The following is a 60,948-nucleotide window of genomic DNA, read 5'->3' as shown; positions in this document are numbered from 1 at the left end:
TGTTGATGTATTTCGTTTCTTTCCTCTTTCCCTCACTTTGTTACCTAGTTCCTTCATGTTTGCCAGGTAGAGAGTTGAACTATGCATTCCATCTGGAGTTACTACTTGGAAGAGATTCTGTGCAAACAGTATGAAATACACCAAGCAGTTCCAAAACTGAGTGAAACAGTTCAGCCAGTGTTCCAAAAAGGAGCTGTTCCTAAAAGTCACCTTGAACACAATTCCATTTCCTTTCCAAGCTGGTAAAAACAATTGAATAATGTGGCGAACAAACACAGTGTGTTTTTAGCAAATGACATTAGGAAGGCACCATGCTCTCCAACACCAATGATGTATTAAAAGTCTGTGCCAATTATATTCACTGCCATTTGTGGATTTGGGGAAGGGGGCGCGGGGTGCCAGAGTTGTCTTATATTGGCAGAGATTCTGCATTTCCTTTTCGGTCTGCATAGCTTTAAGAGGTTTTCAGGCAAGCCTCTTCCCCACCCCCATGTGATTTGCTATGTATAAATAATAACATTGTTCAGTAGCAAATCTCTCTCTTTAAAAAAGGGAGTTTTGCAGCAATATGTAATTGCAAGAGGCCTTATTGATTCGAATACTGAATAGTGCTGTATTTTGTCACCCGCCTTCGACTCGTACCAGGAGAAGCGGATCCCATTGTTTGGCTAAGGAGATTATCAGGACTCAGCATTTGACCTGTGATGCCACTCATGTTGCCAATGCCTCCACTCATTCCTGCCCCTGACACTACTCTTTCAGTAACAACCACATTGCGTCCACCTGATAACTCAGAAGGAATGCTACTCATTCCGCCAACGCCTCCACTCATTCCTGCCCCTGACATTACTCTTTCAGTAACAACCACATTGTGTCCACCTGATAACTCAGAAGGAATGCTCAAATTTCCCTGCATGCCTGCGACAGGTCGAATCACTCTTTCTGTCACCACTACATTTGACCCCTCAGACAGATCAGGAATACTCATGGAAGGGGGTATCCTTGCATTTGGAGCAATCACCCTTTCTGTGACCACCACATTGGACCCATCTGGTAGCTCTGGAATATCTATCATGCCATGCAAATCAGTGACCGAGGTAGGATCAAGCACCCTTTCTGTTACCACAACATTTGATCCATACAGAGGATCGACATTCATTGTAGGAGGTTTCATTGTTGGCCCTGTTGTATATGTCTCAGTCACCACTACGTTGCCTTGGAGCATAGGATCAGGCCTTGGAGGCTGTACAGCAGAAGTAGTCGTGTAGGTATTTTCAGTAACAACCGTTGTGCTGCCAACAGGAGGAGGTGGAGTCATAGTTGAAGATGTATTAACAACAATGGTAGTTCCAGGCGGTGGCAGGCTTATATCGAGATCAGGATTGGGCAAAGATGGCCAATTTGAGTCAGTATCTGGGAATGGCTCAATTTGCACACCCAGGCAGATTTCTGCCAAGGTCTTAAACTTAGGTCCCAGTGTGTCTAGATAGGTGTCATCCAGATCATCGCCAATAAAACTGCAACAGCCAATGGAACCAACAGGAGAGCCTATACCCTCATGATCATATATCAGGAGACAGTCATTTGCAGGTCTGCCTTCGTCTTCATCGGCATAGGCAAACGCTTTCTAAAAATGAAGAAAGGGGAAGACAGAATTGAAGTCCTTGCTTTCTTTGCGATCAACATGGAGAAGAAAATGAATCTATTAGTAAGAGATGCAATGCACTACTATTAAGCACCAGGCAGAATATCAGTGGTAAACAATGTGCAATTGGAGTGATTAGATTTGTTCAGATAAATTCCTTCTGCTGTTAACCAAAGGTCAGGCATGCAGAGTTTATGTTGAGGGCAGAAGGAGAAATTGCTGTGCCTAGGAATTGATGTGGCAGGCGTAGATGTGGTCAGACACAACCAGCAAGTATAACTTCTCTGCACCCAGAAATACACTTGGTGCAAAGCATCCTAAAGTCACCACCTTTCCCCACCAGCCCTCCAATTTGCCAAAGCAATTGCATTCAGCAACTTGGATAAAAGCAGTTTGGACTTCTCTGACCCTGAATATATTTCTGTTTACCTGGGATTGAAATTTGCCCTACATATACTGGCAAGGACAGTTGCATACAACCATAGTAAGGACTTGTCCCAAACCGGCACATTTATTAAACTGCCTGCATAAGAGATGAACATAGGTTACCTCTGAAAAATAGCTGTCCAAGAAAGCCATATTCACGCCACTCTCTCTGTATTCTTTTATGGTCCCTCCATATGCTTCTTTTCTTCCTGTTGTTCCATAGCCTGTAGTAGTTCCATAATCAACATTCGTTCCATAGCCTTTAACTGCTCCGAGTCCGATTGTTTCTTCAACTCCTGTACTCACCCCACCTTTATACTTAGTTGCATAGATATCTGAAAATTAGAAACAACAACCACCCCATATTATTTTTGCATGATGCTTTTGGAGGAACAGTGGTGATTTATGTAGCCCCCAAACATCGTGGCCTACTAGCCAATGCTGAGATGAATTCAAGCCACCTTAAACCCCATTAATATGGGCAAGCAGTAGTGGCTGGTGCCCCTTGGGTCTGGTCAGGCAGAAGGGAGAGAGGCAAAAGGTAGGCAGTGCTACTGGACTGAGCCAGCTAATTCTAGTTTTGCATCCATCTTCTTTGTTTCTGAGTTCTACAAGGACAACCTTGAGACTGAGGAGGAGGAAGCTGACAGCCAGTGCCACATCAAGAAGGCAGGCAGAGTGGGGCTGGTTGAGGGTTTCCCAAACTTGGGTCTCCAGCCGTTTTTAGGCTGGGAAACCCTGATCTAAACTATAGTAGGTGAACACAGGCTGTGGAGCTGGGTTATGCTTCTGAAGGTGCCCTGTCTCTCCAAGCCCTTTGTATTATCCACTGGAAGGGATAAAGATGAAAAGTATTATTTACCAAACTTACAATGTCAGCTTAGCCTTACCTGAGGAGTCACCATAGTCGCCCATGCCTGTATTTGCCACTTGCCCACAAATATTTGAAACGTCCTAAAAGAAGTGAGTAAAAATAAATAAAAAATAGCTAAATATGGATTTTAAAAAGAGATGTAAATATATGGTTTTTGGCCTGATTCAGAGGACCACAAGCATAATGGGAAGCTAGACAGGCATTAGAAGCAGATGTTGGGTTGGAGTGGGAACATTTACCTAACCTCCCGGCAGCAGAGCTGCTGCTGCTTACAGGGAGTGAAGGTGGGACAAGGCAGTGGAGCGAGAGCCAATTTGCATAAGGCTGACCCTGCTGCCTGGCCCCTCCCCCTCCCCCTCCCACTAAGCAGCAGCAACCCACCTACCAGGAGGTCAGGTAAGTGATGGGATCACACTTCTTCTGAAGGAGTGGGTATGCAGCTTGGGAGTACTTCTGGATCTGCCACTGTCACTTGTGGCTAGGTGGCCTTGGTGGCACAGAGTACCTTCCATCTGCTTCAGCTGCACCCCTGCCTAGACAAGGGTAGCCTAACATTAGTTGTCTATGCTCTGTTAACCTCCAGGTTAGATTACTGCAAAACATTATACGTAGGGCTGCCTCTGAAGACAGTTTGGAAAAATCAGCTGGTACAGAATTCGGAGGCCAGATTGCTCACTGGGGCAAGACAGCTTGAGCATATAATGCCAATCCTGGCCCAACTGCACTGGCTGCCAATTAGTTTCTGGGCCCAATTCAAAGTGCTGCTTTTGACCTATAAAGCCTTAAAAAGCTCAGGACCAAACTACCTCAGAAACTGCCTCTCCTCCTATGAAGTGAGCTGGACCCTGTGATCACCATCTGAGGCCCTTCTTAGTGTGCCTCCTCTGTGACAGGTAGAACGGGCCTTTTCTGTGGTCACTCCCTGTTGGTGGAATGCTCTTCCCAGGCAAGTTCACCTGGGCTTGGTTACATGTCTCTAAGTGCCAGACAAAAACACTCCCCTTCTCTGAGACATTTGGCTAATTAAAAAATCCATGGCCTTTTAAACTGGGGGATGGGGGGAGTATTATTTTTGCTTGTTATTATGGTATATATTTTTGTTTTTTTATATTGTAAACTACCCTGTGATCTTCAGATGAAGGACTGTATAGAAATTTTAATGATGGTGATGATGATAATGATATTGCACCAACCTCCCTGCTGCCTTGCACCTCCCTCCCAGTAAGCAACAGTGGCCCACCTGTCAGGAAGCTAGCACAGCAGTTCCACCCCACCTGGTGAGCTGCTTCTGCCTGGGAGACTTGCCTCAGCTGATCTTAGCAGTTGTGCAGATCAACATGGAGGAAAATAGTCAACCAAGTAATATGTTGTTTTGCTATGCTGCCGTTACTGCTTATTTTGGTTGCTTTTATATTACTTGGGAGTCGGCTCTGAAGAGTGAAAACACTGAAGAGTGGAATACATATGTTGAAAGCGAATAGATGGGACAGACAATAATGGTTGTGCTGGGAAGTCTGACAGGTCCATCATTGTGTTAGAGGCTTCATATTGATAATGGGATAGATTCTGTAAAGCTTTCTGCAAAGTTATGAACCAACCCGGTCTTCAGGCTGTGCTCCTTCAATTCCCCACGAATGAATAGCTCCTTCTGAACATTCAGGCACAGGCTCAAATCCAGCCCCAACACCACCAGTAGGACCAGATCCACAATAGCCGCAACAGTCACTCTGTGACATCAGAATTGGAACCACTAACAGAAGAGGTAAAAGAAATTGATGCAGTTTTTAAGCATTAAAGCATATATTTGTCTCCAAATATAAATACTCAACTTAATTTGCAAGGAATGATAAGTTCTGAGACCCAAGAGTAATTTTAAATTAGACAGAACCAAGAACCTATTGATTTCTAACCACTTTTATGTTTCTTTCTTTTCTTTTCTTTCTTTCTTTCTCTCTTTCTTTCTTATTTTTTATTTACTTTTCTATTATTTCTTGTTGACAACAACACATACTATGTTACAGTCATGCACAAAACAATAAGAAAGATAACAGCATAAATATAAAACATGCATAATAATAATAATAACTTATCTATATTCATCCAAATTACTATAAATCTTTTCTTTTACTTCCCTTCCACTCTTTTCATGGTTTCCTATTTACTGTCCTTTTAACTGTGTTTTCTTACTGTTCTGATTTATTTTCATTACCTAACATAATCTCACGTTATGACATCTACTGCTGAGTATTTTTTTCAACCTGTTATGATTATTTTTTGTTATAATATTTTCATTCATATATATATATTTCAGTCCTCTTTCAGTCTCTTATCATCTTTATTACTGAATCTATTTGTTTAACCACTTTCAATGATGAGCATTACAAACACCACATTATTTCTTTTTATTCTTCTCTACATGAACAAGCATGGCTGAGACAGCATCAGGTGCCAGGATATAACTCTGATTCAAGCAGAACAGTCAGCCCACTGGTGCTGGGATCCAATCTAACACCATTCGCATCGCTGATACAGCAGCTGCCCTACTTTGCATGCAGAAGGTCCCAGGTTCAAACCCCAAGATTTCCAATCCCCAATCCCTAATCAATCTCCAGGCAGGGCTAGGGAAAACTGCTGCCTAAAACCCCAGAAATGCTAATGTCAGTGAGTGTAGAGACAATACTGAGCTAGATGGAGCACTGGTCTGAATCAGCACAAGGCTGCTTCCTATATCCTCATTGCTGCACCCAGAACTATATGTTGATGACGCATCTTAAGGCTTTTTGGAAACAAGTAAGACAGCTATTTGGCCATTGACTCTGCTTAGCCTTGTGCATTAAGCTATGGTAGCACACATTACTGTGTTAAATGCAGCACTTGATGCTTCCTCCAAGGCTAGGTTGTGATTTTAAAGTGTGTGAACATAAACATATAGTTAATGGGACTCCAAAATCTTCAACTCTCCTCTTGTCAAAACTCCTCATTTCATGGGAAGTTGCACAGAGTAGCTTTCATTAATGCAATAATGTTATAGCAAAATATTAAATAAGAAAGATCAGCTGTCTAGTTCCCTTTTAAAAACACACACACAATTCCAAAAAACAAACAAACAAAATAGAAATAGAAATAGTTAATTTAGTTTCAGTAGAATACTTACACACAAATATTAGTCCTCCGAGGAACATCAGGCCAATGGCTGTAGCACTAAGTGTAGTTTCTGCGCCTCCTTGTCTGTCCCAACCATAACCACCATATCCATCATAACCACCATAACCACCAGTGCCACCGTCAATCATACCACCGCCACCATAATCAATACCAGCACCAGTGCCACCACCAGCTCCTCCTGTTCCGTCATCTCTTCCTCCTCCTGTTCCTCCCCAGCTGCCTCCTCCCCCGCCAGTTCCTTCCCCTGTGCTTCCTCCTCCACCAGTTCCTCCTCCACCAGTTCCTCCCCCTGTGCTTCCTCCCCCTGTGCTTCCTCCCCAGCCAGTTTCTCCCCCTGTGCTTCCTCCCCAGCCAGTTCCTCCTCCACCGGTTCCTCCTCCACTAGTTCCTCCCCCTGTGCTTCCTCCCTGGCCACCTCCACCAATGCCTGTTCCACCTCCTCCTATTGCTCCTCCTCCACCACCACCACCACCACCACCTCCACCTCCTCCACCAGCACCACCACCAATAATAGTAACAGTGATTCTTCGAATGGCAGACTTGACACACATCCCATTGCGGTCACAATGACAGGCTTGCAAAGGAATAACCAGTGGCCTATCACAGCTTTTGCCACTGTTGTCGACCACTCTAACTTGGACCTCATGAATGACAAATTCTATATCCTGGGAGAACAGTGCTGCTGAGGTATCTGTTTGGGAGCGGGGAAAGGGAAGAAACAAAAATAATAATTTATATTAAGAATTCTGCTTTGGAATTTCCGCTTAGGGTCAAGTCCATGTTCCTAAATAAAGTTAGCAGTCCTTATGAGGGCAGCCTAAACTACATTAATCTCTCAGGGTCACCTCCAACATAGTGCTGAGTGAGTGTGCTGTCAGCGTTAGGATTTCCTCTTGCACAATGGGATTTCCTCACCCTCTTCTTCCCATGGATGTTCACTAACTCTGTTCTAGGAGTTCTCTCAACCTTCAGGAGCAAAGCTGGGGAGGGCACAGGGAGCATGTGGGGGTAGGAAGAAGGGGGAAGTCCTGTTGAGCAAGCAGAAATCCATGTGCTGATGGGAGCCTAATCTTGTGCGATGTAGGATACAAACCTCAGAACCCACCTGGGTGCATTAAGAAAACACATTTGAGTTTCTTTCCTGTAGCACAGTGCAGCTATGCCACTGACTTCTCTCTTTGCTTACCCTCCCATTCTCTGGGCTGATGAAGTTAATCAGCAATGTCTTGTAAGAATTGGCCATCACTGATAAAAGTGAATGGGGGCAGGTTCCCAACAACTACATTCATTGTGTTGATCACAGAGAAGCCAGAGAGCAGAAGAGGGTTATTTGATGGTAATAATTGGAGAACATGTCCTCTAGCAAATGCTTTGAGCAGCCTTCCCCTGCCTTCTCTAGATGTTTTGGACTACAACTCCCATGAGTCTCAGCCAGTGTGGCCAACAGTAAGGGACGATGGGAAATGTAGTCCCAAAACCTGGAGGACATGAGGTTCAAGAAGGCTCACTCTCAGGGATGCTTTAATTGATTACAGGTAGTGCAAGTCATTTGCATTATATTGAAGCTGAATTACATAACATTACACAGTTGCACCATGCCTTTGTTTGCTACAAACTCAATAGATGTTTCTCCCTTCCTGTGACCCAGATGCTCAAATTCAGGCATCCCCAACCTGCAGCCCTTCAGATGTTTTGGCCTACAACTCCCAGGACCAGTGGTCAGGGTTAATGGGAATTGTAGTCCAAAACATCTGCAGGCTGAAGGTTGGGGGGTGTCTGCTCAAACTGTTGTGTAGGACTCCCACATGCCCAAGTTGAGAGTGACCAAAAAGCACACAGATTCTTACAAACTTACCATACAAAGAAATGGTTGGTGCAGGGATAGGAGGGAGGTGTTGGAAGGTAAAACCAGCTTAGAAAGGCGGGCAAGCATTGACTGGTAAGGTGATCTCTACATATAAATGTACTCACCATTCACTATTCTGATGTTCCACGAACTTCCTGGAGACTGTGCCACTATTGAAAATTTAAAAGGTGGACCATATGGATGGCCATCTAGATCGTGAGCTGTGATTACCGCTGTTGGATTGTCCACACATACTTTTCTGATTTCGTCTGTTACAGTAGGGCAGTTGTCATTGACATCATCAATAGTAAGCACAATGGTACCAGTGGCTGTTGTGAAAGGACTGTCTGTAATAAAATACATCTATATGAAGACGGTGGGTGGGTGGAATCAGGTGCATCTTACTACTCTATGTTGCAGAAGAAAAATACCCCTGGTAAGAAAACAGCATGGCAAAACTACATTTGCACAAATCAGAAAAGTAAACAAGTGGTTAATTTTATTGTTTGAAGTTAAACAGCTGTTAAATACTCAATGGCTGATCATGGGATAAAAAGCGGTGGGGGCAGGGGGCGGAAGACTGTCTACACACAGCATTTTATTCTAGAATCAGTGGAGACTTAGTACATTGTCCAAACACAATCTAGTTTTATGAGATATCTTTTGGTCCTCAAAAGTGCTTCTTGAGAAACTACTCTCCGATGTGGAAGGGTTGCAACATTTGGGTCTTTTTAGTTTTAAAAAATGGCAAGTTAAGGACAGAGGATATGGTAGAGGTATATAAAATTATGCATGGTTTGAAGCCAATCGATAGAGAGACATTTTCGCTCTTAGGATTCTAGAACCTGAGCTCATCCAATGCAACTGAATGATGGAAGATTCAGTAACAAAAGGAAGTAATCCTTCACGCAGCAGAATTACAGAATTTGATTCCACAAAATATATTAATAGCCACCAGCCTCAATTCTTTAAACAGGATCGGGGGCAGTACACTTCTGAATAACGTTTGCTGAGAACCATAAGTACTTCTAGGGTTCCTGTAGGCATCTAGTTAGCCACTGTGAGAACAGCATGCTGGAATGGATGGGTCTTTGGTCTGATCCAGCCCCTGCTTCTTATGTGATAGTACTAGTTCACATATGATCGTTTACATGCCTCTTACAATTTAGATCGTTTAAACAGGGTATCCTTGGATATCAAGATCACCACCACTGAACAGCAGCACTGAACTGCCAGTAGGAGAAATCTTGTAGAGCCCTAAAGCAGGCATAGGCAAACCCAGCCCTCCAGATATTTTGGGACTATAACTGCCACCATCTCTAGCTAACAGGACCAGTGGTCAGGGCTGATGGGAATTGTAGTCTCAAAACATATGGAGGGCCAAGTTTGCCTATGCCTGCTCTAAAGCCTCAAAAGTCCCTCAACAGCAGTTTGTGTCTCCATTCATTTGAAAATATGGGTATCTTTGTACACATTTTGTTGCATGACTGAGCAGCATGTATTTATTTCGCGCTCTTAATTTCTACTATTGGAAAGAAGCTGAGACAGAAGAGAGTTTGCACAAAGAGAAACTCAAGAAGTGTGGAGTCTTCAGAGGTGATTTATGGGGAATCAGTTTCATGTGTGGATTTGAAACTACCACACCAAGATTTGGGTCCAGTTGTTGAAGGAATATTTGTATATTTAGCTATTTGAAACCCACAGAGGCTACTTTCTTCACTAGCTCAAAATGGACTACAAGATAGTTGGAGGAACTATCTCAATTTGCAGAATTGCATTTCTTCGAGCTGTTGCAGACTTCCTGTAAATAGCAAGGAAAATTATATAAAAAAAGAACAGCTCTTTTCTTACCTTTAGTAATAGCTAGCAGCTCTGCAGAGTATACCCCATTGACTACATAGATTGATTCCCGATCAATCACTTTGTTGAAAGAGATGGCGCCAGTTGTTGGGTTGACACGAAACCAGGCGGCTGGATCACGTCCCATGACGTAGCTGTTTTTGATTAGCAGAAATGAATTGTGCTTCATTTTAAGATGTAACAGTGCTTACATTAGCACAAACTGACCAATTTTATTTGCTCAGTTTAATAGGAGAAAATACTGTCATGTGAGAGAAAACATTTTTGTTGTATCTTAGAGGCTTGGTTCCACATATTATGCAGAATGAGCAGAAGTGACAAGACTTTGCTGAAGGTACTTCAGCAGCCATCTGTAATGGGTGCTGTGACTGTGTCCTGCAGGGTCCTGAGCAGGGGTTGGGCTCAACCTAGAAGACCTCTGATTCTGCATTTCCTACTTCTGCTATAGCAGGCAGGAGTAATCATTGTAGGTAAGAATAATGAGTCTCCAATTTTCATGTCACCAGGAACTCCTCATATCTGGGAAGGGCCATAATAGAATATCTGCCTTGCATTGTTTTTCATACTAAGATAACCCAATTTTTATTGCTCTGTGAATTGCTATTTTTGGATTAATAACGTGCATTATTAGCACCACTTACAGGTAGGTAGCCGTGTTGGTTTGCCGTAGTCGAAACAAAATAAAAAAATTCCTTCCAGTAGCACCTTAGAGACCAACTAAGTTTGCTATTGGTATGAGCTTTTGTGTGTATCTGAAGAAGTGTGCATGCACACGAAAGCTCATACCAATAACAAACTTAGTTGGTCTCTAAGGTGCTACTGGAAGGATTCATTAATATTAATATTAATATTAATATTAATATTATTAGCACAATTAAGTATAAATCAAAAGTGAAAATGGGTCTTCTGTTGCAAACTTGAGAGTCAGAGATGTTTCTTGGCTCTAGACTGGTTGAAGACCACTGGTATAGATCATGCAGCAAATGTTTGTTGTGACTAAATGCTAAGGTTTGAATGTAGGTAAACTATGATATTCTTTCAACAGAAGCCTCAAGGTTTCCCCCACCAAGAATACAGATGAGTACCATTAGTGGATTTATTTACACCACAGTCATTTGGAAGTCTCCGTCTCCACAAAACATTGACATTTCAAATTCAGAACTGTAAATGCATTCCTTTAAAAATCAACCATATAAGAGCCACAATTCATTTTTTGACAAAAGCAGTCTAAAGAACAGAGAAAGATCAACTTTGAAGGTCACCTATTGTATACTAAATGCAGACCCTCCAATGTCCCAACTTTCCAGGGACAGTCCCAGCATCACAGAAGCCATCCTGGTTTCTGATTTGATCCCGGAATATCCCAGTTTTCCCTTTTCCTTCCCTCCATATCTCAGAAAACAATTAAAAGTGATGGCGAGCCCAGACCCCCACCCTCCTTCCTTTTTGAAACAAGAGCCTTTGCTTTCTCTCTGTGTGTATATGCATGTGTATGTGTGGGTGCAAAGATGGAGTCCTGTTTATACTGAATACACACACACACACACACACAGAGAGAGAGAGAGAGAGAGAGAGAGAGAGAGAGAGAGAGAGAAGTCTGAATGCATGGGGTGAGCCACAAAGAAGAATCCTGAAAACAAAGCCTATCTTACCGGACGTTAGTGGCAATTTTCCCAGTATCTTGGTCGATAGCTTGGAATGTTCCAACGTCATAGGTAAGTATAGTTGTAGTTGTTAAGCTTTCAGGTGCAGACACTTTAATTGAAGTTGGTTGAAATGTTGGCCCTTCTATTACATTGGATATTTGTACTGTAATTTGGGTCCCCTGAGAAGCCGCTGAATATTGATATTGTGAAGCCACTGAAGAATGGAAAGGAGCTATGTTTCGCACACCAATACGCAGTGGTATGCTTGAAAATTCTTCATAGTTAATTTCCTAAAACAAAGAAAGAAACAGGATGTAATGCATGCTGTTCTCTGGTACTTTACACAAGGTATTATGCACATCCATTTATGGATAGTAAAATCATACACATAGAATTTTTATTGTTAGTAAGCCATTCACTGGAAAGTATCTTGTATTAAAATCATTTGCTGCTTGCATAACAAGACTCTTTCAGAAAAGCTGAATGCAGCGAAAGGGAGAGACAGCACATACAAGTCAAAACCAAATAAAGCAGTCAAACGATCATATGGTCATTCTGTTTTTTAAAATCTGTTTAATAAATTCCATAGATTACATATGAATCAGGAAATTTCCCCAAATGTGCTTCAGACAGAGCACAGATGTTGACAGATGACACAAAAAATTCAGGAAACATGAAATGCCACTGTCAGTCCACAGTCCTGTGTGGCTGATTAAGAACCCGATGCATGTGGTAAAACTGCATTTCTAGCCCTGGCTTTTTGTCATACCTGCAAAAGAGCAGCATGAAATTCTGGGGAGCACCACTGACATCACCCCCAGAATCATGCATATCACTGACCCCACACCTTCTACATCCATTCATTGAGTGTGGAAGTCTGCAGGTAAGTAATGTAGCCATGTCCCATGCAGGAGTGCTGATTATGTAGACACCCCTTTACAAACATGCGCACTCAATGTGTGCACAACACGGAGATGAATTAAGGCACTATATATACCATAGCAAGTCAATTGGGAAGCAAAGCTGAAGTCTGGAGATGGGGAACCTGTGGCTTTCCATGTGTTGTTGGACGTGTCCCATCAGCTTGATGGGCAGGTATGATGGGAATTGTAGCTCAGCAACATCAGGAAGGCCACAGTTTCCTCACCCCCTTATTTTATTGAGAGACTACAATTATCTCTTGCTCTGTGTTTCTTGGACAATATAAAAAAGAGTGGATATTCTCTACTTTCAATAAAGAGTCATGGGATCAGAATCTGACTTTCAGTGAAAATAGGAAAATTCATACCTTTATAACTCTCAGGATACCCTCGTTAGTTGCTCGGTCCAGGACTATGTCAAAGTTGCCATTTTCATTTCCTGAGATAAAATAAAATTCTGCAAACCAATTATCTGTGTACTCTTGATCTAAATCAAAAACTTGTATTCTCAGAGCCTCTTGATTGAGTGTATTTTCTACAATGGTAATTGCGTACTAGAAAGGAAAGAAAGCAATTGTTGACACGCATGCATGGGTTTCCCACTATCTCAAAAGGCATTTTGCACATGGCTGCTACTAATTTCAAACTTGCTATGAACACTAACTATCTGATATGTATCATTTGGCACTCATATGGATACAATTAGCTGTATGGAATGAAAGAGTATCATGCTTACTTATGGCATAGTGCACAACAATCTATGGGTGACTGGGATAACCACAGCAAGCTGAAGAAACGTGTCAAAGAAGGTCAAAGATTTCTCTGATAGCTGTGAGACACACACTGGTGGTGCTGTGGTCTAAACCACTGAGCCTCTTGGGCTTGCTGATCAGAAGGTCGGCAGTTCGAATCCGTGCAACGGGGTGAGCTTCTGTTGCTCTGTCCCAGCTTTTGCCAACCTTGCAGTTTGAAGGTGTACCAGTGCAAGTAGATAAATAGTACCGCTGTGGCGGGAAGGTAAATGGCATGTCTGTGCAATCTGGCTTTCGTCATAATGTCCTGTTGCATCAGAAGTGGTTTAGTCATGCTGGCCACATGACCCACTAAGCTGTTTGTGGACAAACGCCAGCTCCCTCGGCCTGAAAAGCGAGATGAGTGCCACACCTCATAGTCACCTTTGACTGGACTTAACCATTCAGGGGTCCTTTACCTTACCTTTTTTTACCTTTTGAACCACACTGAGGACTTTATTTTATTAATTGGGAAAAATAAACTATAATAAATGCAATGAATCAAAACACAACTCAGCTTGCTATGGTAATCCCACCGATCCATTTTTTGTTTTGCATATTTTGTTGTTCTCAGCAGCTCAATATAGAGTAACTCCCCTCCTTCCTAGTCATTTATTTTCTTTGGTTCTCTGCCTATGATTTTACACAGGACAGTCCTGTATCTGAAGGGTTGTCCAACCAGCCCAAGTGCAAAATCCATAAGACGGGCAGCAGGAACCTTGAAGTTGCCCATCAACAGTTAGTATGTGTAGACAATCTCAACTCTCTTCCATGTAACTCTGTATTTCATTTCCTGTATTTACAAGCCAGTTCATAAATCATATGGTTTCAAAGCATGCATTCACAATTAAACTTTATTTTCCTTTATTTTATTTAGAAATATACTGTATACCTATTCTTTTAGGTATGCAGTTGAAATGATAAATGTTTTTATGTGCAAAATCCTTTATTTTGGGTGAACACACTATGAAAGGTCAACTCCTGAGAGTTGGTCTAAAACAACCTTCCCCAACCTGGTGCCCTCCAGATGTTGTTGGGCTTGCATTTCCCATCATCCCTGACCATCAGCCATTTTGATTGGGGCTGATGGGAGTTGTAGTCCAGCAACATCCCTAGCTTGGAGAAGTCTGGCCTAAATAGTTGTCAGCTTAACATTATTGCAGGTTATACGGCATTAGTAAGGTATTCCTTTCAGTGAAATACAGATTTATTTTCTATTCATTTTATTTTTTTGAAGAGAAAGTAGAAACTAGGCTGATAGTCTGGATTGCTTCCATTTCTATTTTCTGCTTCAATTTCTACTTCCAAAGGCATATAAATCCATCCCTGCTCCCAGAAGGTATTGCAGAATGTGGAATTGATTGTTGCTGGTGATACAGTGGTACCTCGGGTTACATACGCTTCAGGTTACATACACTTCAGGTTATATACTCCGCTAACCCAGAAATAACACTTCAGGTTAAGAACTTTGCTTCAGGATAAGAACAGAAATCGTGTTCTGGCGGCGCAGCAGCAGCAGGAGGTCCCATTAGCTAAAGTGGTGCTTCAGGTTAAGAACAGTTTCAGGTTAAGAACGGACCTCCGGAACGAATTAAGTACGTAACCAGAGGCACCACTGTACTACTTTAGTCAATAGCTTACCGAGCTCTGTGCACAAGTTGGAAACTGATCATTTACATCAGTTACAGAAACCTCGCATGAACATTCAGATGATATTCCATCTGGACCTCCATCCCTGTCTGTGGCTCTCACAACCAGACTGTAGCTTCCATGTTCCTAAATACAAGTGAGGGGAAGGAAGGAAGGAAGACAAATGTTTAAACATTCACATTAGTGAGAAAGCACGCTTTGTAGTGTTTTTTAATCTCATTGTGGAAAGTGTTTTACATGGACCATATTTTGTGGGAGGGATTTGGGTGTGTACTTGAACTTTAGGTTAGCCCAATTAAAGTGAACTGAAGGCTAGTAAACAAATCCCCCCCCCTTTTAAAAAATCTAACTTACTGTGCTTGAAAGTGAAGGGGGAAGTTTAATTTAACTGCCCTGCAAACAATTAAGAATAATGGCTAAATAAAGAACAGAGGATATAAGTGAACCTCAGTGTAAGGTTTGTGCAAGAAAATCAGGACAAATTCTCAATAAATTGGTTGTCTGGAGGGATCCTATGATGTGATGCAATGGAAAAAGTTATGAATCATTTCAAGTGTCTTGTTCTTCTCTATTTTATTGACATCATTTTTTGCAATCTCATTCAATTTTGATGCAGAGTTCAGTGGCATTTACTCCCACGTAAGCATGCACAAGGTTACAGCTTTATGCATATCTGTCACTTCAGCCCATATTATCTTTCTGATTTTTTTTCCTGGCTGATTTTCTCTTCTAGAATAGATGCCCAATAGCCAATTATTTTGTGCTGACTTTTCAGAAAGCTTTCTTAAGTCCCGAATAGCTCTTTTCCCTAGCATACAAACTGTGGTATTTCTCAGGAAAAGCAATGGACTTATATGCATGTATTTTTACCTCTCTGTCAAGGATATTTGCAATGTGAAGTTCTCCAGTCTGTTTGTTCAAAATAAACTTTGATGGACCTCCAGGATTTTGACTCACAATCTTGAAGGCAATTTTGGAATTCAGGTTATTTGGCTCATCTGCATCTGTAGCAGTTATTTTCATCACCAATGTGTCTGGAAAGAAGGAGAAGACCACTAAAAAAAAACACCTTAAGAGCTGCACTTCAGTTTATTAAAACTGCAAGGATGCCATAATTTGTGAATTCTCCAATATCTCTCTGCTTACTAAAATGCAGGACAGAATGCATTTTTCAAAATGTTAGGTGTGTTTCAATGAAGTCCCCCAGTCTCTGCTAATGTGCTGCACTACAAATGTAGCAAACTCTGATGTGCCTTTAAAAGGCATCATTTTGGCAATTTCTCTAAAACAGGGACAGGGAACTTATGCCCCCCCCCAGATGTCTCCAGCTCCCATCAGCTAGGAGGAATGATGGGAGTTGTAGTCCAGCAATCACCTGAGGGGACACCACAGTTTCCCAAATTCCTACTCTACAGACACAGGGTTTTGGCCTTCAATCCCAAACCCACCCAAGAGCATCTCCCATTGAACTCAATGAGGCTTACTTCTGAGTAGAAGTGCATAGAACTGGGGAAAGGGCAACTGGATGAGGGTGAGTGAGGAATCCCAGATTGAAATAGAACATGATGAGAAAGATAGATGCATACTTATTTTATCCAGTGGCAGAAATGGCTATAATGTGTTTGTAATGTACTTACTGTCCATGCTGCTCTCTGAAATTGACCCTGAAAACACTGTTTGTGTAAATATGGGTGAATTGTCATTTACATCCAGAATGCGAACTCGAAGGTCAAGTGGCGTTTCCACTGACTGTCCGGTCACAACATTTATAGCAAAGCACTTAATCTGCATTAAGAAATAATAACAATAAAATCAAAGATTAACTTAGAAGAAAATGTAGTATTCAAAATACTTAAAACCATTCTTTTGTTAGATAAAAAAATTAATCTAATTTAAAAATACTGCAGGATTAATAATAATAATGTTAGCAGTGATGCATTGTAAAATACAGTCTGCCTTTCAAGGTGGATACCAGTGAGATACTATGAAACAAGCATAACCAACAAAATCAACACTAAAAATAAACCGAGTGACAACAGCAGAATGAATAACAAAAAACCACCATAATAATTGTCCAATAGCCACTTAGGTTATAAAATCACCACCGTTAGTCTACAACAAAGAAGTCCCAGAAATTGTGTGTTGCTGCTTAAAAGGCCCTGTAGTTCCCACCAGATGTATCTGCGATGTTGAGGGGTGTAAGAACAACCCTGATGGATCAGCCAAGTGGCTCTTCTAGTCTAGCATCCTTTTCTTGCAATGGGAAGCCCGATGCTCGTGGGAAGCCTGCATGCAGGACCTGAGTGCAAGAGCACTCCCCCTCATCTTGCGGTTTCCAGGAACTAGCATTCAGAAGCATACATAGCCATCATGGTTAGCAGCCTGAGGTAACCTTACTAAGCAAATAGACTAATATGCGGAAATAATAACCTTCAGATATTCTAGTAGTAGAGGGAAAAGAAGATATAGTTTTGCAAACATATAGTACTTACAACAAACATTGGCGTCTCCTCTCGGTCTACTATTTTTGTTATATTAATTTCCCCCGTCTTTTGATTAATGATAAACACTCCAACAGGATGCTGATCAATTCCTACTCCGGAGATTCTGTATATAAGTGACTGAGTTTCTTCGCAATCTGATCGGATCTGCAACAGAAAACAAAAAAACCAAAATTAGCCATGTTTTTCTCAATTCTAGATTTACTTGGGTATTTATTTTTTATTTATTTAAATGTGTACAAATGGCTCTGTGTTCGAAGAACATTCTCGTGAGATGGCCTACTCATATTAGCAGTGTAGTAACAAAAAAAGAGGAAGATTTTGTTACTTCTTTCATGCAGCTGGCATACTTTGGTGCTGCTTTAGATGTAGACCTTGGCTTAATAAACCATGGTTTATTAACCTAGGAGCAAGTGTCATTCCTGCAGTGTCATCCCCATCCTTCCAACCCCCCTTTCTGCTCACACGCCAGCTATGATATTTTGATGGTTGTTTCTTTAAACCACGGTTTCCCGCTATCTCCAAAATGCAAACTGTGGTTTCATCCTGGTTTATTCATCAAAATGTGAAACCAGGATATAAGTGCTGAAGCTGGCATGAGAGGAGAAGATGGGGAGGCAGCACTAACTTTGATGATATCCCCCAAGCCTCCAGGGCAAATTGAAGGGGCACAATGAGTTGTAGGGGGGGGGGGAACAGACAAGAGTTTCCTTGCCTCCTTGCACTTGCAGGAACACTGCAGGAGTGGAACTCTGTTGAGGGGCTTCTCCTGCCGGCAGCTGCAACTTCAGGTTGTTAGCCAGTGTATTATTTATTGATACAGGGGACTGAACCTGACTGAGAGCTTGCTTCTCCTGTCTGAGTCCATGGTGATAGGCTGTGTTTCCTCAGTAGTGAGGGGAGGGTACTATTTTGTATGTGCTGAGAGACACTTTTACTTATTATTATCCTCCCCCCGCTCCAGGACTCAACCCTGAAGAAGAAAACAGATTCCAGCACTGTGTCATGTCACAAACCATTAGGGTAGTAAGTCAACTAAATTTTATTCAGAATAGATCGATTGAAATGAATACATTAAAGTAGCCCTACACTGAGTAACACTTAATTGACTCCCACCCTAGTAAAAGGGGTGTAGCAAAGGGGGGTGGGGGTAGCTGTCCCCCCTAAATCAATACAAATCAATACAAATCTGAAGTTCTGCCCCCCCCATAACAAAACCCTGCCCCCTTACAAAAATCCTGGCTAGGCTCATGCACCCTTAGTCCTAGTCACACAACTAACCTTGATTGTAAAGTGTATATATTACAGGAAAAAAGACACCACACTTTCCAAAGAAAGCTCCTAGACTGTAAAAAAAAAACAGTTGTTGGTACTTTTATGTTTTTCCTCATTATCAACCTTTGCTGTAAGTTTCGCACACTGAAACTGCTGAGTCATTTATTTAAGCCCAGTGGCCTTTGCTACTTAGTCAGTACATGGGAGGATCTCTGCCTTGTTTGCTTGGTAATCTACAAGTGTTGCTTAGTAATTTACAACTCTTCTGATTTGCTTGGAACTTACCCTTGCAATTGGATTCCTCTTTGAATTATCTTCCCCTTCTCTACAGGCTGCAGCAAATTTAATCCATTCTCGTTTCTGCCTGTGGTGGCTTTTCCATCTCTCCATACCTTTTTCATCCCATTCTTTCACCTTGAACAAACAGCACATGAGCATTAAAAGGACTAAATGAACACTATGAGGACCAGTTCTTCTGAATATTGAATGTGGTTTGATGGAAAAGTGGGTGACTCAGGGTCAGGGTTCTGAAGGAGACAGGAGGAACGTGTGAAAATAAGGCCCATGTGCAGGAAAGGATGTGTACGGTGGGTAAGAAGAGCTGGAGGAGGGCTGAATTTCATGTAACGGTTCAAAATAGGGTGTTTCGTCTGCAAGTCTTTGGTTCATATGTAATAGTTTTTTAGGATGCACCAGCAAGTAGCTGCTTTACATAGTGATCCTATGCTTTAAAAAGCAAACAAAAACAAACAAATCCCTCAGAAGTCCCACTGTACTAAATAGACTCTACTCCTTGATATTTACACATACCTGGGAGTAAGTCTCATTGAGCCTAAGTCTCATTGTCTAACTAGACAAGAATATATATGGTTGTGCTGCTAATAACACTGTGGTGATTAAATTACCTGAACATGAAAAGCAGCAGTGCTGAACTCCAAGGATACCTAGAAGTGGAACAAGAAAGAACAGTTAGCGCAATGCTCACCTTAATTTCCCCCCACTTATAGAGCTCGTAGAAACCCATCTCATCTATGTCTTTCAAAGACTGCATCATCAGCCTTCATATTGCTAAAATGTATACAGATTAAAAGCAAGAATCTGATTCCACAGTGTCCTTGAACAGGTCCATTCCCTCTCCTGTATATTTTCCTTCACATTACTGGCACCTCTTCAATTAAACCAATGCATTTCATGCACCTCTCACTACTAGGGAATGCAGTATGTAAATATGAAGTTGCAAGCATCTGTATAATGAATAGCCAAAACAAGAACAATTTCTCATTTTATTCTTGAATGTAAAATGCAAGTCAGTGAAAAACTCCCTAAATCTATATTGTAAGATATGCATCAGATTACAAGCAGATTTTTTTTAGGGCCTGTCCTCATGTTGGCTGCATATTTAAAAGCACTACACTGTGCAAACAGATATCTTTATATTCACACCAGAGATTTTTTTTTTTTTTACAGAATGCAAATATTAGATGAAAATGAGATCATGCTCAAGTGACCATACAAACTTCAGTCAGCCATGTCTTAATCTAGTAACAAAAATAAAAGTAAGTCAACTCCAAGAATTTCATTAGTGAATTTTTTTTGCACACACCATCCTGGGCACCCACAGGTCCCCTACTCAACACCCTTCACCCACAGAGGCTGCCGGAGACTCCAGTGACAGTGTTGAATCAAGGAGCGCCCCCAGACTATGGATCTGCTCGTTCCAGAGGACTTGGGACACATAACACTTCTTTCTTTTCAGGATTCAGCTGGAGTTTATTGGCCCACAGCCAACCCATCACTGCCTCCAAGCACTGGTTTAACTGCCTCTCCTGACTCAGTTGGAACAGAGAGATAGAGTTGGGGTGTCATCTGCATATTGATGACACTCCGTAATGAATAGAATAGGTTGTGGGGAGTGCTTGGGTGCAGTGAGGTTTCAGTGGCCAACAACAGTTTTCCCAGCTTGCAAATGTGGCCACAGGTCCAAAAGGGTTAGTAACTCCTGTGTGTTCTTCACACTTGTTCAGACAGCTGCTTCCTCCTCTTTAAACGCAAGCCATTGTTATTGGGGTATCAGATTGTATTGGAGAGAATGCTTGCTGAGTGAACTAGTAGAAACATACAGCCTTTTTTATCACCCTTCTTCAGACAACTGTTCAGCTCATTCTCTCACTGACCTTCAGTTATAACTGTGCCCAAAAGCCAAAGAACAACATGCTGGCATCGCACACAACAAAACTTTAGAGATATGGTGGAGAACTTCAAGCTCAGGAGATCCTTCTTTCTGACCCTGAGACTCTCCCTAGACCACAACCCCTCCGCAGGCCACACCCCTCACAAGTTCTGTTTCACAGCCTCCTTGAATGTTAACCTGGCTGGAACAGGACCTTGCACTGTGAAAATGACACTTCCTTGCCTGAATGCAGGATGGAGTTATTTGCTTATAGAAACCCCTGACTTAGGTGTGGCTGGAATGTAGCCTATGATGCAAAGGTAAGAATCACCATTACTGTTCCCCTCTACCCCCAACACTTTGGATCTTGCATGTGCCCTCCACAAGGTTTTCCACAAGGGGATGTGGCTTTTGGGATGCAAAGCCCCCCCCCTGCTTTAGAGGTTCTACCTTTTTCCTGACTGACAAGTCACATCTCAAATGTGGAAGACCTTCAAGAGCACTCTCCAACAAAGCATGAACAGATGTGATTGGAACAAGAAATCAGGATGTTCAGGGAGAAGCATCTGGTTGTATATATAGAGTACTTTGGATTCCTGCCTTTTCTATTAACTTCAATTAAATTTAGCAAATTATTTTGGGCAAGATTCACTGAGTCTTGGACTTCCACTTGCATAAGGGGCTTCCCCCCTCATCTCCCTGTTTGTTTCCTGCGCCTCCAAAATTGACATGGGTGGTATCAGGCAAAACCCCAGAACAGCACGTTTAGGAGAGGATTATTCTGTTTGGCAAAGTGATATGTTTGCCCTGACAGAATGACAAACATAGCACCATGTTGAATTCCTCTATTTGAGTGCACGTGGGCAGGCAGATTCCCCAAAGTTCCCATCATCATCAATTTACTTAGACTGCTTTTGGCAGGTTAAAAAGATTGGGAACTTGAGGAGCAAAAGCCAAAAGGAAAAATGTAGATGATGGTTGTGGTGGTGGTGGGGAACCCAATGTAAATTTCACAGCAAACTAGCAACAGTTGACATCTTTTAAAATATATATGAATGAGAGTCCAATAAAACTCTGTTTTACAGGTTACATAAAAGACAGGTTAGCTTTATGAGAAACACAGTCATCTGAGCATCTGTATGGATGGTAATTTTACAACAACCATTCTCAACATGGTGCATTCAGCTTCCATCACTCTGGCCAGGGGTGCCAATTTGAATAAAATATTGGGCGGTCCAGGTAAACCCTGCCCCACATAATCACAAGGCTCAGCACACACACCATTTGAATGGCAATGTCCATCAACTTGGGGGGGCCCTCAAATATTTTATTGGGGGGCAAAGGGACCTCACCCCCTTGGAGTTGGCTCCTATGAGCCTGGTTGAGGTTGATGGGAGTGGTAGTCCAAAATAGCTGGAGATCATCACTTGGAGAAAGCTGATTTATAATATGTGGGCTGAGATGGGGGGGCATACAATTTAACTAATAATAAACAACTATCTGACTTTTAGAAGACATCTGAAGGCAGCCCTGTTTAGGGAAGTTTTTAATGTCTGGTGTTTTATTGTATTTTTAGTATTTTGTTGGTAGCTTCCCAGAGTGGCTGGGGAAACCCAGCCAGATGGTCAGGGTGCAAATAAATCAATAAATAAATAATTTCTGATATGTTAGCAAGTTTGAGTTGAAGCAGATTGAGGGGGGGGGAATTAAGGCTCTGTTTCCAAATTAGAGATCTAAGTATCAGTCCTTCTGTAGCCAAAGTGTCAATATCTACTTGCAAGAGGCGAGTTTTGTATGCAGAATTATAAAGAGCAATCTTCAGGAGGGAAAGTCCAAGTGAATTTCCCCAAACAAATGAATAAGACCGAGCATATTCAATTATGGCCTGGCCACAGAATCCTGACTGATTGTTGGGGTGGGTGGGGGTGGGGGAAGAGCATGGGTGACTGGATGTAATCATGAACACCAAAATATGTGGCACTGCAAAATGTTGCTGTGTTGCAGGTTCATTCTATTTCTGATGTTCAGGTGCTATTGCTTATGTCGCCAAAACAGACCCACCACCCCACAAGAGGTAATTAGCAACAGGCCTATGAGAAACCCAATATTCGCAGAAGTACAGAAAACTTTGGGGGAGGGGAACTCCAAGGGGCAGGAAACCCGCAAGCAACCCAAGGAGAATAATTATCCAAATAACTCTGAAGTGGTACAGTCCAGGAGGGCTGTATTCCAACAGATGTTATCAATGACTACTTCATAGGCAGGCTAAAGGGCAGCCCCTTTTGAGTCTGCACTAACTATTTTCTCCAAATATTTGAATGAACAGAGCACAAAAGATGACTACTGACACTCAGGCACAGTTTATTACCTCAAAGAACAAAGGCAGATCTACTCCACCTATAAAGATGGGCCTGGTCTGCATTTAGTAAGCATTAACCAACTAAAATTCAGCATGTGGTTTTGCCTCACCATCCCATGAGAAAGTTCTAGTTTGCCCCTCCATTTCTCTTCTACTGTGGTCCAGGCAACACGAATGCTTGCTATGACTGCTAACTTATTTAGCACTTCTTATTTCCAAAATGGATGGTGATCTTTCTTAGCTCTGCTGTCATGACAAACTTATGACATACTTTATTATCTGTTTATTTAATAACATTTTTATACCACTTAAAATTGTCAATAAAAATAAATATTAGAGGAAAAAATGCCACATATGTAGGTGTTTTGAGAACCATGTACAGTCTTAGGGAAGTAAGAAATGGTATTGGGAGCAACACAGTGCTGGAAGATCTTGTACCAATACTACTTCCCACTTCCCTAAGGCTACACCTGGTTCTTAAAAGCTACATATGTAGTAATTTTCTGCAATATGTTCAGAGTTAAATTCAGAGTGTTTGTGGTGGCAAGCAGACAAAAGGATGTCAAGTAGGGTTGACTTTTCCCTTTGGCTACTGTGGACTGAAATAGTGAAAAGGCCTTAAGTGCAGTGCAAATGAATGCCAAATAATCATGGACTTCACAGATCTAATGCACATCAAAGTGCATTCAAAATCATCCATTCCACAGATATGCCCCCCCCCGTTAGACATTCATTGGTTTTCCTGTAGAAGTGTAGGAGTTGTCTGAAGTCATTGTTAGAATTGCTACAACTGCTGTTAGAGACACACATGATTTACCCCATCCTCTATATAGTATGTGTCTCTTGGAATGAAACATTCTTACTAGTCTTGTTGAGCGTTACTTTCTAATGGAAATATTCTGGTAGAAAGCTCAATGGAACTAGCACATAGTATTAAGACCATGGGTAGGCAAACTAAGGCCCGGGGGCTGGATCCGGCCCAATCCCCTTTTAAATCCGGCCCACAGACAGTCTGGGAATCATCGTGTTTTTACATGAGTAGAATGTGTGCTTTTATTTAAAATGCATCTCTGGGTCATTTGTGGGGCCTGTCTGGTGTTTTTACATGAGTAGAATGTGTGCTTTTATTTAAAATGCATCTCTGGATTATTTGTGGGGTATAGGAATTTGTTCATTTTTTTCTCTCCAAAATATAGTGGCCCCCCCCCAAGGTCTGAGGGACAGTGGACCGGCCCCCTGCTGAAAAAGTTTGCAGACCTCTGGTTAAGACTGTCTATAATATAGCATATGTTGCCATTCTTAAATCTATGAATTACATAATGAATAGAACACAAATAACTTTTCCTGCAAAAATTCCTTTGAGAGGCATGGGACTACATATAAAAGCATCATAATAATGTTTTCATGGATTTTGGTGGGGTTTGCATAGGAGATCTTGCTAATGGTATTTTTGCCCACTTTCAACAGAGATGCACTAACTGCAACTGATGAGTATGCATTGTTTTTGCTATCTTAACTAAGAACTAATATGGGGAAACATATATGTGTTTATTTCTTCTTTTGCAAAAAGGGAAGAAGATTGTTTCCTGCCAGTTCTGCTTCTGAAAAGGAGAAGAATGTATATATTTTTTTAAAAAACAACTTCTCATGAACATTGTCCATGTAGTGGAACTACTCCTTTTACTTATGACCACTGTAAGTCTCTCATCATTGAGGGATGAATGATTGTATGTATGTATGTAAGTACGTACGTACGTATTTTATTACTAATATTTAATTTTTATGTGTATATCCCACCTTCCCCCAAGGAGCTGAAGACAGCCAACATGGTTCTCCCTCCATTTTATACTCACAGCAACCCTGCAAGGTACGTTAAGCTAAGATATATACCGGCTGGCCCCAAGTCACCCAGTAAGTTTCATGGCTCTTTGAGAATTTGAGTCCAGGTCTCCCCAATCCTAGCACAACATTCACCAATGCACCAAAGGTCATTAGTAAGCCATCAATCAAGGGCATAGTTGGTTGCAATATACAGCAGCATGGTGTGGGAGAAATGTTCCTTGATCTAAACTTAATATTTGATATTTTTACTCGATGTGGGGGATGATTTATTGTGGCATATTAAGTTATGTGCACCAGGCCAAGAAATAAGTGTTTTGCTGCATTTGCTTTGATGCAAAATTTGCTAAATTTCTCATGCCAACAAGAACAGTGGTAAATTCAAGATGCTTATGTGGATTTTGAGAAAGGAAAGTGGACACTCCAGAAACCAGCACTCATTAATACAGTCAAGAGTTTCCAAGATGCATGCAGATTCCTGCCTGCCTCTAAAAGTTTCCCATGCATTTCACTGGATGGAAGTTAAATCAGCATGTGCATTCCTTTGTGGGTGTTGTTCGACTCTTGCTAGTATAGTGATTTATTCCACTGTTCAGACAGGATTTCTGAAGTTACGGATCTTCCGATGCTTGAAGCCGAAATCCTAAACACACTTAATTGGGAGTAACCGCAGTTGGACTCTTACTTCCAAGTAAGGATGTATTAGCCCATGTGTTGTTTAAGGGATGAATTGAAAAAATTGAATTTTTTAAATGTTTGAGCCCAGATCCCCAAAGTCTGAGTAGCTATTTCAGATTTGCAAGACTGCAGAAGAGATCAGCTTCAGAGTTCCATTACTTTAATATGCTGCTCCACAACTTCTACTTCAAAGCCATTTACAAACATGAATTAATTAACTACTATCAGTGCCAAGGCAATATTATATGCAATTATGGCATACTCCCTGCTCCACCTACTTGAATCCAAGTGACTGAACATGCCCTTAATTCCTGATCTGTTCTCTTTCCCAGTGCTGTTCTTCTTAGGAGTTGAACCTGTCTCTTTGAAGTCAGGCAGGGTATTGCTGTGAACAGGGCTGAGTATTCAAGCGCATTATACTATTAGTCATCTTTGTGCCATTGTAGTGTGCAGTTGTGTCAGCATTTTGGACTATGCATTTTATTCCTGCGCCAAAACTCCCACTGAAGAAGATTAGATCTTTCCTTTTACTGCATTTATTTCCAAAGTTCTGTAACTTTGCAGTCAAAATCCTGGCAGATGGCATCTCCAAGCCTAAACACCATTATATGGTTAGAAATCCCACAGAAATCAACAACAACTCAAACAGGATGTGTATCCATGTAATTGCATTCATGATTCAGGCCTAAATATCTAGGTACCTGGTATTTGTCTTCAAGTAATGTTTCTTTTTTTTAAAAAAGTTGATGTTTAAATCCAAGCTAAGTCATTGTATTCATGAATGTTAATAGCTTCTTTGTTTTGTTTTGTTTTTAATTAAGAAAGGTAATTGTATTTCAAGGATACCAGCAGAACTATGGGCCAAATCCTGAATTCCAGAAATAATTTTGTCAACAATTTTCAAATTTGTTTTTCTTCCAAGTTTAGGTAACAAATCCATATATGTGACACTTGTTTCTAATTATGTAGAAAGCCAGCACCATCCCTTTGAGCTAATGGATGTAGCAAATAGTCAGCTTTGGAAACCTAGGATGCCTTTTATTCAGAGTGAATGGGAAGAATTTATATCACTGCTTAATAGATAAATTGTACTTTTCTTGGGCTGCAGTATAGGGAATATGCAGGGTCCCTAAGGATAACTGATTCATTATACAAATTGGCCTCTGATCATATGCCACAAGTTCAGCTCGCAATAGGAAGGTTTGTGGTGGCATCATTAAATAACCCATTTATTTTGGTGCATGACACACCACCCATGTGCCAAGTGATCCTGTAACTGAGCTCTGAGCATGCACTAGACTGTAGCCATTCAGGTCACCATCCAGACTATCTTTCAAAAGTCTTAAACATGCTGAACTCTAATACTGGATTATCATCACAAACCTGTGTGCAATGCCTCATCCTGGATAAGATTACTTAGTCCTCTCAGTTTGCTGTGACGCTTCATTAAAAATACATGCCAGTAATCTAGCTTTTTATTTTAATAATTAGAAGGGAAAATGAAGGTGTCTGGGTGAAACAATAAACAAGAGAATTGGCCAAGTGGAGATGGCATAAACCAGTTTTCATCAGGCAGGTGGTAAAGGAAAAATGCACTGCCTTCATGAAGCAAGCCTGTACAAGTACTATGAACACAGCCCAAACATAAAAAAACAGTATTTTGCAGTGAGTACTCTTTGGATCAAGCAGGTGTTGAAAATTCAGATCAGATGGGGAAAGATACATTGACTCCCTCCTAGACCAGAAAATTTGTTTCAAAATAAAATTGCTAGTTTAAACTTTTGGTTTTTTTCTGTTCTTCTGTTATCTAGAATATTAGCACTGGTTCACATGCATATCAGAACAGACAGTGTGTGTGTGTGTGTGTGTGTGAGAGAGAGAGAGAGAGAGAGAGAGAGAGAGATTCTGTGGTTCGGGAAACTCCACATTAGGAAGAGATTTCTCTTACTTCTGTCTGTGAAGTCCCCTCAGTGATCATGATCTCAAGCAAAGATTTGGATATGCTGAAGAGCTTGTAAGATTATTGGCCTTTCTCCCCTCCCCACCCATGCAATGCAAAGTTATAAACTTCAAAGGAAAACCCCATTCACTTTAAAAGACCCACACCCCGTTGGGTTCATTGGAATAGTTGCACAATTATTTGGGTGAAGGCCTCTACAGACGACACCTGTGTTTATAGACATTTTCTCAGCTTTGTCAAAAGATGGCTAAAAACAAACCTGTTTCATATGCTAAAAGAGACACTCTTCCCAAATAAATGTCAGAGGGCACATCTAACATATAAACATCTTTACTTAAACCCCAGCCTTAAGAAATGCATGTTATTTAATTATTGGGTCTTGGTCTACAGATAATAATGAAAAAGATGTATCAATGGCCCAGTCTAATTTCTAAGAGCAAGCAACATTCCAGGCTTTGAAGAGACCTGAATGTTGCACCAAGCATGTAGGTACTGATTCATTCCTTTGCCTTTTGCCAACCCTTAAGTTATTCACTTGGCAGCTGACTTCATTGATTAGTTCTAATTTATCAAGTGTGAAATTGTTAATCGGGCATTGCTTCTTTCCTTTGAGCAATGAACTGCAGAGTTTCGCTCTGCCACATCCTCTTAGAAAATTTTGATACATTACCAGTAGGAAAAGGTGTGTGTGGGGTGTGTGTGTGTGCGAATTTACATTTGGTCTGAAGTCCTATTTAAGAACAGATTGCAAAGAATTCTGTAGCATTCTTAAGGTTATAAGGTCACTTGCAACTAGTGCTGTTTTTGTGTCAGAATTCTTCATGAACACCTCCATCATTCACTTAGAATGGCAATGGTGCCCATCTGAGAGGTGCCGGAACTGAGTTCCAGCAAGTTCCAGCTGAAAAAGCCCTGCTTGCAACCATTCTAAGTTCAAGAAAAAGCAATACAAATTATGATAAATGGAGTTACACGAAAATATGGGCTATGCAACAAGGCCTGCAAGTCTACCAAGTTCTGTCTCTACAATCTCTCAACATTTGATTGCTTCAACATGTCTAAATGCCGTTTCTTCCACAGATAGCACTTTCCTGTGTATAAGAAAAACAAATGCAGCCCAAAGCTCTTACATAAAGAAGTGCCATGCTGACCAATTTTCCTGTTTGCACATGTATCTAGAAGCAGGTTTTCATTGACAGACTGGAGAAATCTAACTCCGAGGGATTTGAGCACCAAATCCTAATAATAAACAGCAAACTATACAATTTTCATGCAGCACAGGAAAAACAATATATGCCTGGATAAAGATTGAAAGAGTTTGTCCAAATGTTTCCACTTTTTTTTGCTAGAAAGCATACTAGCAAAAACAGATAACAAGGGACTGCTTGTTATATAGAGTGGCTTTCAACTAAGTCATACTTGAACTAGACCCTTGACTAACACATCCATTGATTACAATGTGCAATGAGCCCTCTCCTAGTAGTATCTGGCTCTCTGTTTTGGATATTAAACATCTAAATAAATGGATTTAATTATATTTAGAGTAAATGGGTGGTTTTGTTACTGGGCAATCCCATGATCGTTTGCTCAGAAGTAAGCTTGGGCAATTTCTATGGGATTTACTGGCTAGCAAGTTAATACAGAATTGCAACAAAAGTCTCCCCCCCCCACTCCCCAGTCTTCACTTCCAATTTACAATGCAGGAATAAGCAAAGCACAGAGAATTACCAGCATCGCCAGCACAAGAACTTGAAAAGTAACACTGGGTTTGAAAACAATTCTCTTAAAATCCATTCTTACCGTTAAAATGAACAGCACAGCAGCTGTTCTGTAAGGAAGCCAGTCCATTGCATCTGTTGTCTCTTAGGTCCAAGAAAGGGACGATAGCACTCCAGGTGGCTGTGCCCTTCCCCCCCACCCCTTGTGACAGTGCCTGTAAAAAGACACTGCGTAGATGTTCTTTCACCCAGGCTTTGGAGGAGTCTCTGACTTCCTCAGATCAGAGCACCGAAGATGCTGCTTAACCAAGTGTGTTCCTCCACCCAAAACCTTTGGGCAGGTCTTGAAATGCTTGACAACATCATTATTGCTCCAGGGGGAAAGCCAGAGACACACCTTGATACTTTTTGCGATGAAACACTTTGTTGGGCACCAAAGAGAGCATTATAGAGAGAGACAAGAAGGGCTGTACTGGGGAACTACTGAATGAAAGTCAGAATTACCCACTACCACAACACAAAAAGCTGCACTTGTAAATTTTGGGCAGGTCCACACAACGGCAGGATCCTAAGTTAAATCCATAGTTTCACAATCCATTTTGATATTGCTGCTCTAAGTCCTAGGAGCCCACTTCCTGTGGGCATGTGGAGGTCATGTTTCCAACTCCCTCCAATAATATTCTTATATGGGTTCCTCCAGCCATTGGTAAATGATGGAACTGGAGAAGCAGAAGGAAAGAACAAACACAAACTTTAGATTTGTCCCCTTTCCTTGAGATCATACAGATCTTTCTGGTGCCAGCTTAACTGAAGAGAATGCCAATAGCAGTCTTCTGCTTACTTCCAGTTTTGAGAAGCAATGTGAATTAAAGTTGCCATATAAATAAAGCAAAGTTTAAAAATAATAACCCCCCCCCCCGTTCTCATAGTAGCTCCTCTGCCTTCAGATTTCCCCATTCATTTTAATGCCTGAAGACTCAATATACAAAGCTGATCCTCCATTGAAGTCCTTGGAGTTATGGAAGCATCGTAGTCCCGGTACTCACAGTATATAGCTCATTGGGAGTAAATGTGTCCCTTTTGTTTCTTATTGTATTTATTATCTAGTTCCCTAGATCAGCTTGATATTCTTTGAAAAGAATAGTGTTTTTAAAATGTATTGAAAAGCTTATTTGGTTGAGTAATCTCACACACACATTAACAGGTGTGACAAGCAGAAGTCTATCTTTGACCAGTTAAACAGGGAGCAATGCAACAGCTTTACTGTCTTCCTGAGGATTTGTGGGATACAAATGGAGGCATGTGGCATAACTCAGTTTGGACAAAGTGTGGATGACCACAAAAGTGATGGAGACTGTCTGAAGGCTTTCACTCTTCCTAGTATTCTTCTTGGGACAGATTTTTACTCTGGACTCTTTTTGTTAAAAAAAAGAAACTGAAGGGTGTGGCTCCAAAAGTCACAGTAGGATCAGTGGTGTGTGAGAAGATCTGATGTCATGTCCTGTCACCTCTCTGTATCAGCAATCTTGCAGCTGCATTCATCCTGTTCATCCTGAGGACTGTGTTACCTCTTGGGCAAGCTTTTGGGGCACACATGCCAGTTACGGGCAGGGCCAGAGGCAAAAGAGGGCAGAACAATGGATGTGACTCTTGCATCATAGCACCACAGTAGGCTATGGACAAGCTGGATATTTCTATGTTAACTACATCTCTTCATCCTCCATGCAGGCCCTAATTGGAACAGAAGCAATTTTTGTCCCAAACTGCTGTGAAACAGAAGTTGTGGGTGTTGCTTTGTGTCCAGGAGAACTGACCTGTAATGGATCAAACCAGCCTCTTGCTGCATTGTGTAGGATTCCCATTTACTTTATTTGGCTATGGTGCCACTTCAAAGAGTCATGGCTTCCCACAAAGAATACCCAAGGAATTCTGGAAATCATAGCTCTGTGAGAGGAATAAGAGTTTCCTAGCAACCCTCAGCACCCTTAACAAACTACAGCACCGATAATTATTTGGGGATAGCCACAACTATTTAAAGTGGTGCCGTAGTGAGACAAAATGCATGGTGTGATGGTGGCCCCATTCTCACTAGGATTGCAGTGGTGAATAGCAAAGAATGGAGGGTGTACTTGAATGAGAATCTGGGCATGTGGCAGCCATGGATAAAGTCATTGGCATAAAGTGGGTGAAGAATCTTACCTTCTGAGAATCTTTCCTTCTGGGAGCCACAATCCTGGGCGCCCACCTATCAAGAATATCCAACACTGTCAGAGGGACTTTCAGCGACCTTTGCCACTATATGATTCTATGAAACTAAGTGGAACAAACAATATTCTCCCACACAAAGGCAGAAGCACGAGTGCAGAAAATCTCCAGGAGCTACAAATAGGCAGCCAAGTTTTACCAAATGCATGAGATACTAAAAAAACTGACAAAAAATCATTTCTGCTTTTAATTTTACTGAGGACAAACATCTGACACTGGGTTGGTTATTAACACATCCTATAAACATATTTTTATATTTGGAAGAAAATGGTATTATATGTTTCAAAAGCAAGGGTTTATAATTCAGTTGTTGGTTGGCATCCATCTGTCTTGGGAGACAATGGAGGAGTGTGCCTTTGGGGGTGAAGTCAACCTGTTGGAAGGTTACAGCACCTGCTGTGGCTGTAGAGACCGATATGGGAGAGACATTTCATTATAGCTAGGACAGATGAAGGCATTCAGTTGTGCTGCTGCAGATGCACCATGGTGTTTCTTCTGTCTGTGCTCCTCCCAGCAGTTATTCCTTCGTTGGTCACTGCTATGGATGCATGACCTGACTACCTGTCTCCAGGCACTGTGGTCATCTGCAAGGGATTCCCACATAGCAGGGTTGATGTTGCCAGCCTTCAATGTTATGTTTGCAGAAAAACATTGAAACACAGAGTTGGTCTGCCAGCAGGCCTGGTGCCTGAAGCCAGCTCCCAGTAGAGAATGTCCTTGGGGATCCTGCCATCTTCCATTCTTTAGACATGACCAAGTCGGTGTAGATGTCACTGAGAAAGGAGTGCAAACACGCTGGGGATGTGGGCTTTGGAGAGTACCTCTTTGTTTGAGACTTTGTCCTGCCATGTGATGCCCCAAATCTTCCTCACTCAGTGCATGTGGAAGTCTGGTAGACCTTCAACTTTGTATTGGGCATTAGCATCACATTCTCCCATATCCTTTTGGAGAGGTGAGTCATTGCCGTAGTTGCCTTGTCAATATATTTGTCCAGCTCAGTGTCGAGGGCGAGATTGCTGGATATGGTGGAGCCCAGGTAGACAAAATCATCTACCACCTCAAGCGTGTGGTCACCAATGCTGAAGCGTGGAGTGATGGTGTCATCCTGACCCAGAACGACACCAGGATCCTACAAGTTTTCAAACCTCACCCATATAACAGATTGGATCTCAAAAAGACTTTATTACAATTGGAGTCCAAGTGGATTTTCCACTTGGTCATTCCAAAGGGCTTAAATTTTAACTCAGAATTGAGGTTTTTTTTTTAAATTAATCCTTCCTATTGATGGAGAAGATTGTAATTGGAGTCATGGCCCTTTTAAGCAGAACACACAGCTGTGTCTGCATCAACCCTTACAGAATGAGCAGAGTGCCTTTTCAAATTTATGGAGCTGAGTTTTCTATTTGAGCATATGTTTTGCTGTCATATGTAAGTGTAATTGCTTGAATAATTTTCAAATGTAAATTTATTACATTGTATGAAGGCTTTTATCAGCATGTTATATATAATTCAGCATTCCATTGCAGGCCAACTAGAAGAAGATATTCAAAACAGAGATTTGCATCCAGTGATCTCGTCATCAGAGTCCTGCTTAGGATTGCACACAACTGGGGCACTGCCACTGCGATTCGAGTGACTGAGAGAAAAGCTACAACACTCCCAGGACAGCTTCCCCCCCGGTCTGTTGATTATCCTTTAGCAACAAGTATACTTGTAGAGATTCTTTTCTCTTTATTGAATGAAGGAATATTTGGATGGAACTTTGGATTTGAGAAATCCTGTATTGCACTTGGATATGATTTTGGTATTGCACATATTAGGTTAAACCTATATTTAAAGAAACAAGACACTTGGTGGAATAAAAATGTCATATTTATATTTGGTGTTTGGGATGTTCTATATAATTGCATAGAGAGTTGTGTGAGCTGAATTTGGTAGGCTTCATTTCCTCAGAAGATGGAACTACACCTGCAAATTGCAAATTTCATCCACTTCTGTCAACAAGTGTGTGTGTGTGTGTGTGTGTGTGTGTGTAGGTAGCATAGCCATTTGAACCTTTCCTCATATAAACCAAAGCAAATATGTAAGAAGCCTTGACTGTTCAGATGTGAGATTCAGATTTAAACAAAGCAGGTGTCTTCTGCAGTGGTCCTAGCCAAATCAATCCACTTTCTGAAGCATTAAAGCAGAATCCAAACTGAGTCATGTCTTCAGTGTATACCCCTAGTTAAAATTTTGTTGATGAAAGTAACCTACACATCTCAAAGTAGCTTGGTTCCTATCACAGTCCTTATATCTTATTGCAGCTTATGAGATCACCTAGTATCCTCCTGACTCTATTTTGTCAATCTAAATAGGAAGGAAAGCAAGATAAAGCCTATGGAGCCACTGCAAGACCAGATGTTGTTGGGCTTCTATCAGCCCTACCCAACATGCCCAGTGGTTTGGAATAATGGCAGAGTCCAGAAACCCCTGGAGGGCCACAGGTTAGCCATTCATGGTGTAGACCAGGTTTCCTCAAACTCGGCCCTCCAGATGTTTTGAGAATACAATTCCCATCATCCCCGACCACTGGTTCTGCTAACTAGGGATCATGGGAGTTATAGGCCAAAAACATCTGGAGGGCCGAGTTTGAGGAAGCCTAGTTTAGACAGTGCTGAGTTAGCAGGACCAAAAGTCTGGTTTGTTCTCATTTTGACCTCCCTAACTTTGCCTCACTCATTACAGGTAGGATACTTTATCTTGCTAGGCTGACCACACGTTCTGTCTCTCCATCTCTCCCCTTTACCTCCAGCACAGACTTTTACATTTGTTCACGGGTATGTCCTTGCTACATTTCTTTCATTGTCTCCAAGACTTTCATTCTCTACTATTCCCTAACCACAGCAATGTCTTTAAAATGGCCATTTCCTTTCCAGACTTAAAAGTTTTGCAGACTTTTTTTTTTTTTGCAACTCCCTCTTTATTTCACCGAGCTCCTGCCAAAGACAATTTTACTATATATACCATTCTACTTTTATTACCTTTGCAGAACTCTATACAATTGCAACTGTCACACTTGGCAAGGTAATAATGAAGCCCAGGCTATCCTGGGTTGACACAACTCCCCTCAGGGCAATTTGACCATCTACGTAGGCCAGGGTTGGCTAGCCTGTGGCCTTCTAGGACTTCACCTCTCATCAGCCCAAGCCAGAATAGCCAATAGTCAGGAATGACTGAAGCTGGAGAGCTGCAGGCTCCCCATTCCTATAGATCCACAACATCTCTTTCAGAAACCTCCCCAGGAATCCCCAGGAAAATATGATGAGTGAGCACAATCCCTGTATCTTTTAGAAACAGTACTCTCTCTCTCTCTCTCTCTCTCTCTCTCTCTCTCTCTCTCACACACACACACACACACACACACACATGGGGGGGGGGACTTCCTCCCTCCTTCTGCCATGGCATAGATGTCTACAATTGCTGTATTTCATCTCATTTCTCACGAAAGCTAAAAATTCAGAAAACAGTATGCATAGGCTAGTGGACAAAGTGTACAAGAAGTCTGTTTGCAGGCGAGGCCATGCTTATCAAGACTATGGGGGTTATAAAAGGTATATAATCCTCTCCACATTAGCTGGTTTGAGAGACTGAGCAATTACAGTGCGAAAGGTTTGATAAATCTGTCTTGGGAAACTTGTCTGACTTGATTTAGAACTAGGGAGTGGCATCTATGTTCCAATGCCTCCATAGAAAACTCTAGCAGTAGTTGGAAACCGAGAACAAAGTCAGACAAAGCTCCTGCTACTCTCCTGGCAGCACAAAATTAACTGACGTGCAAAGATTAAGGCATGTTTTTATGCATTGGTCTGAATCTAGCAACAATCCCAACAAATTGGATTAAAAAAAATTAGTAATTCTGGAAACAGCATGAAAACCCTTCAGCTTTTTTCTTTTCTTTTTAAAATTTCCTTTCTTTTCTGTTTTTATCAGCAGACTTAGATGGATGCAGACTTAATGAAAAAAATAATACTAATCCAGATGTAATTTTATCATTTTATATTAATGAGAGTCTTTCATAATCTGAATTCTCTTGCACATTCTGAAGGGGAGCGTGTTCTTAGTAGAAGCTTTAAAGAAAAAAAAATGAAGTATCTTAAACTGGAAATTGTACAAACATTCTCAATAATATTGGAAAGGCACAAAAGTCTGATTCTCACTATTTGATTCATACTGGGCCAAATTTGACAAAAGTCCCTCTAGTAGAAGACCATGTGCACCCCAAAATTGACCGGGGGAGGGGCAGTCAGCAGAACCCACAAAACAGCATGTGAGGGAAGAACATTCCACTGGGCAATGTGTCATAGAACGTTCATCTTAGTGCAGGGGTCAGCAAACTTCAGCAGGGGGCTGGTCCACTGTCCCTCAGACCTTGTGAGGGGCCGGACTATATTTTGGGGAAAAAATGAACGAATTCCTATGCCCCACAAATAACTCAGAGATGCATGTTAAATAAAAGGACACATTCTACTCATGTAAAAACACACTGATTCCCAGACCGCCCGCGGGCCGCATTTAGAAGGTGATTGGACCACATCCAGCCCCTGGGCCTTAGTTTGGGGACCCCTGCCTCAGTGCAACACTGAATTTCTCCCACTGTTGTGTGTGCATTCAATTAGAAAGAGATATTAGTTATTTCATTTATTACAGTATCACTCTTGCTATTTGACCAGATTCTTCACTGTTACAATGTTAAAAAAGGGATGAAGAACCTGGGGCCCTACGGATGCTGTTGGACTCCAATTCACATCATCCCCGACCTTTGGCCATCCTGGCTGGGGTTGATGGGAGTTGGAGTCCAGCAATAGCTGAAAGGCCACAGGTTCCCATCTCTGTGTTAAATGAATGTGTTGCTGTAGTTCATTATATTAATGCATATTTTGTACAGTGTTAAGCCTCTGGGAAAAGTGCCACCACCACAGTTTCATTACATATACAGCTATGGGGAAAAATTACTTCACAGTTTACATATTGTTATATGAACCCAGATCACCTTGTGTTGTATTTGTTGAAAACTGAAATAGAAATTTTTTTATCAGCTTAAATTTAAGTCAACCTGAAGTGCCGTAGAGGAATGACTGAAGGCGATGCATCTGTGGTCAGATGACAATGACAACTGGGTTAAACCCTTACTTCCTCCTCCACTCACGTTAAATGTTCTGTTGCACTTGTTGCACCCCGGTGAGTTGTCTCTGAGTATGGCTATATGACTTCAGATGTTTCTGAACTTTTTACTTAGATGGGTGGAGATTCATAATGATATAGCCTACAATGATCAAGGACAAGCCCTTGATGAATACTCGGACTGGGCTGGGTTCCTAGTGCAAGTCCAATAATCAGACAGGGATTAAATGTGAAAACTGAAAATGTCTAGAAGCATCTAGTGAATTTGGCACCAAAGAAACATTTGCTCCTTTAAGTAAACACAAAATTCTGACATACACTTTCATTGTGTGAACACATCGTATATACTAACAGCAAACTCATATCTTACATACACATGGCTTTAACATAGCAATCATCAGCAACCATGTCATGTATTTTTAAAAATTAAATACCAGACTTGGAGGGTAATATGAAGATTGCAGTTTGGGAGCAAGAATATACACACTAATAGATTCCTTTGAACTCACTTTCAAGCACGTTAATTGAAAAAGAGAACAGCACCATAGAGCTGACCAGAGGAAACCACCACAGCAAATATGTTCAATTAAAAGCCTATTACAGTGCAATCCTTTACATGTCTGCTCAAAAGAATGTCTCAATGGGGCTTGCTTATTCCTAGGTAAGTGGGTATGGGATTTCAGCCTACGATAACTGTGCTAATATATCAATGCTAATGTAATGAATCTAAAAAAATCTTTCAAACCCCCAAAGCTTCAATAGCTTCAGGAAGGAAGTGAAACCAGAAAGAAACCAGAAACAAGTATGAAAATGCAGGATACAATGCTGGAGAAAGAGGAGAAAACCCCAAGGTTTTCATGTAATATGAATTATGCTTTAAATGCACATATTATTATACTACTATATGCAACAACCTAGGTTGAATCAGTGTTGTATTGAACTTAATCCTTCAATTCTTTTATCTGGCATATTTCCATGTCACTATAACATTTGTAGTTGTCAGAGTTATTTATCCAGGGACTTGAAACATCTGCTTCATTATATGCACCCAGGTCAGAGTTAATCATGCCTAGACATAAGATTTCTACATAAAGAGGACTGTTGTTGTTGTTGTTGTTGTTGTTTTGTTGTTATGACAGTCACAGAGGCTTTAACAGGTTATTTCCTACAAGGTGTAAAATAACAATAATTTCTCATCCTTAAAATCACGCGAGTCAGCCCATCATTTTTCTTTATCATTACATTTACCATCCATAAAGTCTTCCAAGGAAAACACTAAAATAGCCACCATCAGTATTTGAATGGCGAGATATTAAAAAACAACCAATACAGCTCACGTAAGGCCACTGATTCCTACTAACTTTATTTTGGCTTAAGTGGGATGTAATTTTGCCTACTGATCCTTTTCATGAAGTGCAACTGAGTTGTCTAAAGGCAGCCATTTCCATGGTGGCTGTCATACAGCCACCTCAGGGATGAATGTGACCACCAGCAGGCTTGCAAAGAAACCACATTTCTCCTGGAAGCACCATTTCCATGGTATGGTATCCCCACACTGATATATGTAAGCACAACAATGTTTTCATTACTGGCACTCCCTGCGTTTAGGGGCAGCCATGTCCCCCACCCCATACAATGTCTTTGGGAAGGATGGCATGAAATGATGTTCCTTTTCTCCTAGAGTGGACTATTTTCAATGCATGTAGCAGCAGCTGTGTTTTCTGGCCACTCAGAGCAGCTTTTGCCAGTCAGGAAGGGTTTTTATTGGACCACCTTAGACAATTTGTTGTCTGAGGTAGTCCAATAAAACTGAATTATGCTTCAATCTGTAGATTAGTCCAGGAGGTGTGGATCAGGTGAGTTCACTTTGACATATGGACCCAATGAATTCATTGAGTATCCCTAATTACAACATTAAAAAACTGCTTAATAAATCAAGTTATTTATTTGTGTTTAATGATGGTTTCCAAGGTCTCTCCACCTGTGACCCTTTTCTCCCCAGGCCAAAGGAAGTGAGTGTTGCTGTCCTTAACTAACTGCTGATTCCTCCCAGGAAACAGAACACAAGTTTTTCTAGTGGGTCTCTTGTAGTGGTACATCCTTTCTCTTTTGAAATGAAAGGAAATGGCGACGGGGTGTTTTTGCCCAGTTCACCCATTCCAGGTATGGTCAGACTTTGTCTTACAGTCCCATGTAGAGCATGTAGTCCAATTAAGATGTAACTAATCACATAGGACCCATTGATTGGCCTGTTGAAGTATTGTTTAAAATGACTCTTGATTTACTTTTTCCTGCTATGTGTTGTAATTGCTACTGAATTCTCTTGAAACGCTATATTTTATTGCATGTCCCATTTTGCCATTGTTGTAAGGGGCTTTGAACAGGCTTTACCACAGAAAAGTGGCATGTAAATAAACTGAGGAGAGACAACACCCAAACAATGCAGTAGTACCCTTGGTGACATTCAGCAATGCACACACAATGCTAAGCACACTGCAGTGTGCCCTGCACATGGGAATGGCAGGTCCATGAGTGACTATTATGCTGACACAACCCTCTTCCACCCCAGGAGTGAAGTAGACACCCAGTGATTCAAGGATACATCGGTGTGTGTAACGCAGCTACATAAAACAAAATCATTTTAGAAGGCTTAACTGACTTATTGATGCTTATAAATAAACTGATGATTCATTAGGGGAAAATGTGATGTTTCAATTGCAAGCTATCACTTGTCAGCTTCTTAAGGTTATCCTGGGTTTTGTATAATTGTGCAGTCAACAAAGACAAGGAATGAGAGTGAGAAGTAAGAAGACATGAGAGGTTGGCCATTACAGTACACTGAGACAAGAGATACATCCACAGTTAGCATCCTATCACCCAGGAAACCGAGGCACAGTTCTTCCATAAGGTGGTAACAATAAACCCTAGTAGTGCCAGCTATCTTCAAAATGACCTTTCAGAAACCATAGGGACACTTTAAAGCCATGTAGTTTGGCTGGATCCTGTGTAAAACCAAATATTAGTAAATAGGCATTTTATTTGCAATGCAATTGCTAATAACCATCTATTATTACTTTATTTGTCGATGCCTTTATCTTAAGATGCTTTAAATCTCAGTCTATGATTTGTTTTGTGCTATTTTCACATTCTTCCTAATTATAGCACAAAGAAGTAACATTTAGTTCAGTGATGTTTCCATGTAGCATGTGTGTGTCCTGGGGAGAGTCTCATGAACCAGAAAGAGAGGGATGAAAGGCTACCTTTGGCCCCTGGGCTTGAAGTTCACCATCCTCACAAAAAATTAAATCCATCAATACAACTTAAAAAGTGCTTCAGGTGGATCATGCCCAACATCTGGCAGAAAGAGACTGTTTGAAAGTTATCACATTATTGCTGCTGATCTGCTGAAGTATGTGATTAAGACATTTTTAAAGGGCTTAACAAATATTACTGTGAGCTACATTGATCTCAATCAGCAGATGGATCCTCTTCTAAATATTTGCTCTAGTTTCAAGATGGAAAGTCTGAAAATAAAGTTTCAAATTGAATCAGAGCCTAGCTCCCTGAAAGCTTATGATGCCTTTATCCTTTTCCAGCTTCAGGTTCATCTATTCACTTGTATCCTAAAAACTAAGCAAGAGACAGTAATGCTGTTGTCGTTTGTAATATTGAGGGACCAGTCGCAGGGCCTACATTTTACTTCTTTGAAAAATGCTTTACACACAATATTAATTCATCCTATGTGAGCTTCTAGACATGGGAGTCATTTTGAGGCATGCACACTCCCATGTTGTAAAACAGCTCTCGTGGGAAGCAGATGTAAGATATCCTGTGAGTCACCTTGCAATGGGGTTTCTTGAGGTTTACATCCAGATGTGGCCTCTTGAGTCAAAACTTTATTTAGAAAGGTTCCCAATGATACCGCCAGAATCACCTGCTCACTTATGTTAAGTATGCACAGTCATTTTGCTGGCCACAAGTAATGGAATTTTCTTAAGACTGTTTTAAATGCACACATTTCTTGAGACATATCAGCAAAGTCACCATATGGACTTGTGTTGGCTTTCTCAGGAAAGTGTTGCAGAAGGAAAGATGTAGCTGTAGCAAGCAACTAGTCCATTGTTGCAATCCTCTCTTAATATACTAAGGAGACAATCTGAACTTTATGTTGCTGTTTTCAGAGCTTTGCAGAGTGGCTGAGCCACCACCCCATCTGCAGCTCTGCACTTCTCAGCATGCCATGATGGAAGGGGAGAGAACAGGACAATCAGGCTAGTGTAGCAATCAGATCTGGTCTGGTCCTACTGCTGGCTGATGAAAGGTGTGAGAAGATCTCAGGATCAAGCAGATCACAGGATGGCTCAGCCCCACCTTCCAAGCGCCCTGCTTGGGGCTTTCCACTGGGCTCCACCTAGCAGGGATGCTGTGAGTAGACTTCCCACAAATTTTGCAGCTGACGGGAAGCCATCTGAGCTGGTAGATTCAAGTGAAGGGATGTATCTGCTCAATCAAAACCTCTCACAGACTATTTGGATTGCTCTGTTAGTTTGTTTTAAGATTAATACTCTGCTTTTCTATTAAGGCAATAAAAAGTGGCTTACAATAAAATGCAATAAAACCTTGATTAAGCTAAGCAGCTCTTGATCTGGTCAGTGCTTGGATGGAAGATCACCTGGGAACCTTCAGTTCTAATGTGGGGGAAAGCCATTATGTAAATGTACTTTAGTTGTTGTTGTTGTTCAGTCGTTCAGCCGTGTCCGACTTCGTGACCCCATGGACCAGAGCACGCCAGGCACACCTATCTTTCACTGCCTCCCGCAGTTTGGCCAAACTCATGCTAGTCACTTCAAGAACACTGTCCAACCATCTCATCCTCTGTTGTCCCCTTCCCCTTGTGCCCTCCATCTTTCCCAACATCAGGGTCTTTTCTAGGGAGTCTTCTCTTCTCATGAGGTGGCCAAAGTACTGGAGCCTCAACTTCAGGATCAGTCCTTCCAGTGAGCACTCAGGGCTGATTTCTTTAAGGATGGATAAGTTTGATCTTCTTGCAGTCCATGGGACTCTCAAGAGTCTCCTCCAGCACCATAATTCAAAAGCATCAATTCTTAATAATAACAACAACTTAATAATGTTGTTGTTGTTCAGTCGTTCAGTCGTGTCCGACTCTTCGTGACCCCATGGACCAGAGCACGCCAGGCACGCCTATCCTCCACTGCCTCCCGCAGTTTGGCCAAACTAATTAACTAAGAACTAAAATTAAAATCACACGTTCCTTTCAAACAAAAGCATCAACAGCTAAAATAACAAGAGGCAGCAGTACTAAAAGAAAGCCTTGTTGAAAGAAACAATGAAAACCATTATATATAAAAATGCACTCTACATTTAACCCTTCATGTAGTGTGGAACATATGACCCTCTGAATGTTGTTGGACTACAGCTCCCATTATTGCCAACCACTGATAATGCTGGCTGGGACTGAAGGGAATTGGAGTCCAACAGCATCTGCCTTACTCCTGATAGAGCATCAAGAACCGAGAAGATGCAAAATTCCCTGTTCCTCATATGAATTTCCATCTGATATCAAGAAATCTGGGAAGGATTTAGCAGATTCAATCAGAGCAATGCATCAACATCTCAGGCCCCTTTACATGTGAATGCTTTCACTTTTTCCTGACAGCATCTTTACATATCATATATGGCCCTTGGGGCCTCCTGAAAAGGTAAGAATAGGTTATAAGGGTGGTATTCTAATTAAACTTTACTCAGAGTAGACCCAATGAAATAAATGAACATGACTGCTCTAATACTCAGTTGAATACTACCCTAAGTCTGCAACAGCATTTGTGGGAAAGGGGAGCCGGAGGCAGGCTGAACACACAGCTGGGCCAGAGCATGGCAGAACCTGAGATTTTGAGCCACCCTCTTTCTGTCAGTCACGGGATCCTCAGAAGATAGACTACCCTGCCAGACTAATTTTGCTGACTGAGGATATGCAGAGTGGTTCCACGTCTCCACCTAATCATCAAACTCAGTTTGCAAGTAGCATCATGCAGTGAGTCAGGGATGAGGGGAAAGCATTTTGCCTCTCCTCATAAGCAACTGATGGAAAGAGGCTACTTGTGCATATAATGGTGGGTGCCACTAGTCAAGATCTTCCTCACCAAAACTGAACATTGCAGAAGGGACTTCACATTGTGTTTATGTTTGTAGGCAAGTACACTAGCTGTTCACGACCATTTTAAACATGTATTTTCTGGTGCCATGAATAGTTGATTCAGAGAGTATGTTCTCTGTGTTGTAATCCATAGACTACTCTGCTCTCTCATCATGAACTGAAATATCTGATTTGCAATCATTCAATCTTTCTTGCTCTCAGGCATTCCTGGCCACACCTCTACTTAACGCACAAGTCGTTCCACAGGACAAGCTACAACAACGACTAGTTCCCTCTCTCACTTCACAAGTCTGAGAAGTTCTCATCCCTGACTGGTTATACAGGCATGATAGTTGGTTTAAAAAAAACAGCAACCAGTCATACAATAGACATCTTTTTCTTAAAGGTGAATGAGCTACTTATTTCATGCAGAAAAATGCAGAATCTTTCTCTCCCCCCCCTTTCTTTCTCACACAGAGGGCTTCTCTGGATGAGGAAGTTTTAAACTAATGCCCGGTGGCATATATCTCCATTTGGGGCAAGGTGCTTGAGAGGGGGGTGGCAGTTGTGGTTCAGCTTCAGGCATGCTTGAAGGAGACTGAGTATCTGGATCCATTTCAGTCTGTCTTCAGACCTGATCATGGCACTGAAACTGCCTTGACTACCCTGGTTGATGACATTTGTAAGGAAAGAGATGTGGGGAGTGTGAACCTGCTTGCTCTTCTTGACCTCCTGATGGCTTTCGACATCATTGACCATGGTATCCTTCTAGAGAGGCTCATGGAATTGGAGGCTAGAGGCACTGTACTTCAGTGGTTCTGTTCCTATTTCCAGGGCTGTTTCCAAAAAGCAGTTATGAGAGGCCCAGAGGGTTCTTGTTCTCCATGCTATTTAACTTTTACATGAAGCCACTGGGAGGACTTTTGGAACCAAGTGTCACCAATATGCTGGTGACTACCTGCTCTATTTCTGTTCCATCTACATCAGGAGAGGTGGCTGAGATGCTGGATAGGTGTTTGGAGGCAGCAATGTGCTGGGTATGAGCCAAGAAATTGAAACCGAAACTGAACCCTGAAAAAACAGGTGTTATATATTCCAAGTTCTTGAGTCGAGGAGGTGAGCAGGAAGATGGCCTGTTATGAACAAGCTTACACTGCCCTAGAAGGGGCAGGACCATAGCTTGAGGGTATTCCACTCAGGTGGCCTCAGTGGCTAGGTTTGATTATTTCTAGCTCTGGCTAGTTCACCAGGTATGGCCCGTTTTGGACAGAGATGACTGGGTCCTGGTACTCCATGCTTTGGTAACTTCCAGACTGGATTGTTGCAATGTGTTTGATGTGCATCTGTCCTTAAAGCTCTCAGAGATTTCACTGGTTCAAAATGTAGCTGCCAGATTATTGACTGAGGTTCCATTTAGAACTCAGATAAACCCTGTTCTAAAACTGTCATTGACTGCCAGTTCATTTCTGGGCCCAATTTAATTTGCTCACACTAGCGTTTAAAGCCCTAAATGACTTAGGCCCCAAATATCTGAAAGATCACCTCCTTTCCTACAGACACTCTTGGATATTTACAGCTGAAATAGGGGCTCTCGTTAATTCCACAGAAGGCACAGGAGAAGGCATCCCCACAGAAGTGCCTCTGGCACTTTCATGGTACAGCTTTTGGTGAATGCTGTAGATGCAGGTCTTTATCTCAACTTTTGACACCTGAGGAGTGTTTTCAGGACCCACCCTATTCCTATAACGGTAATTTGTTTTAACTATTTTTAATTCTGAATTTTAAATTGTTGTAACTCACCCTGGCACTTGAAGTTGAAGGGCATGTAATAATTTATTATTGTTGTTATTATTAATAATCCAATAATTAAATAAGGCAAAACTGTAGAAAAAAATACTTCATAGGGAAACATGAATTGGTTCCCTACCTCACACACTGCAACCCCCCCAAATTAATATGCTTAAAAACAAAACAAAACAGTTGAAAGAGAAATATTCTGCCCAATGTTGTTTCAACAAGCTTTTTTTTCTGCAGAAAAAATATGAACAATTCAGATGCAAGGCATGTCTATGAAATACCTGCAGAAAGTTCCCAGCTGGGTGTGGACTTTAATTTGTTCCCTTGGTTCTCTTTGCTTGGGAGGCAGCCAAAGTGAACACCCACGTTTCAAGTCAAAGGAATTTTTTTAAACTCTTTTGACCCAAAGCTTTTATTTCACATGAATGAGCTGCTATTCACAAAGTGCTTTGAAACTCAAGAGATAACTACAGTTTAATTTTAAAAATCAAAATGCAGTTGATTGCTATTAGCAAAATGAATACTTCTGGGTGAAGTTTATAACCAATCAAACCAGAGGGCGTTCCTTCCCTGTCCCCAGCTCTGCTGCGTTGACTTCATTGGTTATGGGTTACAGCTCTCTCCACTGCAATTCAGTGAAGATAATACAGGGTTCCATATATGGATCAGCCTTCTGAGTGGATATAACCCAAATGTGCAAAAAGGTATGGGAGAATAAAACAAAAACTGTACTTAGTGCCCCAGAGTATATGCACGCATTATGCTCCTGCACCATATAGGCAGGTCAAACCATCCATATTTGTCAGTTCAGATGGTGCCACTCATGCAATGGTGAAATGAGGCACTGGATTTCATGGGCTTACTTGGCAAGGAGGGTGCAGAAAAGGTGAAAAGGTAACAATATGACTTGTGGCCATTTTTGACACAGCACCATTTTTTACACTTGTCCTTTTATTGCTTGTTGCATTTTCCCATTGCTCTAAACCATGGGTCAGCAACCTTTTTCAGCCGTGGGCCGGTCCACCATCCCTCAGACCATGTGGTGGGCCAGACCAAATTTTTTTTTCAGGGGGGGGGGGAATAAATGAATTCCTATGCCCCACAAATAACCCAGAGATGAATTTTAAATAAGCGGACACATTCTACTTACGTAAAAACACACTGATTCCCAGACTGTCTGCGGGCCGGATTGGGAAGGCGATTGGGCTGCATCCGGCCCCCGGGCCTTAGGTTCCCTATCCCTGTTCTAAACTCATAACCAACAAATGAATATTCAGCAAATCATGTTTATTTTACCCAGGTAAAGGATTATTTTTCAACATTTCACTGAAGTACAAAGCAAAACTTCAAAAAAAACAACAACAGCATGGCATAAGGGCTAATATATCCAACCTCTACAACTATCTGTATAAAACAATGTGTAGTTAAGTAGGTCTAAGTCAGGGGTTGCCAAACTTACCTGGCCTTGGGCTGGTTTCTCTGGTGCCGATTGCACAGCGGGCCAGAGGGCGAGGGAGCACATGCCCATATGCGCATGCACTCGCTTTTTCTGGCATGGCGCGGCACCGGAAATAGCTTGCGTGCAGGCATAATTTCCGGTGCACTTCTGGCGCAGCGCGGCACTGGAAATAGCTTGTGTGCGTGTGCACGGGCCTCCACAGACCTGGAAGTGTGCTGGAAATGACGCTTGTGCATGCACAAAAGCTATTTCTGGTGCTGTGCTGCGCTAGAAGTGCGCTGGAAATGATGCTTGAGCATGTGCACAAGCTATTTCCGGTGCTGCACCGACCCGGATATGGGCAGCTGCGCTGTGCTGCGCTGGTAAGAGCGGGCGGGGGCGGGATAATTGGCTCGCACGGGCCTTAGTTTGGGGACCCCTGATCTAAGTTCAGGAATTATGTTAAGAAACTATTTTAGGAATTGTGATGGTAGGCTTTTTCAGATTTGGGAAATAAGGTCAAAGAGGCTTGAATTGTAACTATGCTCTATATCATTTTCAACACCTGCTAAAACATTTTTTATGTATTTCAGCAAGCCTACTCAGGCATGTAATTTTTAACATGCAATTATTATGTATGATTGTAAAATGGCTGCTTTTATTTATATATTGATAATGTTTTTAAATGCCAACTTTTATTTATTTGTAAATAAGATTTACCAATACAACAAGTAAAACAGAAAACTAAAATACATAATAAAACAGTAAAAATTCAAGATAAAAAATACAGCTAAAAATGAATAGTGTAAAATATATTCCATGGTGGGGTACAAGGTTCATATTTATACAAAAAATACAGCTAAAAAAATGAATCGTGTAAAATACATTCCATGGTGGGGTATAAGGTTCATATTTATACAAAATGTGTCAAGTATTCATAAACATCACCATGAAATTGCTCGGTCATATAAATTGTGATTTATATGTTAACTTGTCTTTAATGTTTACTTTTATTGGGTTTTTTTGGTAAATTGCTTAGAGGTTTTCTGTCAAGACAGAAATAAATGAATAAATGTATCTAATTAGCTTCATGCTTAATAACAACAAACATTTTGTATTTCAATCTTGAAATTGAACCCCAAGATCACTATGTCAAACAAATAAATACCCTTGAAGCTGACTCCACTAAGTGAGATAATAATGGCAGAAAAAATTGACCATTTACTTAACTCCTACTAGTATATTTGTGCATGTACGTTTATTCATATGTGCAGATCTTAGCTTTGCTAAACTCTTAAATCAAGACAACCAGGAATAGTATGACCTCTGAAGGATAGTTTACAGCCATAGAGATTACAAATATGCAGAAAACATAAATCAGCCATCATCACAACAGTTTTTAAAAATACACAGGACACCGTTTATTATTATTATTATTATTATTATTATTATTATTATTATTATTATTATTATTATTATTATTAACATACTCATTACATATATATTCCATTTGGCAAAGCCTAGTATTCAAACACTGTAAAACCAGGAGCTGGAACAGAGCAATTGTATGGAAACATTTATTCTGGCTACACAGGCCTGGCTGTGCATCCTCTATTCATTTCAAAGAGGCTTGGATGCCCAACAGCAGGACATGGAGAACTGATTCTTCTGCTTACATGTGGGACCTGCAACAAAAGGGTTCAGTGCGGAGTGCTACTGTGCAGGTTCTGCCCCTTTCAATGATATTCAATTGCATCCTCCTACCTGTTTTTGTTTTTTTTAAATCCCACCACTGCTATCAATAGACAATGTGGCCACTGAGTCTGGCCAGTCCTCAATGGGCTCTTGGCGATTGGGGGTGGGTGGGTCACCTCTTAGGGTATTTTCCTGACATTGTTTTTACTTTTGCAAACTTTGTGGCTACCCTAAATGTGCTACTAACTCCCTCTTGTGTGTGGATGGTACAATTTTGGCTATATAAAGGAGTACATCATCAGTACTGTTATAGATTTGGGGGGACTGGTTTTGATAATGCTTGTGAATTGCCAACAAACCTGTGGTTTTTGTATCTACAAGATGGGGGCCTGTAGTAGCAGGAACTGCTAAACCCGTCATACCAGTTTCTGTGTTTAGCTGATGGCCTAGCTGGCACAAATAACTGCATGATTGAAGTGTTTGCTATGTTGCCATAGATACAAGTGAGTTATGAGGAGTGGGTAATCCCCCTCCCCTCTTACCTGCCTGGATGTCATGTAATCCTAGAGTTAGGAAAACAATGAGCCAGGGAACTAGTCTTGGTGTTTAGTCTGAAGCTGGAGAGGGAAGCTGGAAAGACAGACATGTCTTGATATGTGCTGGATCCAAAGCTATGGCTTCTGGGACCCTCCCTCTCTCCCCATAAATCTAATGAGGAGACAAGGACTTTTAGAATGTTAATGCTCTCAGCCATTCTTCACTCCAGCATGCACATGATGTTTTATTCTAGAATCCATGGAGACTGAGCACTTGTTTTTACCCATGTAGTCCACACACAATTTAGATCTATTGCACTACATCTCAGTGTGTCCATTTGAAAACAGACGTAGGTGGTCCTGGCAATGGATTTGCCACAGCTGTGCAATGATGCTGTGGGAGGCACACATTACTGCTTCCTTCTTCATTCATCTGGAGCATGTGCAGGGAGGAAAAAGTTTGGATAACCTAATCAAGGGGAGGATTTCCAAGTGCCTATCAAGTCACCATGACCGCCCTTTGTGGATGGCAGGTTCTAGAATCAATCTAGATTAAAAGAAGCACGTTGAAGATGAGCACAAATGATTTTGCATTAGAAACAAGTTGGCATGCACACAACCTACATGTTAAATACAAATGTTTGCAAGGAAGCCTTGATATGTCAAAATGGAAAAATAATAGGCCTGAGGGTATACTAATTTTGAATGGCCAGAAAAGGAGTTGCACAGCCTGTGTAACACAGCAGTTGGGGGGCTGGACCAAGGAGATTTAGGCTCAAATCCTCCCACAGCAACAAAGCTTACTGGGTGACTTTGGGTTAGTAACCTTCGCTCAGCTTAACCTATCCGACAAGTTTGTTGATAAAAGGAGAAATATGTATGCCACCCGTAGCGCTTTACAGGAAGCATGGGATAAAACCTTTTCATAAACAAGCAACCCTTTTAGCTGCCGGTTGTTTTCCCATGCAAAATTGCTGCCCAGTCTGCTGCTCCCCCCCCTTCACAGGGTTCCCAGTGCATATTTACAATGGCAATTATACAATGCAAGGACAATTGTGACCTGCAGGGAAAGGGTTAGGCACCTGGTCTCTGTCTTACTCTTCTGCTCCAAAGCACAGCCTCCCGAGGCAGCTTTTCATTAAAAACAAAACAACAACATCACCGTCTCCAGAGGCAGCTTTTCATGAAAAATAACAGCAGCAGAAACAAAAACATTGGGGCTTTTGCTTCATGTAATAGCATGCAATGTGTGATTTTTCCTTAACAGATATCATTTGATTCATTTTTTTCCTATCTTTTATAGTTTGGAAACCACCACAATTTATATGTGAAGCATATAATTGATCTCTACAGCAAATACAGAAAAGGCACATCAGGCATGTGAAGCTCCAAATGTACATGGATTAACTTTAGTTAAACATTCAGTCCTGTACTTTGAACCAGGTTACTGATAGCATAGGAATGCAGCTCTGGTCTGGATTTTGTTGAAATTAATGGGAAGCAAAACAAATCCTGCACTCTAGGTTGGCAATAAATGATTACCTTTTTTTTATTTGTTTGCAATTTTTTTTGTCAACGTAATAATTTTTTTAAAAAATGTAACATAAACTTACAATGTCATTCTGACAGGGCAGGGCCACAACTTGGCCCTTTCACTTTTATTGCTACTTCCTTTCAGTTTCTTCCCAGCAATGAATAGTGTGAGCTCACAAATGAGGACAAACAGAAAGTAATTTTTCTCTGTCAGATATATTTCCTCTTGAGAAGTCTGTTGCCACCTCAAAAGTCAGGAGCACAGAACTGAATATTGAGAAAGACAGCATTTTCTGGATTACACAAAGCTTGGCTACCCAAGGACTATCCTTATTTGTGATTATGCATACCGTATATACTCAAATATAAGCCGACCTGAATATAAGCCAAGGCACCTAATTCTACCACAAAAACTGGGAAAACTTATTGACTCAAGTATAAGCCTAGGGTGGGAAATGCTTTTTTGGGGGTGGGCCGGTTCACCACACCACAAACCTCCTGGTGGGCCAGAGTGCGTGTGTGTGTGTGCACATGCGCACACGGCAGAGGGGGCTTCTCTCTCCCCCCAGCTCCTCCCAGCCCTGTCAACCTAGGGTGCTGCTGTGAGGCAGAGGCTGGTGGTGGCAGTGGCGGAAGAAGAACAAGCAGCCCGAAAGGGCTGCTTTTGGGGTGCTCGTTCCTCCTCCTCCTCCGCTGACAACAGTCTCTGCCGCTCACAAGGAGCCTCACTCGAGTATAAGCTGAAAAAGTCGGCTTATACATGAGTATATACGGTAATTGTGACAATAATGGGCCAAACTTCACTAGTTCCACATTTAAAGAACTCCCAACCAAAACCAGATTTAAACATATTCAAACATTAAATCACAGTTTCCAATGACCATGCTGCAATAATTGCATGGACTTTCAAAGAGGAGACGGAAAAGATGACTAATTGGAGTTTGGAGACAAAGGTGGCTTGATTCCTTTTGAAATATAGAACCACACCCCAAATGATGGGTGTGCATCCAGCCCAATTATTGATAAGAGGATAATAACTTACTAAAACTTATTGCATTCTAGTATGAAGGAGGAAGTGCAAAGGAAATAGGCTCTCCAAAAGCATTAATATGATTATTATTCCATGGAGACACACTTGGGGTTACAGCGTCATGTCTACACCAAGAGTTTAATTACCAGCCAATTTAAAGAAAGATTCTTTATCTCTCAGAATTTTTTTAAATGCTGGCAGAGTGGTCAAGCAATAACAATACCCACATCCACATACAGCCTGATGTGTGTCTGTGAAAAGAATGATCGCCCCAAAGCACAAACTGGAAGTGTTATTGAGATTTCAGAAAATAGGAATGTGAGGACTTCTATACAGTCACTTAGCAATTAATATCTTTTATTAATATGTTTTTCTCTAAGGAGCTCAAGGTGATATAGATGGTTCTCAACCTCTCCATTTTATCCTCATGACAACCGTGTGAGGTAGGTTAAGCTGAGAGACAGCGACTGGCCGAAGGTCACCATGTGAGTTTGCCTGGGTCCTAATTCAACACTAATCCCTACATCATACTGCTTTCTTTTTTTAAAAAAAAAGATGTCAAGCAAAAAAATATATAATTAGCTTGGCATATGTTTAAGTTTTTAATTCTTCAAAGCAATCCCTGTTTTTGAACTTATTAAATACTGTGATTTTTTTTTGGGGGGGGCAGCCAAACTAATAAAAAGGCATTGGTAACTATAGTTCTTATTCTATATTTTAAATTGCACAAGCACATTTACATTGACTAATTAGGATGTTCACATGTAACTTCTTGAGCTAACCATATATCTTCTAACTGTAACATTACTAAAATATAGGTTGTACTTACCTACTTAGCAGCATTTATTTATTTATTCATTCATTGCATTTATACCACACCTTCCACCCCATCCCCAAGCAGCTCAGAGTGGCATATAAGGTTCTCCTCAACAACCCCTCTGCAGGAGGTTAGGCTGAGAGGGAATGATTGGCCCAAGGTCACCCATTGAGTTTCATGGCCATGTGGGGGTTTGATCCTTGGTCTCCTGGTCCCTAATCCAACATTCTAACTACTACACCAAGCTGGTTCCCATCAAATACATTGGAGCTTACTCTAGATCAGGCATAGGCAACCTTCGGCTCTCCAGATGTTTTGGACTACAATTCCCATCATCCCTGACAACTGGTCCTGTTAGCTAGGGATCATGGGAGTTGTAGGCCAAAACATCTGGAGAGCCGAAGGTTGCCTATGCCTGCTCTAGATAAATGGGTACAGAATTGCAGCCTCAATGCATGATTTCCATTCTACATATAAAATAACCCCTCTTAATTTCAGGATATTATCTGCCAGGTCATAACAAATACATCCAAAATGCCTTAGTTGTTGTTGTTGTTGTTGTTGTTGTTGTTGTTAATTGGAGGTTTCACTTGCAGGACAATTTGGAAACAGAACCTTGATTTTCTGGAGAATCACACATACACACATTCCATGTGTGAAGTAATCCAGAGAATGTTATGAATATCTAAATCCCATCAGCAGGATTTAATTTCATTACAGCACTCTGAAATATTACTGATTTTAGTCAAATATAGTTATAACTTCCTTCTTGAAATTGTGCACGTGTGCGTGTGTGTGTGTACTGGAATTAGGACAGAATCAGATTAGTACGGGGAACTTCTGGCCTGTGGATCTAATAAGGTCTGCCAGGCCATTTCAGCCAAGCTATGCCCACTTGCCCTATGTTGTCAGATGGGCTGAAAGCAGGGTTTGCACTCAGGCCCCACCAAACAGCTCATTTGTGGCCTGGGCAAAGCCATTCTGGTGCCTTTGGAATGATTCTGGCAAGTGCCAGAATCATTGGTGCCTTTGTGATGATTTGTAATTGCTGCTAATTAATAATTTGTTAGACTAATCAATTAACAACAACAACAACAACAACAACAACAACGTGTTTATGTGGAGGAAGTATTTCCCTGTCCCTTCAGAAAGATTTATTCACATGCATACTTAATTAATTTAAGGCTGCAATACGAAACACTTATCTGAGACTAAGTCTCATTGAATTCACTATAGTTTACTTGTGAGTAAACATGCATAGGATTGCATGATACTTGAGTCACAGTGCAATTTTATGTTCATTTAATCAGAAATAAGGGCCATTGTGTTCCATGGGGCTTACTCTCAGGTAAGTATGCATAGGATCACATCTTAAAATTCATACCACTCACATACTAAATGTGCTATTCAATGCTAGGACCAGTGAAGTTAATAGACGTGACTAGCTTAGGTCCACTAATTTCAATGAGTCTACTCTGAGTAGGGCTTAGTTGACTACAACTCTTACGGGAGGATCCAATGTTACTCTTACATATGGTAGATTCACTGAAATTAATAAACATGCTTAATGAACTATTTTCAGTGGATCCACTCTGAATAGAAGTAACATTGGAGACAACTCTAAGATATATTTAACTTGGTGACAGTTCTGATTTGGACTGACGTAATCAAATATTTGCACAGCATTTTCAGATGTCAGACTGAGATCACCTCTAAGCCTCTAGCACACTATTTATGCTAATATGTCACTTGCCAATGCAGAAAAGAATACAGAAGAGATGCATTTGGAAAGTCAGTTCTCCAGCCAGCAAAGATTTTAAATTTATATTAGGAACCAGAATGAAGCAATGGAAGTCCTGCTGTGTTTGGTGAACTCTTTGAGTTATGAAGCATTTCTGTCAGAATATCCCCAAAGGTGTTATCCTTCCCTCTTATGTGAATAGCTATGGAAACAGGGAGGTTTAGGCTTCAGAAGTGATCAAAAAGATAATCAGCACCCAAAGAGCATCACTTCAGACTAGATACAGAACTAGATGGGAATGCCATGATACTTGTCTGAAGCAATTGGATCAAGCAACTACTGGGAGCAAGTTGTCCACTGTTACTTTTCAGACTGTTTCAAATATAGCTTCGTATTCTTTATGATAACAATAGGACCATGAACTTTGAAAAAAACTAAAGATGCTATGAGGATTCATCATTAATCCACTGCCACATAGACCACCAAATGCCGTCTGTAGCTATTCACAGAACAGGAGAGAAAAGCAATTTTGCAGACTCTCAAAGCAGAAATGCCCCCAAACGTGAATACTGAAGTTCCTAAAAGAGACAGCAACCAACCCAACTGTTTGGATGCATCTGAAGACCAAACTAGGCATGCACTTATATACATTTCAGACAGCTACATAACTTGTTTTTTTCTTAACTAATTACGGGGGTGGGGGAGCCCAATTCTTAATGTGAAGGCAGTGCATGGGCAGGGGAACCTTCTGTCTTCACTCCCTCATTGAGGTTGGAATGAAAATCACCTGCCCTGCCTTACCCCCAGGACTAAGCAGTCTTAGAAAGATGTCCCCAAATGCATAAGTGCCACTACATACTATATATTAAATTGCCCCTCTCACTGATACAAAGGTTATTATGTCAGCACCTAAGTTCCAGCAGACCTTTCTCTCTCTCCCTACAGCTCAGACCAATCCCCAATTATACCCTTCAGGCTGCTGCATTCTGATAAAATCTCTCCTCAAGAGCCAAGGAGGCTGGAGAACTTGAGATAGATTCAGTTCCTACCTTGGAGTCGCAACTATTTGCATATTTGCATATGTAGTAACTTCATGGCATATGGAAGTGCAACATAAGATGCATCTCCTGGCTTACAGATGCAGGAATGATAGTAGCCTGTCCCACTGTTGTTGTTGTTGTTGTGTGTGGGAGTAGATAAGGTTAAGGATGTTTATTGTCAGGGACATGCCACAGCCATGGGCAAGTGTACTTGAATTTTAATGGGGGAAAGTGTGTTCTTTAGCTCAGGATCATTGAGATAAGCTGCTGGAGCTGGCACCAAAGAGGCTGCAGGGCAGGGATGGGGAACATTTCGAGCCTGAGTACCACACTCCCTCACAGACAACCTGCCAGGCCACATTTGTTGTGGGTGGGCCATAGAAAAATGTGGGTGCAGCAATGGAGGTGATTTGGTCACACTGGGCATGGAGCTTCCGGGGCACCACAACTATGATGTAGAATGGAAGGTGAGAGGCGGGTGGGAGGATTCTGGCACCACACAGGGCACCGCTGAAATTTGAGACCCCAAGGTCTGCCACTGGGAAAATGTCTGGAATGGCAAGGGTTCAACTCAGTCCACACATGGCCTCCTCATTCCGTTGCTCACAAACCTCTAAGGGAGCAATCAAGGGCAGTTTGGAATAAGTGCATCTCCAGCTGAGCCTGGGCTCAGCCAGGGCTATGCCAGCCAAGTTCCCCTGCCTGGCTCAGCCGGAGATACACTGGTGTAAGTCTTCCATCCTAGCTCAGCTGGCTCTCAGCTCTCTCTGCGAAGTCTGTCAAAAGTCCTGAAAAGGACCGTTTTAGGTGTGCGTGTGTGGCAGTGGTGGGAGAGGATAGGGGGAGACATTCCTATTCCAAACTCCTTATATCTCAGTCATATGACCCAGCAACCCAACTGAAGTTACACTGGCAAAAATGACGGTGTGTGTCAAACTCTGTTTTAAAGGTTTGTTTTTCTTCTGCCAGGCTTGGACAGGTTCAGGGTTTGGAACTGGGGTAACTTTGGCTGGCTTATGATATTTTGGGCTTTTGTTGTTGCTTTTAACAAAAAGTTAATTGGAGAGGTTTGCCCTCTGACATCTAACTCTTCTTTTGTAGCTACTTACCTATATTCTGGGTTATTTAGAATTATATCTTTATTAAAAAACATTTCCTGCCCTTCATCAACAGGTGATCTCAGGGCAGGCAACAGAATAAGCAAATACACACTTTATTTTATTATTTGGTCCATTGTCTTTGCCCCCCTCTTGTGCAACTATATTTTTTGACATGTATCTTAAATACTGTACAACTCTCTCTATCTCTCTAGATATATATTAAAGTAACAGGCAAGTGACACACATGTAGTAGGGCCATTAAACAAAACACAAAAGAGACCACTCTACTTGTGCTTAGTTTTTCCCAATGAACATTTACTGCAGCCCTTTAAGACAGGACTTGGGAACATTTTTGAATCAAAGGGTTGCATTATCTTGTGGTAAATCTGTTAGAAGCCACATACCAAATATGGGTGGGACTGAAATCATCAGTGGGTGGTGCCAAAGCCAAAATTAATTGGGGCCAGAGCTAGTGATGAGACACTCTTCTTTTTTCTTCTAGCCACCCTTTTAAGTGTCAGAAAAAATGATTATAGTATATGAGACTTTATATCCCTTTTAAATTCCTGTCTTAGATTAATGAAGTAGAAGACATTGGCAACATTATCATGATTAGGCTCTCATAATAGCTCATTAAAAGATTTGCCTTTCTCTTTAACACTTTTAAATAAGGCTGTTCTTTAAATAAGACAAATTCAGGTGGTGTGTTGCAGGTATTCTTGATGGCATTATCACAGAAGTAGCCTATGTGTCATACAATTTTGGATTCTTGAGGTGGGGCAGAAAAGAATAAGAAAGTTCTCATAGTGGAGGTAAATACCAAGGCATTCCAAAAAACCTGCCACACCAAAACAAAGTATTGGGCTTCCAGCACAATTAAGCTGACGGCTTCAACAGCTGTGTTGAGCTTCAACACTCAAGAAACACACACACACACACACACACTAAAGAGTGTCAATGCTTTTATCATGAGAATGATCCCTGTCATAATGTGGTTCCAGCAGTGAGAGGAGAAATCAGAGAGTCGAGCAAGGTGTGGCTCTGGAGTTTCATTGCTGAAGGCTAATTATTCACCCAAGTCCCCACCCAAGAAAAGCTGCTTGGCAGGTTTGGTGTTGCAGACAGCTGTCAAAGGAGACCAGCCAAGCCAAACTGTTTTTGATGAGGCTGCTTACACTGTACCTTTAAAACACATTTTAAGCACATTTCCCTCCTCAAAGGCCACTGTAGTCGATTCAGGGTGGCTGTCTACTGAAGCTCTGCGAGGGGTAAACTCAAGTGCCCAGAATTCTTTGATTGGGGAAATGTGCTTTGGATATGCTTTCAAGATACAGTGTGTATGTAGCCTAAGACTGCACTGCACTCAGCAAAATAATCCCATAATTTATGGCACACATTCAGTTCTTAGCCATTATACGTTGTATTTTTTCAACATTTAACCATATGTGTCTTGAAACCCCACAAGGCTAATCTTATTTAAAAATATAATTTCGCTCAAGGAAAATGTACAACTGTGGGCATTTCTGGACATCCCATTATGGGATGTTTTACCATTTATTTATCTAGTTCAGAATATTTATTTGTTGGGAGAGGGAGAATAGCAGAGCATAGAGAAGCACAGTTCTAAGTCCTATTTTTTAGAGTATGGGTGATGACATTATCAGCGCTGAGATAATGGGTGGACCATGATCTGCCAAGGGCTTCAACTTTGTTTGTGAGAACCTAGAAATCAGAGAATGACAAAGATAACTGAGCAGAGGTTGGATATTCCTTTCCTTTCCTTTACTCAGGTTCCTTAGGCATGCTGGTGCTAATAAATTTGGTATTGTGTTATGTACTGCTGCTGTTTGATGTATAACTGCCTGTATTTTTGGATTCTCCTTGTGAACATGGCAGTGGGGGCTCCAGGAGCTATTATGAGCTCCTGAACTTAAAGATGTACTACTGTGTGACTGGGTGGGATGCCAACAAGAAAATCTGCCCCATATTCCTACACAAAACCCCCAGACATTGGTCTCGATGCTTAGAGGTAAGCAAGAACTACTTGAAGTTTTGCGTCTTCTGAAGGGAGCTATGCAGAACCCAGGTTCTGCAATTCTCCTCCCAGCGCAACAGCCAGTGCCTATAAACTACAGCAGAGGGTGCTAATATAGGTTCCCAGAAAATTTCTTCCTTACTGGGAATGTCTTGCAGGTGCCTCTTATACTTTTCATTAAAGCATTATTTGGTTTACAGTGCTTGTGGAAAACAAATGGCTAAATGGCACCTTAATCCTCGGTTATGGGCGCAACAATGGAATGTTTAGGTGTGCTCTTTTAATAACAAAAATACAAAGCTAAAAATGAATGAACTGCAGCTAAAATATTATGTTAATTTTTCACATGGTCTAGTCCTTCCCCTGCCCCACCCCCTATTCTTAAGAGGCTCTCTTCTTCAGAGAGTAGCAGGAAGTAGAGAGGCAGAAAAAGGTCCTCCTTTCCTTCCACTCTGCAGTTTTAACCTGAAATCTGAGGCACAGTACTGTGACCAGAGCTCAGAAACTGCTTGCGCTAATGAAATTCCCTGTCGCAAAATGCACCTAGAACAATGGGAGTTTTGAACACTGCAAACACCTATAATACATTTCTCTCCTAAGGGACAGAGGAATGTAGTATGTACAGATGAACTGGTTAGTGGTGTCTATACGTAACATGTAGCATTATATATATAAAGTAATAGCAGCCTCATACCTGGTGTTGCTCAGGAAATTTGAGAAGTGGAATTTTTTTTTTAATTAGTGCAGTTTGGAGAAGTTCAGTCTACTAACTTGATTCAAAATGGCATCAAATTATATCCAAAATTGCTCTTTCATTTCAGAAATCATGCAAAAATTGATTTTCATATCATATGAGGTGTCCAAATGCATCACAAGCTAACAGCTTTCCAAAAAATATGGAGTAGTTGGAAGTTAGAAATGGGATAGGGGAGAATTTTATGTAACATCTGTTTTACAACTGATTGTTCTTAATGCTTCAGAATGCCCCCTCTTTTCTTAAGGGATTAATTAAATGCCAGTACTGTAGTGTGTGTTTTGTGGGTGGAGTGGAATGAAGAATATACTGTAAATAAAAACACTGCCTGTTGTAAAAATTCCAAAAACAGGTATTTTTAGCAACTGTACTGGAAGAATTTAAGCCATCAAATAAAGTAGAAGATACAAAATTAAAGCCAAGCACTTGTTTTCATGAGCTTCCGCAGCAGGTACACCCTATTTCAACCAATCATTATACAAATAATCAGCTGCAAAAATAATTGCTTCCTTGGCTAAAGGACAAAGGCATTCTTCTTTCCAGCATGCACACTGTTGAATCCCTAAGGCACTGAACATGTCAAGACTAATGCTTTGAACTTAATATCTAGCTTCAGAGTGATAGTTCTCAGATCTACTTTGGATATGAAAAATTGGGGCGTGTCCTTAGTACAAAAATCCAGTATTGAGGGCTCACAGCTTCATTTCCCTCAATCTCATACAAACAAAGAAAACTATGCGTAAAATATGTTGGAAAAATATATCCATTTGGAGATGAAAATACATCAGGACCAAAGAGACTTTGAGGTTCATATGTTTTATATTGCTTTGTGATGGATGGTAATTATTAATCAGGGCTGTACCAAGACATTTTGGCACCTGAGGTGGACTGCAAATGGCACCCCCTTCCTCACCAGGGAAGAAGGTGTGAGGGAAGATCCACATCAGGAACTGGGGGTGGGGGGGAAAAAAGAGAAAGATTGCCACTGGGATCTGCTGTCCCTGTGGATTCTGCTGCCTGAGGTGGTCACCTCACTTTGGCGGGCCGGCCCTGTTATTATTGCAACTGCTGCAGCTTCTTAGATTGCAATCCCATTCCTTCTTACCTGAAGGAAACCCCACTGAACTCAGTGAGCCTTAATTCCAAACAAATACTGTATGTATTAGCTTGTGCAGTGAGAGTCTTAAAAGTAAAGAGAAAAGCATAAGTATTCTAGCTGATTCACAAGCTCTCTTTGTTCCTTGAATGGAGAGAGGTATCATAAACTAAACTTCCCCTCCCTTTCAGCTAGAACATAAAACTTGCATTTATAATGGCTTGATGGTATTTGTGGAAAGTATATAACCACCCACTGTTTTCAGTAGATGTGGTGTTAAATATTGCTTCCTTATGTGTGTGAGATCAAAGGTGGATTCTGGTGTGACAGAAGCAGCAACCTCTTCCATGTTGCCTTCCAACTGTACACAATGAAGGCGCGGCACTCGATCAAACCTCTGCCCCTGTTGTAACGTGGGGATCGTGATTCAGCAAGTGATTTCAGCTCTGACATAGCAGGCAGGAGACAGCTTCTTCATGTAACACTCTTTATTCAGACAAACAAGACTGGGGAACTGAGGAGAGGGATGCTACATTTATAGGGACAGAAAGACTGGCTAGAAAGGATACATTTTGGAGGGAACAATCTCAAGCAACCACAAAGCTGCCTTTTGGTGGAAACCAATAAGACTGAGGATCCAAATGCAGCAACTTGAATGAACCAATAGTAGCTGTTCCTTCTGGAACAGGAAGGCAGTTACTTTCCCCTAATGTGAATACAGACAATAGTAATACAGATATTATAACCCTTGAATCAATACACAACAGCCCCTGCCTGTCACACTTTGATTGTTGGAGTGCACAAAGCCTATAATACCGGTAGTGCCCTTTTCTTCCCCTTGTGTCTTTGCTGTTGAGAAGATAGTAGGCCAAGCTGGAATTTGGAAACAAATCAAGAGAGCACAGAGAGTTTTCAGCTACAGATAGCTGAACTGGAAGGAGCCAGGCTGCAAGGGCCCATGCTCTTGTTTGGGCAATCTGAAGCTGGATCAGTGGCTGTGCTGCATGCTTTTGGAGTCTATCTTGATTGTAGCATGCTCTACTTTGAAAATTACACCCATATTATAAAGACACCATAACAAGTGTTCTCTCTCTCTCTCTCTCTCTCTCTCTCTCTCTGACACATGTATCCAAGGGCTTCACTATGTCTAATGAGATTTCTGATGCTTTCCTTTGAATAGGCAATATCTGTGCTATATCACAATTCTTCCTGAAACACCCCACAGTTAAAAAAAAAACAAAACAGTTTAGCATACCACATGGGAGGTCTGCTCTTTGGGAATATAAAAGTCCGAAATCCCCTTGGGGCATGTTGAACTAGTCATAGAATATTTATGTGCCGACTAGAGGCTAAAATAGGTGTAGTTGCACCTGTCTAATCTCTTAAGTCCAGTCATAATATTAGGTTAAGGATATGAGGGCAATAAGTCAC

General features: G+C 41.3%; 1 protein-coding gene across 1 annotated transcript; it reads right to left on the bottom strand.

Annotated features, from left to right (window-relative positions):
* Positions 1-358: 358 nt before the first annotated feature.
* Positions 359-29,649, bottom strand: LOC117049939 (desmoglein-1-beta-like). The gene is made up of 17 exons (XM_033155086.1): positions 29,406-29,649; positions 19,505-19,543; positions 18,885-19,013; positions 17,316-17,471; positions 16,461-16,608; positions 15,694-15,857; positions 14,815-14,949; positions 12,751-12,936; positions 11,469-11,752; positions 9,808-9,950; positions 8,082-8,303; positions 6,373-6,801; positions 6,100-6,300; positions 4,544-4,695; positions 2,962-3,025; positions 2,195-2,406; positions 359-1,627 (listed from the first exon to the last, which is right to left on the bottom strand). The coding sequence occupies exons 1-17, from the start codon at positions 29,451-29,453 to the stop codon at positions 587-589; spliced, it is 3,753 nt and encodes a 1,250-aa protein (XP_033010977.1). The 5' UTR covers positions 29,454-29,649; the 3' UTR covers positions 359-586.
* Positions 29,650-60,948: the final 31,299 nt, after the last annotated feature.

The sequence above is a fragment of the Lacerta agilis genome, chromosome 7, assembly GCF_009819535.1.
Source record: "Lacerta agilis isolate rLacAgi1 chromosome 7, rLacAgi1.pri, whole genome shotgun sequence".
NCBI lineage: Eukaryota > Metazoa > Chordata > Lepidosauria > Squamata > Lacertidae > Lacerta > Lacerta agilis.
The sequence above is the reverse complement of the archived record's forward strand: the minus strand, read 5'-3'. Positions and strand labels throughout refer to the sequence as shown.

Excerpts from the sequence above, each read along its gene's own strand:
- LOC117049939 (XM_033155086.1), bottom strand. The coding sequence starts at position 29,453 with ATGGACTGGCTTCCTTACAGAACAGCTGCTGTGCTGTTCATTTTAACG. Across the intron at positions 16,609-17,315 it reads AGGAGACGCCAATGTTTGTT|ATTAAGTGCTTTGCTATAAA; the intron begins GTAAGTACTATA and ends TTCTTAATGCAG. Across the intron at positions 6,802-8,081 it reads GAACATCAGAATAGTGAATG|ATACCTCAGCAGCACTGTTC; the intron begins GTGAGTACATTT and ends GCTCCCAAACAG.